This window comes from Copidosoma floridanum, unplaced genomic scaffold (assembly GCF_036245765.1).
Source record: "Copidosoma floridanum isolate Cflo_tuat_1 unplaced genomic scaffold, Cflo_Japanese_pri ptg000004l, whole genome shotgun sequence".
Taxonomy (NCBI): Eukaryota; Metazoa; Arthropoda; class Insecta; order Hymenoptera; family Encyrtidae; genus Copidosoma; species Copidosoma floridanum.
In genome coordinates, this window is record NW_028321881.1 from 35,466,669 (window position 1) to 35,538,757 (window position 72,089).

Sequence of the window (72,089 nt, forward strand, 5' to 3'; positions counted from 1 at the left end):
TTAAATCCTTTCAAAAGGTTTTTTTTTTACTTCGAATGTATACAATACTTAAATTTCAAGATTCGTTAATGTGTCAGAAAAACAACTACAGATAACAAAACAAACGTATTTACAATTTTCTCTGATAAAATTTGGATCAAAAGAATTGAAATAATAAAGTGGCACGAAAAAAAAAAGATATATTAGATTGTAAACATAAATAAAAAATATACTATAATGAAATCACTAGTTAACAAATTGATTCAAATTCATTGCAAAATAAAATATTTAGCGGGTATCATGGCAGGAGTGTGAGGTGCAAATATAAATATTTGGGGTGGGGGTATAAGTGCTTCTCATAACAAATAAACCCTATAAACTCATTGAAAAAAACAAGCAAATTGTTCCTTACTTGGCAGTGTGGTTGGAAAGGTCAAGATATCGTGAAGAGAGGGGTTGAAATAACCGGCCAAGAAAACTGTATCATTAAATAGAGAAACAGATATGCGTGTATAGAATGACAGTTACGAGAGCTTAGGATTTTTAATAATTTACCAATACAAACAGTACATTTTTCACTAAACACTAACAGTATGTTTTTCGCTAACAATTTCTTCTGATTTATATAAGAAAAATTATCATCAATAAAAATTATACCTGTGGATTTTATTTTTTATAATGATATTGCAAATAAGTGTTAAGCTACAAAGTGCAGAAAAAGAATTGGAAGTCGAAAAATACTGATATATATTTTTATATAGGAAACAAGTACAAACCCATAATTTGTGCACTTCTTACGCAAGGATCTTGGGTTAAAAAGCCTTGGGTTATAGTTTCAAGCAGTCATTATTCAACATCCTCCTTATTCTTGATAAAAATGACTGGAGTTTTGAATGCACGTTATCCCCCAGGCTGTAACTGTTTTTACGCCCTTTATTCTTCTTGATTAACTAATCACACGTTACATCTATAAACTCTACACTGGATTCACATAAATTAAAACTCATTCATATAAATTTAAACTTATTCATATAAATTTAAACTAATACATGCGACTTGACCGTCACTTTCTTTAATTTTGTTTTGGTTTTTCTGTTTTTTTTTGTTTTTATATAACTTGTATTTAATTCTGTACTTCTATTTTTGATTTAACTTCTATTTTTCGTTCATTATTTTTATTTATTAATAAATTTTTCTCTTATTTTTGTCAACTAATTTATAACTTTTGCACATTTTATATTATACTCTGTAAAATTAAAATTTGAGACCAAACGTGGTTATATCATATGGTCTTATAAGCTTTAATTACTCACTTACTTACTTACTTACTTGCTTACTTACTTACTTACTTACTTACTTGCTTACTTACTTACTTACTTATTGACTAACTTACTTACTTACTAACTTACTTACTTACTTACTTACTTGTCTACTCACCTACACGAAAATTTTGCGCAAATCTGCCGCAATCAGGAGTGCGCCGAGTCAAGACAAAAAACGCACTCGACTGATCGTCAGATTTGTGCACTTCTTGCGCAAGGATTTTGTGCACTCGCCTGCACGCTAATCTTGCGCAAATCTGCTGCAAGCGGAACTGCCTCAAGTCAGAATGATAACGCACTTGACTGACCATCAGATTTGCGCACTTCTTACGCAAGAGTCTTGCGCACTCGCCTGCACCCAAATCTTGCGCAAATCTGCCACAATCAGAAGTGCGTAAAATCAAGATAAATAACACACTCGCCTGATCGTCAGATTTGTGCACTTCTTACGCAAGAGTCTTGCTCACCTGTCGTGCATCAGAATTACGTTAGATCTTGGAAGCAGACTAGATGCAGACTTACACAATTTCGATGTCAATGTAAATCTTGTGCAAGAAGTACGTTAGAATTGCAAAGACTGTGCTACCAGGCTGTTTATTAAAATGTAGTAAAGTGTGATTCGCCGTCTGTAAACTGTATTCATAAATCTCATGTTATTTTCACTATTCAAATATTGTAACAAATTTATTATCTTATACATTCTGACCAATTGCAGTTAACAACATCAGCTCAACCCACATTGTGAACACACGTGCACACTAACTTTTATCTTTTGTGACAAATTATTATTTGAATCATTCAGAGTAAATCTCATGTAAATATATGTAATATGTAGAAATGTCTCTCAATGATATCAACTATTGTAAAATTGCTTGGAATAAAGTCTTGTAGAATATAGTGATTATGAGTATTTAAATGCTACAATCCAATGGTTATTATTTTAAGTAATTACTGAATATTTGAGTATGCTCGAGAAAATTGCGTAACTCAATAAACAAAACTTTTCCATTTTTTTGTTAAACAAAAAAACTTTTTTTATATGCATTAATAGGCAAAAAGAAGTTTACTAAGATTTTGGGATCTAATGAATTGTCTTAACTAAATAAATTGCAGTGTAACACATCAGGATTAAAGAAAGAAGTATGTTTAAAGTTGACAAATGTGGAGAAACTTGAGATTCAGCATTTTCACTCCTTGGGCACAGGCGTTGTCAAAAAATGATGTATGTATCTTGGTTTAGTACGTATTAAGAAAAGTAATATTGTTTTCTATTATAATAATTAGGTTTAATGCATGAATACAACAAAAAAAAAATTTTTAAAACAAAAAATTTTATTTCGTAAGAAAAATACATTACGATAATCCTTACGTTCGTATGGAAACTTGCATACGTGCATCAATCGTATCTTCTTCTCACGTATTGCCAATTATTTTTAAATACAATAAGCATATGTAATAGTCAATTGTTTTTCAATTGTAAATACTTACACATGCACCTTCATAAGCTTCAATAGCATATACAAGCCTTCAGAGCCAGAATGTATTGCATAAAAGAGCTTTACTAAAAATTGTGTTTAAAAATTTTATTGTTGTCAGACTGCCAACTTGGTAATTAAATACTAGTTGTATCAGTAAGCACCCCATTAATATAAAATTTACAGAGTCAAGAAAAAGTTGTAAAATATTGTAAGATTAGATAGTCCTTTAAAAAAGTAACCTAAACATCATATAAGAAGTTTATAGAATATTACCAAAGGGAAAAATTAGCAACTAACATTTTTTGACATAAAAATAAAATAAGTCCAAAAAATCACGTTGTTTTGGTCTTGTAAGACTCTAATTTTAATGCGACAAAATCTTAAAATCTATGGTTTTTCGTTTGACTACAATTTTTTCAACTTTACTTTTATTTAATTAAAAACAAAGTTTAACCATTTCCATTAAATTTTAATGAAGCATTGTAAAAAAGAATTACGTTCCTTACAGGCTTAAATAATCTTCTATTACTAAGAAAACTTAGTTATTAGTAACTGAAATATTTGTAAAAAACGTTACCACATTATAGATGTTATCAGTAAAATCAACCGTTGTACACTTTTTTCAATGATGCAAGACTTGTATACGCAGCTGTTCTTGCGTTTGGTTTATCAACTGGTTAAAATTTTGATTCAACTCAAAATTTTTTAACACGAAACACAAAATTTATTCACTAGATACTTGTTACAGCAACAAAGCACTAATAGATGTATGTTTTTATTGCAAGTCAGTTGTGCCTACAAGTATTTGACTCATAGTCAGATAAGCTGCCATTCTTGTAAGAGATCCCACACTTAAATCAGTCTTTTTTTTTTTAATTATTGGATCATTTCCATATTCTCTTATGTAAGTTTTTTATTAAATTGTCACAATTTTTTCAATGGCGTGTAAGTATAAGCGTTGGCTGGACAGTCAAGCTACCGTCACCACCATATGGTGATTCATTTTGGATAGGTCTAATTTCTTAACTTACTGTTTTACAATGAAAAAGTAACCAAAATAAAAAAACTGTAAATTGCGTATACTTAAGTCCATCAGAAGTGGCATAGAAGTAAAATCTCATTACTCCTACGTTATTAAATTGTTGGATGTAACTTTACAATTTGTACCTTGCCAGGTACGTGACGAGGCGTATTTACGCTATAAGCTTTTCTTGAATTTTTAATCGTAAGTGATATTTTTGTTATTAAAATGTTTTTTTTTTAAAGTTCAGTTATAAATGGACCTGATGAAGTTGTAATAATAAACATAAGCTCCTCAGATTTTCAAAAGATCCTACTAATAAATATATTATTATTTCTTTCATTTTTTTGTAAGAATCAAAAACCTTAGTCAATTAAAGATTCTATTATAAAGTTGACGTACATAAAACTAATATTTTTAAATCATTTTTTTTTTATTGGAAATGACCGTAATTCATGGACCTCATTATAGTTGAAATTTTAAAGCATCTAATGACAAGTTTAGTAATATCATGTGAGTAAGAGCTTTTTTTCAAGAAGATATGCTACTGATTCCCATTCTACAAAAAAAATTTGTTTATAATTGGGTATAAATTTTTTAAATGAAAACACATGGAAAAATCCTAGAGGAGAGGGAAAATAGCATAATGCGTTCTGTTATTAGATTTGACAAAAGAACATTCTACAATACGCAATTCATTAATTCAGTATTTGATGACTTACCTTCAACCATAATTAATGCTGTTAACAGAAAAAAGCCACACAGGAGTGTATTTTCGGAGATATACTTCCTAAAGAGTATTTTAAACTTTTGCATAGCTAATTTAGTAAAGTAACTAGTATAAATTAAGTATAAAATTACTAAGAAAAACAGCTGTAGAGACGCCCAGACGATATTATTCGTCAATTATCAAACTGACTATAATGTAGTTACTGAACAGGCTGGAAGGAAATCTTATCAGCGAACAAAATGGCGAGTCTCGTGGCAAATGAAAATAAATAAAGAGAATAAATAACGTATTTCTATAGAGCTTTGTAAAATGGCATGAGCACTATCTGGTGATAGCTTGCACAAACTGAGAAAGAAAGCTGATTGCACGCTTGTATATTATTTTTTGTTTCCTATAAAGAAAGCCCGTGATTAAATTATAAAATTTAATAAACTGTAAAATTCCATTCTAAGTTAACTACAAACTATGCCACAGTAATAAAATAATATCAACAGGTATTCAGAAATCTTAAAACAGTATTCTTTGTATACACATGTGATACCTATAAGCTTGTCAAATTATTGATAAATACAAGTAAAACTGTTTAATACTTAAATATCAAGGAATATTTGTTGGAATATCATAAAATTCTCATTTTTCAGTCGAACAAGATTGTCTTAGTATGTTTAGTCATATGTTTAATAAGGAACGATGTCCCATTAGCTTGACTAGCTGGAACTAAATCTTGAGCAAATTGACATGGACCTTATTAAAGTACTTTTATTTTGTACACATCCATAGGAGTCCAGAGCTAGTTTGTTAACATGTGAAAGCTATGACTACTTTACCTTTGACTTTGTCAAGGTTAAGCTTCTGGATTCAACTAATAACAGTATTAGTTTCTTGGGAAGTACGTAGAACATTTTTTATCATTCAATCTTAAATTTACAGTGAATATTTGTTTTATTTAGAATAAACTATTTTATAAAATGCAAGCAAACATTGTATTTTAAATCATTTGAGCATCAAACACCTGTGAATATGTTTATTAGTAATTTGGCTAATTAAGTTCATCGTGTCCAAAAAAGTGAGGTTTTTATATTACTGCGTGCTATACAACTTATTCATATTTTACTACGACAAAAAATTGAGAATAAAAATAGAAGTAAACTTAGAATTATATAAGTTATGTATTTAATTAAACAGTCTGTTAAAGGCCTTCTTTATATAAACCAGCAAAAGAAGACGCTGAGACCCTTATTTGAAAGATTAGTATACATAGAAGTCAGCTCGTCATTTGCTTTAAAAGTTCTAAGTATTTACAATCATTTTTTTTGACAACTAAATATTAATTTCACAAAAAATTTTCTTTTGCCCTACTACTGCATGAAAAAGTACTTTACTCATCGTAGCGTAATTATTTCAGATTAACTGAAACATACCTATGGAATAGAATCTAATTATTCGAGGGACCTAACAATGAACTGGGTTCTTAACAATCACTCTATTGGTTTAGTTGCAAAATACAACAAACCTATACATACTAGTGTTTTTCACTTATTTATTGTTAATAAAAAAGTTATTGAAAATGTATATGCCACAATACTATTTTCAAAATGGCCGTTGTATAATTTACTGTCTTGAAACAACTAAAATTGCTATGAAGAAAGCTTATTTTGTTTGTTAAGGCTTCGCAGCAGACGGCATGTACAATGTGATTTTAAAAAAAGCATTTTTAAAAATTACATGTTACCAACCGTATGGATGCAACTTTAACCAGACTTATTTACTAAAAAAATTTAGAATTTTTTATTCTTCTAGAATTGTTAACATTATAAACAAATATTCTGCAATCCTTCGAAGCAGCAAATTTTTTAAAATAAACACTTTTTTAAAAATAATTCCTCAAAATAAAATTAAATTCAAAAAACATAAAAATATTTCTTAATCAAGTCACGTGGGAGTGGAACGAGGTTAACTTAAAAAAGCAGATCAAGCCTCAGTGAACACACTATTATTTATTTCTCGCACACTCAAATTTTCTAATAGCGAAAAATAAGTCTTTTTTTCGGTATAAATACCTGATGTATGTTGGTTTTAATTAGCCTCTTTAGTTCTATTCAACAGGTTAAAGTTGTCAAAACAACGAAAACGAGACCAGAGTATCTTAAAATGCTCAATTTTTAAAATTTGTTCTTATTTAAAATGTGGTCTTATCGTTAAGTGAGCTGCAAGCAAAATTTTTTTTGTTTTCATCGTATAGATAAGTGTGTTCTTACTGTACAACAGTGCTGCCCATGGCATCTAATGTTGGCTACAGATATTTTTTAAGTTTTAGTAGACAGCACGCAGTAATAGAAGCTTATAATAGCTCAGTGGTAGAGCTCTTGCTTCTTACTTAAAGGGCTTGGGTTTGAGACTCTGCTCTAACACTTACTTCTGGGTAACTCTGTAATGTTTTTTTTGTCTTTACCAACAGTGAAGTTTGTTGTTTACGTCCACTTAGTAAGACGTAAAGCGTCAAATGTACGGTCACTGTATTACCTTACGTCCGCTGAGCGATGCGCTTGTACGAGGATCATTCTCTCAAATGCACACTGAATATCTATCTATACATATGAGATCTGTAGCGAATATTTGCATCTATATGTAAATGGTGGCAAAGTGTTACAATTTTTTTACGGCCAGATTCGACGTGTGCGTTGTCTTTTCACATTTTCAGTGCCTTCTGATGTCCGCCTTTATCGTTGCATCGAGTTGATTCGCAGCTATATTAACTATAGTATTGCCCACTTTTTTATCTTCTCTTACTTATCGTTTAACGTTTAATTTTATTTCAAGTTAAAAGGTAACGGTGGATAAATTTTCATGGCTATTGGACTGCTGCCTTGAAAGTCTCGCTCCCTACATGGAAAAGCACATATTCAGTACATGGATTGGAAAACTAAGAATAAATTATCGTTTGATGAAAGTTTTTTTTTACTGTACTCTGAAGTACTATCAAAAAGTATGTATTCTCCCAGCACTGTTGAATTATGCGTAAGTTCTTTTGTGGTCGATCGGTGGTCAAATTATTGGGTACGTTCGATTATCCATCGTTCGTTCGTTTGCACTTCATTAGGACCTCAGTGTATAGGACCACTGCTTATAAGGAACGACGATTCACCAAGCAATTCATTTTTTTCTATGTCAACCCATATCAACCTATGGAACAAACTTTCCTATATAATATAACAAAAAATCGTATATGTGATGTGGCCGTAAGGTGGCTAATGGACGGCCGCGTGACGGAATATACTATTATATAACCTAATCACTAGAATATTATATAAGTTGGCTAGTAATATAGTTCTTTCATCTTGACATACATGTATAATACTACAGTCGTTTGTTGAACATGTCATTCTGCTCTCAGTTGTTTCCATGGTGACTTGAGGGTCAGTGCCTAAGCACACAATCAGTAAGAGCTAATTTGGAAGTACAAATGAAAACTCCAAAAAAATCAGGTGTTAGTTTGAGCAACGTTTCGTTGGTCTTAACGCCAACCTCATCAAGCTCACTTTATTAACAAAGAAAACAAAAATAAAAAACACAACAATTTTCGTAAATTACATTGTAGGGCCACAGTTAATAAATATTAACAATTAATACTCACACCTTTATTGTTAAGACGATCGTTACAGACTTTTGGTCACCTTAAACGAATAACGTAAGTGTCGAACATGTATGTATTTCTATATATATAAACAATAAATTTGTGTTCCTTACGAATATAGATAACGTGTGTACGTATTCACAAAGTAAAGTTAAAAAAATTATGAAAAAAAAAATTTTATACGTTATTGAGAAATAAGGTATCCTCTGTTTTATTTATTGTACGTTTAGTAAAAAGTATGTGTAGCATTTCTGATATTAATCTTTTTTGTCTATTTAGTTCATGGTCTAGAATTTTGGTTTGAGAAAAATTAAAATTATAGTTGAATTCTTTCATGTACGAAGGAGCAACAAGTTCATCTTGCTTTGTACTTTTGTGTTCATTTAAGCGTTTTTTCAATGCTCTCTTTGTCTCACCTACGTATGATGCAGTGCAAGAATGGCAAGCAAAATGATACACGACATTGGTTTGATCGAGCTTATGAACTTTATCCTTTCCAAGAATGATAACACTGTCCAATTTGTTTTAAATAGTAGGGTACAATTGCATATTTAATTTTTCAAAGTTTTTGAACAAAATTTGAAAAATAACGGGTTGTAAGGGATGGAAATTTTTATTTTAGGACTAAGATTGTCATTTAGTGAAAAGTAACCATCATCGTTAGTAATTTTTCTTTGGTTAAGTCTTTTCTTGATGTAATTTTGTATAAAAAGTTCCGTATAGTCATTATCGCATAGAATTCTTTTAGCCATGATTGTTCTTCCTGTGGAAGAATTAATCAGATAAAAGAATGGCTCAATCAACCAAACCGTATACAGCATTGAATTTTCACGATCGGAAATGGTTAGAATTAAAATTAATTATTTTATTGGATAAAATAGGCTTAACGTATCAATTCGTGGTTATTTTCAAATTCTTATGTGTAATTGTAATGTCTAAGAAATTTATAGAACTGTTTTTCTCTACTTTGCAAGTGAATTTGAAGTGATTGTCTTGTTTATTAAAAATCTGTAAAAATAGTTGTGCCTGTTCTTTGTGTACACATATGAGAGTGTCGTCGACGTATCTTTTATATATAAAAGGAACGCAATCATGATTTTCTTTTAACAAGTGCAGAGCTTCCATCTCAAGATCTACTAAAAGTAAATAAGCAAGTAGTGGAGAGACAGGAGAATCCATTGGGCTGCCAACAATCTGTTTATAAAATTTTTTTATTTAAGGTGAAATAAACATTGTTGAATAAAAATTTTGTTCATTTGTAACACTGCTTCTTGACCTGAAACGAAAAGAGGCGCCGACGTAGCGTTAGCAAATCTCGATCGCGTTCGTCACCGTTGTCCCTCTCACCTCTTGGGTTTCTGCTTCTGAAAAAGGGGGATTGGCGCGGGAGTTCTCCCGTTCTACAGGAAGAAATATTAATTTACACACAACAAATACCTTTGACTATTTCTTTTATTGAACACTTAACACTAATACGCAGTCTCCCTCTTTTCACAATACACGACACAATGCTTCACCTCATCCTCTGGACGGCGCTGCAGCGACTCCACCTCGCACCCCGCGAGCCGCGAGCGCTCGTCCACTACGTCCTGCTTTTCCGGGACCAGGAGGGGCTCCTGCTCGTCCTCGACCCACACTACTACGCACACACTCACACTCCGTCCCTAATCTCTCACACTGCTATACACTCTCTCTCTCCCTCTCTGCTCGACTATACACTCTCTCTCTCTCTCTACTCTACTATCTACCCTAATACACGACAACACGCACGAAAAATGGCGGCCCTCCCATGCACCTCACGGTCTCTCGTACACCTCGTCTCGTCAACCCAAACTCTCTCTCTCTCTCGCACTGTCTACACTACAATCTCTTTCTCTCTCTCACACACTGTCTACGCTACACACTACTTCTCTCTCTCTCAACATTTCTCTCTCTCTCTCTAGCCTCACCTCCTGGTCAAATGTCCGCGAGTCCAACCCGGCGTAATGTCGTCCGGCGTCCTCGAGCGGGTCATTCGTCCTGCGGCTTTACCCTTTCTCTTCTCTCCCTCTCAACTCTTCTCTCTCTGCTTCTTCTCTCAGCAGCCGTAATCCTCGACCTGGAGACCTCGTCGTCCTGGGAGAACACAGCAGCTTCTCGTCTCGCACGCACACTCTTCTCTTTTCTCTCAACACTGAACACACCTTCTCGAAAACTCTCTCTCTCAACTCTTGCCACGAAATCCCGCAAAACCACCGAAGCTCTCGCTGCTCGCGCTTAAGCGTGCAGCTCGAGGCTCTACTCCTGGCTCATTCATGATCTCTTGCTCAAGCAATGGCCACCGCCACTGCTGCTGCCACGTATCTCCTCTCACAGACACTCTCATACTTAGCAGCTGCTGTGTCTCGGTAGTCGCGTTCGCACTTTCCTTGTCCTTTTCTGCTGGCACTGATGTGTCTCTACATCGCAACTGTTTGTCCGTTGGCGTCCTCATCTCCTTCTCTCAGCGTGTATACAGCTCCCAAAAAACAAACAGTTCAGAGAAGCGTCCAATCTTAATGCTCTTTGTATACACGTTGCATCAGTGAGAGCATTTTGGAATATAGAGGCCATTTTGCCTCGTTACACATTCTATGATTTCATGATACTGAATTTTTGATAATCTGTCGATTTGCACGTATCTTTTTTCCAAACTATTTATGACTGATTTTAACGAAATGTTGGTAAGTATATAAATAACATCTAAAAAAATAAAAATATAATTTTCCGGTATTTTAAGATTTTTAATTTGTTTTATAAACTTAACGCCATCATTTAAATGTGAATGAGGTTTTTCAAAACCTTTAAAAAGAGAATTATAGAGGATTAAGGCAAGTTTGTGTGTAGGAGAATCAATCGATGAAATTATAGGTCTCAATGAAAGAGAAGGTTTGTGTATTGTTGGCAACCCATAACATCTAGATAAATTTGTATTAGTTTTATAAATAATTGTTATAATATTTATATTTTACGAATTCGCTGTTGTTCAGCGAAACTAACACCTGATTTTTTTGGAGTTTTCATTCGTACTCCCAAATCAGCTTTTCCTGATCGTGTGCTTAGGCACTGACCCTTAGTTCATTATAATACTAAAAAATAACGACACTTAAAAAACAGGGGAGAGTGGTTGATTCTCTTGTAGTACCGTATAACGAATATTTCTTCTTCCCCAAGGTGACTTACCGTTGGAGAGAAAATACCGCGATAATTCACTCTCGTACGTCTCTACTTGATGATTCGCGGTCTTGACTCTCTCTTCACTGGATCTATCTGAAAAGCGGACTTGCGTCTGAGTCAAACAAACAACATAGCATAACTTTGACTTTACTACACGTATTTATTATAATTAATAAAACTTTTCTCTTTGGTTCCAATTATACTTACGTAATCCCTCGATCGCAACCACGACGCCAGTAGTGGGCTCAGAGAGACATGATGTCTACTTACGCACACACACAAGCTTCCTTATACTCTCTTTCTTCTCCACGTGACTCTAAGTCAGAGCCAGGTGCGTCGACCGCGGCTTTTTCCTAACGCGGTTGGTGGCACAAGCATACACTATAAGGCTTGAACTAATAAACCACCTGATCTGATCTCTCCCACGGCCGGTCAGATCTCAAATACTCTCTCCAATACATGTCCCGATATTTTCTCACGATTAACCCCACGCTTGCACCCATACTACTTGTCCCTCTCCGTCTTCCACTCGTCTCAACCTCTACCTATCCCCAAATCCTTGCGTTATCACCTTCCACTTTATTCTCACAGTCATACTTTATCTTTCGGTCCCTTTCTCTCCTTCACAAGCTTCACCCAACGCTTCCATCCCCATGTCCCAACGAAGGCCTGATCGGCACACGCACAATCACTTTCTTCGCTCTTAGTCTCTCGACACTTACTCTTGCTCTTCTCGTCGTTCCCACCAGTCACCACGCCACGTACCTGCACACGTTATTCAGCCACCAGCGTCGGCACACGAGTCCCTTCTTAGAATGACGCTATCCCAACTTACTACTTTGGAGGGGCTTCCTGCTGTATCAGGCATCATCGGCGGGGGATATATCTATATCCGGATGACGGGTTATTCGCAGTCTCTCTCGCTTTTTCTCTCTCTCACTCTCGTCCAGGCACCCAGAGTCTCTCGTCCTCGGGAATGCATCATTGAACAGGGCGGCTCGTCCGTTCGTTATCCGGCTGCTCGTCCCAGTCGATTAAGGCCTTGGGTAACCTCTCTCTCTCCCACTATCTTTCTTTCTCTCCCACTCTCTTTCTCTGTCTTTCACTCTCACACTTAATATTCACTTACTCTCTGCTCTCTCTTTCTACGTTCTCCCTCTTACACCTCGGACTCGGTGGTTTGACACCCATTGCACTCTCATCGATCGTGTCGGTCCCTAACTTGTTGCTCGGTAGGTCAACTAATTATCCTTTGATCTACCTACCCTGTCCCTACCTTATTCACAGATCTCTCTCATTCGTATTACCACCGCGGCACTTAAGAAAATTTCCATACGCACTCTTCAGACTACCTCGACCCATTGGCCCTTCGCGCTTCGTCCTTTTATCTCTTTGGGGAATGTTCGCTACAACAGAGCACATGGAAGAGATTATGGATGTACATCAGTATGATTATTTAGCTTCAGAGCAGGAGGGCATCGACTGTGGTGTAGCAAACAAAATTGCGAAGTAAATTTTGCCACGTCACAACCATCACCCTGTAAATGATCAATACTAAAAATAATTAAATATATGTTGCAAATTAGAATCGTACATGATGTACCTGTATGAACCCACAGCCATCAAACAAAGACAAACAAGACGTGATATCGCTAAAGTTGGGTACTTACTTGGTGTCAATTTTTAAATATGTATAAACATTTAAATATCTTGAATACATTAAAATCCTATAATCTTAACACTGAATTTCATGCAACTCTAACGTTATCACCTTAATTTCAGTATTATAATTGAAATTTGTAATGAATAAATTAATCATCGGTATTAAATTGAATAATTTTTTAGTAACTTTTTTATTTTTTGTCCTGTTTCTACGTCTTCGCAGTTTCGTGGTGAGTAAACACGAACTCATTGTAGAAGTAGTTAAGCTCCTGAATTAAATATTAAAGATAGATAGTAATGAGTAATACAAAAAAATTAAAAAATTTTACATGCAGGATTAGATTGTTTTGATAATTAAGTTAATTGACAAAATGTAGAAAAAAGTAGCTATTTTATTAAACAAAAAAATTTTGCTGCTTAACTTTACCATTTCTCATAATTTATCAAGCCCACATTTGGGGCATAATTTGAAGCTCAAGAAGAAAAATGTAATGACAGAACATTTATGCATAACGTTTTTTTTTTATTCTTTTAACCACGTGTTATAAGCCAAAGACTTAATTAAAAAATTTAGTGATACACATACTATTCAAAAAAACAGCTACTTTCACTAAATCGTGTAACACAGCTATAATAGTATCAACACAATGTGATCGGTAAGATAGCAAACTCTAAGTTTCTCCCGGAGTTCCTTAAATAATAAGCTGTACACTCAATTCTTGTTTAACTCAGTAATTTAGATACTTAATTAACTATTAATTAATAATAATCATACATTAACAATCAATTTTTTAGCAGAAGTAAAGTAAGAAATTCATAAGGTACAAGTAAATATAAAAACTTGATAAAAGGGAGCACATTTTTATTAAACGAAATATTTGACGTTTCGTCGAAATCAAAGTCAACCTCTTCAAAAATAAATACGAGAGGCGCTTTCCCTTTTACATTACGATTGTATTCTATTAACAGTGACACATGTTCAAAGTCATATGACTGAATTTACAATAATTAAAGTCATATGAAAAACAATAGAACGTAAAAAAAAAAATTCATTGCTTTACATAAATGGGACACTAAGTATATTGAAACCAAAACACAATGTCGTTACGCTGGCCTAACAATAAGAGAAAAACTAAGTAAATTCAGTCATATGACTTTGAACATGTGTCACTGTTAATAGAATACAATTGTGATGTAAAAGGGGAAGCGCCTCTCGTATTTATTTCTGAAGAGGTCGACTTTGGTTTCGACGAAACGTCAAATATTTTGTTTAATAAACATGTGCTCCCTTTTACCAAGTTTTTATATTTACTTGTACCTTAGGAATTTTATATTGGAGCAAAATGAAGAGGATAATTGTATTAATCATCGTGGATTTACTAATTAAAGTAAGAAATTGTTTAATAGATACAATTTTTTACGTACTTTGTACATTGTTTTACGGTTTTTGTACGTGTTTGCGTTATAAATAGTTATTTATAAGGAAAATAATTCAGTTTTCAATTACTTTAGTTTAAAATATTTGGACTTTATCAATACATAAAAACGACATTATCATGAAAGCTGGCTAAATAAATGACACATTTCGATTTTTGTATGCACTTAGCTACGAAGTATTCTATTTAAAAATTTTGTTAAAAAGGGTATTACAATTAACGTGACCAGCTTTAACAACAAATTGCTGAGAATTATACAATAGAGTGCTCCGTGTTTGGCGGTTGTACGCATGGATAAATCACAATAGAATTAAACATTTTCAAACATCAATTTGTATAAAATGATGAGGACCGCGTTTGACATAAAGTTTCAAACTGATAAATTTTTTTTTTTTTAGAGAAAATCGATGAAGTAGAGTCAAATTTTCCGTTCTAAATCTTTGCTTCGTTCATAAAACTTCCACGAGAGAAAAATACGGCTTAGGGCTCTATCTTATTAACCCTTTATTTACTAATCTTAAACATTAATTTTATATTTATTAATTTTTCTAGATTAAAAAAAATTTATTCATTGTGAAATACACATTATATAGGAAACAAATTAAAATTGTAACAATACTACGATAAAAAAAATTGAATTTCTAGTATTTAAAGTAACATTTAAAAGCATCAATAATCATTAAAACTTTTATAATTGTGAGAATCAAATACACTCATAAATCTATATTTGTACGATTAACTATGTTACCTGAGCATAGTGAAAATAGCGGCTTTTTACAATATTTTTTACATAGTACTTTCTCATTTACTTTATTATATCTTTTTGGTACCCATAAATTATGTTACTTTGAAGGGCATGAAAGATTAAAATTTTTTTTGTAAAAAATTCCAAACAACATCATAGGCTTTGTAAGTACGACGAGTCATGAGGAGTATTCAGCTGGAAGGTATAAGCTACAATGATAAATAATGCATTTTCAAATGTAAAGTATAATCAATTCTGATATGTGAGTGAAATAATAAAGTAAGTGTAAGATCTTACGTGAGGTGACGTGTACTAAAAATAAAAAATAAAAAGAATACTAAGTCTGTTGTAGTATAAGAAATTTAAGCGAAGTCTTTCTATAAAATCATTTCCTAACGTTACAAAAAATAACAAGGGATATAGGGACCTGGATTTAAACATTAATCGATGACAGCACTGAAATCGGTGAAATATAGTAGTGTATGTTGAAATATATTCAATGTATTTATATAATCACATGTAAAGTGCAGTTCTCTCAATTGTGGTTATTTAGTAGTAAAGACGTTATTTCGAGTGAAATAAAATTCGTAATAGTACGTAGATGTGACCAAAAAATTTTTTAAAGTTTTTGTTACATTTATTTCATACTACGGTTCGTCTATACACTATATCACTAAAGATATACTCTCGTGTTAAGATTTCCAACAACAGTGGCGCCATTGTTCTACCCACCAGGTTCCAAGAACTTGTGCATGCTTCCTGTTTGTATTGTCAAGGGGTGAAATTAAAAACTATTTTGAATTAAACTAATTTCTTAGTTCATTATTTCAATGTACCATAAAACTAAAGCTATTGTTAATTTGAATTTTGCACTAAAAAATAAAGAAGATATCCTTTCATGATCTATAAAGAAATGAAACTAAGAAGTGGAACTACTCTTCCATCACTGGCCAAGCCACCGAACTTAAGCTGCCACCACAAATCCAGGTATAAAAGGGCCAGTGGGGGCATTGACTTATCACGCTGCTTTGACTTTCTGCAGTGACGCCAACCCTTTGTTTGGCTCCTTAATGGGTCATGAACATATTTTTTTTTTTTGAATATTTTACAGCCATTTTTTAAGAACTATGTTCGATAGGCTCTGCAATGCTGTGTAACTATGCATTTACATGCTATCGTCATTGGCATAGTAAAAAATCGCATCAGATTTAATTGTGACATCACTCACAAGGCAAAGGGGACCTTGTTTTACGTGGCTTCCGAACCATTTGGCCACAGTTGGTAATACGCACTTAAGAAATAAGTTTCTCAGAGGTGCGAGCCAAGTGAGTGAAGGCTGAGTCTCAAACTAGGAAGCATGTGTTACCAAGCCCCTGAGCTACAAGAACTACGGCCTTCACCACTGTGCTACCGTGGCCGCCCCTTATCATGTACATATTAAGCACTCAACAACATTCTATATATACAAGTATGTATATATATATATATATATATATATATATATATATATATATATACGACTTGGATATTTACAGTATAGGACTATACACACACGCACACACACACGCACACGCACACACACACATATATCTTCCTATATTATATAGTTAACTCAGTGGGGCATTCCACACAAACTCCCCACCTTCCCCCATTTGCACCCACCGCCCCCTACCAACCCCCCACAAAATGAGGTAAAAATCCGTTATTTTCTTGCTTATTTTGACATATCGTAGTTTTTCTCAAAACCCCCCACAAACCCCCCAAAGCCTCCCCCACCGACCCCCTGCCCAATTTTTCATGGACCCCTACCGCCCCCCACCGACCCCCCACACAATATTATATGAATAGTATAGAAGTATGGTAAAAGTCTTTATTCAAGCCAGGGGGTTCAACCACGTATGGCTTCATGGGATGATAACAATGTATGTTTTAATATTTAATCAAATAGTTACAGATTACTGCACAATACTATAATCAGCTAAACTTAAATACAATCAATTGTATTTCGATGTACTGGATCCCTTGGTTCCTTTGTAAGCATAAAGTTTTTGGTGGGCTGACTTTTTTTGTTAGCATTTTGTAACGTTGCATTTTACCAGCCCTGTCAATGTGTTAAAGTCTATTACCACATTCCTACCAAATCACATGAAAATATTGTATAGTATTTTTTCTCAAAACATCCCACATTCCCCCACGAATTTTTTCATGGCCTCCACCGCCTCCCCACACCACTTTTTTGAAACCTGACCGTAATCATACCGTCTTTACCTATCTTTAGACAAAACTGTCTTATTGCCATGATTTATTTCATCGTCAAGAAGAAATTTAAAGTCATAAATTGATTCATAGGGGGTTGTTGCACAAAACATCATTATTTATACAACTAAGTACGTTTAAAAACCAATTTATAAGGAGTTAACAATATTTTGAAACCAAATAATGTATACACATATATTGGTGCGCATAATTATTATATCATCATCACTGATATAGTCCTTTATTACACAATTCTTCTTTTTACGTACATAAACTTTAGTTAAATTTAGAGTATCATTAATATAAACAATAAAAGTTTCGCATCACTTTATGAGTCATCTTATAAAGCCTGATTAAACCACGAAGACTTACGTCCATTTCTATTTTGTTTTAAATTAATGCTGAAATTGGTACAATAGATGAACACGATATACATTCATGATATGTATTATTAATTAATAAATTTTACCTATACATAAAAAAATAATAATTAAATCATGTTATGAATATAAGATACATTATTATATTCAAAAATTTCTTTGCAAACTATATTTTCAATCTCTAAACTGTTTTCTCTATCGACTTGAACAAAAATTCCATTTTTATTTTTGCATCTTGATAAAGCCACGTATAATTGACCATGAGAAAATAAAGGTTTTGTTAAGCATAATCCCACATTATTAAAATTTTGACTCTGAGACTTATTTATAGTCATAGCAAATGCTACAACTAATAGGAATTGTTTTCTATATAAAATAAAAGGTAATGTTAAAGTATTTTTAGTATTTAATGTAATTCTTGGAATGGAAACTTTATGACCAATTTTTTCTCCCGTTACTATTTCGCCTTCTACGTTATACTTCCGTAATTTAGTAATTCGCAATCATGTACCGTTACATAATCCGTCTGATATACTCAAATTTCGAATTAACATTACTATTGTACCTATTTTTAATTTAAGTTAATGGGGTGGCAAGCCTTCACGAATGTTGTTTAACATTTCTACGGGAAAATTTATATGAATATTATCATCTGATTTATCAACACCTTTATATGTTGCAGTATTGATGCTGTAATAAGTTTTAGTTTCCCCTTGCAATTAACTTAAAATCTTATTGTTTAAAAAAAAAGTATATTCATTATGTAAAGTTAGTATTACGTCATTGTCAAAACAGTTGCTGTAATTACTAAATATTTTGATACAGACATCATCTGTTATCCAGGATTTAGGAATGTTAAATGTTTTTATGTCCCCTTCTCCAATTCTTCACAATAATTTTGAAAATTCGTTATTTCTAGAACGGATGTTATTTTGTAATCTTAAAATTTTGAAGAAATTCTATAAAAATGATGATTTAATAGTTTCTTCTATTATTATAGTTTTATTACCGTTTTTTATAACTGGAAGAAGGATGTGTCAAAAATCTTCTCCTAATACTATTAATTCATCACCAAAGCTTAAGTTTTGTATTACACAAGTCTCTCAACGTTCTAACAACGATTTCTAGAGCTTTTTTTAGAATCATAGAAGCCTCGTCCCATATTTTTAAATCAACTTCCCTTAATTTTTTTTTTTCAGTTTCAAATTCTAAAAATACACTTTTAATATTATTTAAGTTTAGAGGTAAACGAAACGTTCTATGACTGGTCATACCTTCTGGTAGTATTACAGATGCAATTCCTGTCCAAGCCATTGACAAAATATTTTCACCTCTAGAAATAAAGTAGTAAATGAGTGTCTTATATAAGTAGGTTTTTCAGGATCCACCAGGACCATCTATGAAATATACTTTTTCATCTTGTTCACAAATAGTTTCAAAAATTTTTCTTTGATCTTCATTTAAATTTGTGTACATTACATCGAACATTTTTTTACTGAAAGATATTTCCTCAATATTGCAATTATTCATATAGTTTCTAATGGTTGGTGTCAGTAAACTAAAAGACTTACATGATTTAACTTTTGATACCAAAATTTGATTAATATGTAGAAGAGCACAATTATTATTATCATTATCGAAGTCTTCCGTAAAATATTTTTTATATTCATTCCATATTTTATCTCCTTGAATGTTTTCTGAAATCAAAAACCAAGCAAAAAATTGTCTTAACTGGTAAATAAACATAATTGTTATGGCTTGTTTAAGAATATTGTCAATTTCAGAATCATGTTCTATTAAACCCATTGCAATTGCAGTAGCCCTGAAATTTTTATATGTTATTCCATTATGTTTTTTAACGTCTTTAAACGATGTAGCCCCATGTAATTTATTTAAAATAAGTTTTAAAAAAAGCGTTCATTATCTTTTGGAGATACTATGTTTAATCTACCTATAGCAATATTTTTCAGTGTAACTTTCCTTTTTTTCCAAATTTTAAGTTTATTGTCAAAAATGTAATGTTCTGGAATGTTAACATATTTTAGTGATTTTGCAAAATCATCTACTTTATTTAATTCAAACCAAGCTGTAAGGGGTGTTTTATAATTTTTTATTACATTTTTGATATTATTTTTTTCAAATATGAGTTTTTGTTTATTTTCAAGATTAACAGCTAGATTTACAACTGTATGACTTCTACCACAAATTGGATATTCTTGAAGTCTCCTAGCTGCTTCCATTGGACTTACATATCTAGCATCTACATAACTACTTATTTCATCTACTATTTCTTCATTTAGCTCGTTTGATTTTCCTATTTTTATGTATGTTTAATATCAATAATCAACATGAATAGAATATTGGATTTTATTAAAAAGTTCACATGTTTTTCTACTTCAGATAATAACTTGAATGTTTCAAGGTAACTTGATGTATCAGGAATCACAAATTCCCTCTTAGAATTTGACGTGGTGACTTCAAATTTATCGTATTCCAATATATATAATTTCCCAACAATTACTTTACTGTGTAACTGAAAATGTTAAGAATAAATAAGAATAAATACACAAAAATTGTAAAAATGTATTTCTTATAAAATATTCGGAACTTGGGGGGTTGACGCGCAGTGCGCGCAAGGAGGTGTTGGCCCCACTTGTATATATATTTTAACGGGTGGTTTATATTTAAATGCCGTTTACACTCATCTAGACTGCGCGAGGAAAAAAGGCCAGAGAGAGAGCGAGAGGGGAAGGAAGCGTTATAATGTGTCCAAAAGAGAGAGAGAAAGGAGAGACAAGCGTCTTGGTATGAGTATTAGCGAGGGACGCTCTTGGTCATTAGGGCAGAAGAGATTAGGTATAGGGAGGGTAAACACGTGTGCGTCTCTCGCCCGCTACGTTTGTCAAGCCACGAGAGGACAACCTCGCCATCGCCTCGCCCGCTCCTGCAGCCACGTACCTACGACGAGAAGACTTACCGGCTAGACACCAGGTCGAGCACTCCTGCTGAGAGGTCAACTGCTAGGCGAGCAAGTGTAAATAAGAGGCTGCGAAAAGCCAGGTAAGCGCAGTGCGCGCGTAAGAATCATAATAAACGCGTAATCTCTCTCTGTGCCCGATCAAATTATTGCAAGCCGTCAGCCCCGGAAGGAAAGCCTTCCTCGACCGTACAGGCTTTGCCGTCAACGCGATCGAGTGAAATACACACACACACACGCGTGTATGCTTTTGTACTAGTGCAATTAATATAGTTCCCGTTCTTTTGATTATTAAATGTTTGTTTTGCTTTGCGTGAGCCTTTTCTTGCACGAAGCCCCTCCAGCTACTCTTTCTTTACAGGTTTTATACAGCAATCTTGGCGTCCAAAAGGGAGCTGTAAGCTGAGCATTAGCCTTATCCTGCTGCCTCCGCGGGCTCGCACGTAAACACCAACGCACGAGCGTCCTGAGCTGAGCCAGAACTAAGCTGGCCCCTCAGCAAGCATCCCTAGTACTAATTTGTGGCTATCAGGGCCATAAGTAAATACGGACACCCCGTTACAACTGGCGCCCGACGTTGTGGTTTGCATTAGATGCTTGGCAGAGGCCTTATACTCCTTAGGTGATATTTATGTAAATCAGCGTTTCATTTCATCGTTTTAGTTACAACTTAATGTAGTTTAGTGTAGTGTGTGCGTGCTTTGGATTTTTTAAGGTTGCGCGTATTTACATTTGTGCCTCGATTCGCGCTTGGCCAGAGAGAGAGTCAATAGGTCGCTAAGGGCACGAGAGCGTGTTCCGTTGTTGTCAGTCAACGAGGACTTACATGTATTGTGAACATACACAATCCGTGTATAGTTCCTCGGCTTGGGCTTTTTGTAGCAATAGATTGTTTTGATTTTCTTATAGATCATATCTTTTGAAGTTATCTTGCATTACGTGTGTCTTTTTGATAAATACTTAGAATACTACATTTGATTTGTTGATAAAGCCCAAGTCAAGGCGTATAAGCTTGCTTTTTGGCTTTAAGAAACATCGCGCTTGGCTGAACGTCTTGTTGACCGTGTGCGTAAAAGCGGAGACGAGTAGCTGTGTGTAGGCTGGTACACAAAAATATATTTGTATTTATCTGTTCCTGTGCTACATACACTTTACACTAGTAGGGAGTTACAGTTGTCGCGCTTAAGTTTCGATTAAATCTTTTTTTTCTCACACTAAAGAAGTAATTTCTATTAAATTTTTTTTCTGAAATCTTTTTTTTTTTTTTTACGACAAGCTGGAAAGCTTAAAAGATCTTTTAATTACGTTTAACTAACATTTAAGCGTAGAGTCAGCCCTAATTGTAGCTCCCCAATCCTTTTCCCTTCTTAGAGTTAGTTACACTCAGCTACACGTCCAATTTTTTTTACATATTTGTTACGCCACCGTTTTACAGGAAGATGAGCAAACTCGGGCCACAGGCCGAAGAGATCATAGAAAATTATTTCATAGATGTCGCAGGTTGACCAACCTGTGAGGGGATAACGAAGAATTTAGAACTGTGTTTGGACGGATCGAGGATTGATGAAGCTGCCAGACTTGCACGCTGGTTGTCCAGAGAATATATTCCCCAAGATTTTACTAGGGAAATCAATCCAGTCGAAGACAGGACTAGACGCTGTGCCACTTGCTCCTCATTTATTTAGACTACAGTGGATGAAGAGCTCAATATGCCTCATGAAAGCAAGGAGGAAAATGGCGAAGATGTCCACCCACTGCAACTTTTAGACGAAAAAGCAGTGCAGAAAAATCTACACCGCACCTGCCTAATAGGAGAAAATCACTCCAAGGAGTCTGATCGAGACAACGACGAGGAATCGGCTGACGTCTACACAAAAAGATCTACGACAAAACAACAAAACAAGGGAAGACACCAGCTTTGCGAGCTTCAGGCCGTCTCCGAAAAGATACGCCCCACGTAAGTTCAGACGAACAAGAAAATGAAGAAGTCTTTAAACTCACGACCAGCAGTGGCAAACCATATGTTGTGCCCACGGAATTTGCCAACGGAGTTCTACAGATGAGGAAACAAATTGATGATTTGCATCCCAACCGGGAATACTAAGAAAGAGAGTTGAAAAGATACAAAGAGTTGCAGAGTAGCACTAGGCCCACTAGAAATTCGTCGATATTACGTGCAAATCAAGCGTGACTCACAAATTGCTAAAGCAATAAAGTACAGTATCAGGACACCCTTACACAGCACTATTTTAATAGCGAGGGTTTTTGTCATCAAACAGCAGACTTAGGCAAGCAGAAGCCTTCTGGCCGCTCCACTCCATTGGCATCGAACTTCTGTCCAGCCTGGGGGGGGGGGAGACAACTACAAGTAGTGCTCAAGCGGCCGGCAGCTTCAACAACAGAAAACAAATTCGCGATCTGGGCCAAGTAGTGCGTAAGTGGGATCTCAAGTTCACAGGGGAAGGCAAAGAGAGCTTTGACGGCTTTTACACAAAAGTACAGGAATGCCGAGAGTTCGTCAATCTTTCGGACGACGAAATGCTTCGAGCGGTGCCCGCGCTTCTAAGTGGCAATGCGCTCCTCTGGTTTCGCCACGAGAAATGGAGATGGAAAACCTGGGCAGAATTCGTAACTGCAGCGAGGAAACGGCTGGACATCGGCAAGGGTTTGCAGCACAAGCTGGAACAGGACACGCTAATGCGCCGACAATACGATCGCGAGCCAGTACGGGGCTATCCAACGCAACTTACGGCGATGTTGCGTCGATTAGACCCACCAATGGATGCAAAAGCAAAATTCGATCTGTTTGTTGCCAATATGAGGCCAGAACTGCAGCTGTGTATGAAACTGCATGAGGTGCATGACTCATGGAACGTGCAAACTCAAGCCGTGGAGGCCGAACGGCTGTGAAAGTTTTTGCTGTAATTCGCTCGGCTAAAGAAGGATGGCTTTAGCGAGCCTCGAATTACTTGGGCAAATACTTTATATTAATGTATTAGTTGAGTCGCGATTCGACTAATAGTAGCGAAAAGGGCCCAATTGAAATAAAGATGATTTACTTCACAATTATAACAAATGAAAAATCGTGATTTATTCATCAATATAAACATATATACAATCGCACTAGAATAATGTCACTAGCCGCGAGGAAGATCACAACGCGAGCACAATTCTCAAATCCAAATTCAAACAAGAAAAAGTTTAAGAAACTGAAGCTTAACCAATTCAACTTAAATTGTTAAAAAGTTCGCTAAAATTAAGATAACGAATCGATAGGAGACACGATCTCGTTACTTTGAATTCAAGACGACGAGTCGATACGAAACTCGATCTTGCCGATTTTAATTATAATCAAATAAAAATACTTATGCCTGGACTGAGGCTGGCGAGCTCGGGCAAAGCGAGAAAGAGTGGCCGAGGTGATCCTTTGAGCTGACAACTGACCAAAACAACAACATTAATTCGCTACCTCCGGCGAACTCAGGCAAAGTGAGAAGGAATGCGTCTTGGTTGGCTTCCAACCAGAGAGTAGACTGAGACGTTCGCTCGGATGGAGCTCTTGCCTTCTCGACTAAAGAGAGAGAGCCAGGAGTAGGACTAACACACACACACACACACCAAACTGGATCTCGTATTGTTGTGGTAGTGCGTGCCCGTGTAAGCCCCCTCCAGGCCCCTCTGATTGCTATTCGCAACTTACTGAGCTGCGAGTGTCACGCGCCTCTGTCCAGGTCATACTAACGCGAACATTTTCGCTCACCTTGACGGAATGCCGTCAAAATTAAAAAAAATAATAAACGAGATAGGATAGCTAAGTTTCAAATAGAGCTGGCCCTAGATTGCTTCTAGGTGCAAAGCAGTATTACAATATAAGCTAGTCAAAAAGCAGCAAAACAAAAAAAAACACATCAATCAGAGCTTCATAAGCTAAATAAAATCAAAATTAAGAGAGGAATTAGCATTGATCATGTTGGTAAATTACCCTACTCACGAAGCTACGTTGCGGTTGAGTTAGTAGTGATTTTACTTATTGTTTTCAACAAATTGTTCTACAGTATCAAACCAAACCCGCAATCAGTCTTTTCTTGTCGCTAACATTAAGCTAATACAGTTTGTTGCACTAATTCACTTCGTCCTTGAAACACTTATTCAGTTCTGGCTCGTCAAGCAATTTTATAAGCTTGACGATTGGTCGATCAAACTTGGTGTTGGCCGTTTTGATCGTAGCGACTCGTACAAGTCCGTCTGCACCTGGGTGTGTAGCGGTAACTGATCCCAATGGCTACTTAGCTGGGGGTGAGAGCTCGTCTTTGATAATAATGACGTTGCCCTTGGCAATATTGGGTTAGGGCTTCAGCCATTTGTTGCGCTTTAAATGCTGGTGGAGTACCTCCTTTCTTCAGCTAGTCCAAAAAGAGTTGCGTAGGTCAGACAGCAACTTCCAGCAACTGCTCAGCCGAATTGGTTGCTGCAACTCGTCGTAAGGCTTGGGATGAGACAGTAACGCAGAACTGACGAGGAAGTGAGATGGCGTAAGAGCGAGCTCTCCAGAGACTTTGTTGCTGAGAGGGCAAAGTGGCCTGGAGTTTAGGCAGGCTTCGATCTTGGCGCACAGAGTCAACAGCTCCTCGAATGTTAGCCTTGTTTCTCCGATGACTCGAGTGAGGTGATATTTTACACTGTGCACTGCGGCCTCCCACAATCCTCTAAAATGAAAGGCTCGCGGCGGTATGAAGGATCAGTTTGTGCCCTGAGTGGCCACACTCTTGATCAGGCTGACGGTGAAGTTTGATGATCTGCTGAACATCCGCTGGAGCTCTGAGGCTGCACCCTTGACGTTGGTGGCATTATCCGAATACAGAACATCGCACACGCCTCGTCGTGCGCAAAATCTTGCGTAAACCGCAATAAATGAGTCCGTGGTAAGGTCGGACACTACTTCAATGTGCACGGCACGTGTGACCATGCAAACAAAAATTGCAACATAGCCCTTTTTAGACTTGGCGCCTCGTCCTTTTGAGAATAGGATCTAGGTGGGTCCTGCATAATCCACACCTGTGTGTGCAAAGAGACGCGTAGGGGTAACTTGAGCTGCTGTTAGTTGTCCTATCTGCTGTGCGCTACTTTTTGCTGCAAAGCGCGTCCAGACGGTGCATCGGTGTAGCACTTCTGCGGTGACTCGTTGCCCTTGGATAATCCACACAGATCGACGCAGATGCGACAGCATTAATTGCACTCCTCCGTGCAACGTAAGTCGATGCGCTTCTTCAACGAGTCGCTTACAAATTGACAGCTGCCTGGTAAAATGATGGGATGCATCTCACTGTAAGGAAGTGACGAGTGATAGAGTCTTTCTCCTACTCGAATGAGGCCCAGGTCATCGAGAAAGGGACTAAGCCGACTTAATGGACTGCGTTTTGAGGTAGTTTGACCATCTGCCAAATTTTGCCTCTCGGTTTAGTAATTCTGTAGTTGAATTGCTCTAAAGCAATAAGTCTTTGCTAATCTCTGCTCCTCGCCTACTAGAGGCACGTCTGGTAGCATCAATTGCTTATGCACGGTATGTAAGCGCCAACGGCAGCAGTAGGCGATAATCCTGATGATTTTGGCAAAGCAGGAGAACTTTTGAAGTGACGAAAGACATTCAGGGTTCACAGCTTGCTTCAAATTTTCGGGCGGCTTTCTCTGAATTGCAGAGGCTAGGAGCTTCACTTGGTCAGGCGACTTGGGCGATGTGAGAGAGGGCCAGATACTTTCTTCTTGTATCAGCCATTTCAGTCCCCTCCACCAAACATCGTACTTTGCGAGAGCAGCCGGATTTAAGCCACGTGTAGCCCAGTCTGCAGGATTATCTCCGGATCTTACATGTCGCCATACTGCTGCAGGCAGTCCGGTGAGTATTTCGCTGGTTCTGTTAGCCACAAAAGTAGGCCATCGAGAGGGATGACTCTTCAACCACTCCAAGACGACCATAGAATCTGTCCAGCAGTTGATACTGATTGGCTTTGTTGGTACATTTTCCAGCAAGTGTTGGACCAGGCAAGCTAAGAGAGTACAGCCGCACAGCTCGAGCCTGGGGAGCGTCTGTACCTTCGTGGGAGCCAACTTGGTCTTGGCTAAGAGTAGATGCACAGCTTGGCCTGGTGTCACTGCGTATAAGGCTGCTGCGTACGCTCTCTTTGACGCGTCAGCAAAGCCATGCAAGTGCCATTCGTCTTTCTCGTTTTCTCCAAGCCAGCAGGGTATCCGTATGAGCGAGACTTCTCGGAGCTCATTGCGAAATCTTGCCCAGCGATGATTAATAGCCTCAGGCACCAGTGAGTCCCAGTCGAGATTGTTGAGCCAAAGATCCTGTAAAATTATTTTGGCAATTACCATTGTCGGGGCCAACCATCCGAGCGGGTCAAACAGACGAGCAATCACCGACAAGATAGATCACTTAGTGACTGCACCATTAACAGAGACGGGCTTGGTGGTGAATGTGAAAACAACAAGATTAGGTAGCCACTTCAGGCCTAAAGTCGATATTACCTCATCGAGCTTTAAACTTATCTCCTTAGCTGAGACTGAAGCTAGACCTTGGAGAACCCTTGAATCGTTTGTAGCCCACTTAGACAAGGGCATACCAGCGGAGGCCAGAAGTTGTATAAGTTGATCTCGGCACTCTTGTGCTGCCTTGATCGTGTCAGCGCCTGCAAAGAGGTCATCAACGTAGAGCTTGTGTCGTAATATCTCGGATGCAAGTGGGTAAGATTCTGCACCATCCACTGCTAGCTGCTGCATGATCTTTAGAGCCAAGTATGGGGCCGATGATGTGCCATAAGTTACTGTAACACACTTATAAACACGAATGGGCTGATCAGTTGATGAGCGCCATAATACTCGTTGCCAGTCCACATCGTCAGAATGCACCAAGATCTGTCTGAACATCTGCACGACGTCTGTAGTGAAAACAAATTTATAAAAGCGCCATTGAGTTATTACTTGAAGAATATTAGCCTGAAGCTTGGGGCCAGGCAACAGGTAATCATTCAATGAAAGACCGTTTAAAGTCCGTTGCGATGCGTTGAAGACAACACGTATCTTGCTCGGGTTCTCAGGTCATATCACAGAATGATGCGGGAGATAATAACACGAGCGATCAAGCTCTTCTGACGAAACGAGCTTCATGTGTTGTAATTCGATGTATTCGTCGATGAATTTACGATACGACTCTGCGAGGTCTGGATTGCTACGAAGACGTTTCTCAGAGCGTAATAAACAAGCCACTGAAATATCTTGGGAGCTTATAAATTCAGGATTGCTGCGAAGAGGCAATCTAACTACAAAACGACCTTCTTTGGAACGTGAATGTGTTTGAACGAATAACTTCTCGCAAAAGATCTCGTCCTTCGTCATTAGTGATTTACGGGGCACCTCCTCTATCTCCCAAAACTTTTGAAGGTTTTCCGAGATAGGGGGTTCGGTGTGTACGTGGAAAGCACGCATTTGTGCTGTATGGCAGCTACAAGAATGGCTTGACGTTGGACCAGTCAGAAGCCAACCGAAGACTGAATTCTGAGCCACTGGGGTGTTCTCAGGTCCTCGAATAAGACCGCTGAGAATAACCGCCGAGTAAGCATCAGCACCAAGTATGCAATCTATCCTTTAAGGCTCTGCAAAATCAGGATCAGCCAGTTCAAGACCCCTGATGTGCGGCCAAGCTGAATAAGCTATTCTCTCACTAGGTAAAAACTGCGAAAGCTTAGGAAGAACTAATGCAGACAGGTTCAATTTAAAATCAAGTGTTCTGCTTGAACTTATATTTAGAACTACCTCTTTGTTTGCCCTAGACAAAGTTTCTGCGCCTACACCGATTACCTTAATGTTGACGTGTTTCCAGTCAAGGCTGAGATCAGATACAATGTGTTGTGCGATAAAAGAACGCTCCGCAGCGGGGTCCATAAGCGCCCGAATGGAACAGGTATTTCCATCAGGATTTATGACGATAATGCGCGCGGTTGCTAACAACACCGAGTGACCGACTTGAGCGCTATGAATATTCACTATCTCTTGTTCATTAGAGGTTGTCGCGTTCTTATAATTCATGTTTGGGGTTCCAGAATGGCGATTAGTTTGATTGCTCTGCTGAGCCTTATTAGTAGGGCTGTCAAAATGCAGCTTCGAATGATGTTTACCTTGGCAATGAAAACAACGGTTTGGTGAGAAACATTTATCTGCGAAATGCGAGGGTCTTAAACAATTCAAACATAGTCTCTCGCTTTTAGCTAATTCAAGCCGTTTACTTTGCAACATCGCTTTAAATTTCATGCAACGACCTAACACATGATTTCCTTTACATAAGAGACAACCGGAGGTTTTCTGTTTACTGTCAACTGATTGAGCCGCATGAGCATATACTTGCTTTCCATGCTTTTTTGATACTTGAGAAGAAATTTGCTTGTTACGCGTATTTACTGAATCTGTGCCGTTATGTGCTTGTTCTAGCGAGTGGACTCGGCGTTCAATAAAACGCGTTAGGTCAGTGTAATTATAAAACCCTTCCTGGGTCTCTTGCAAAATTTTCCAAGATTCTCGCGAACTTAAATCAAGCTTACGGATGACACAATGCACTACAAAATAATTTGTTTGTTCTATTGGACACCCTAGGTCCTTCAATGATCGTACCGCTTCTTCCGCGCGATCCATGATTTCATTCAAATCGTGTACATTTCGCGCTTTGACTTTTGGTAGCTGTATTAAACTTTCAACACTATTAAAAAGCTGAATACGAACGTTATCATATCGACGTACTTATTTATCCCATGCAATTGGGAAATTCGCGTCCGTCACTTCAATGCCCTTAGGGCACTGCGTGGTGGAGCTTTGTAAGGCGTTCATTAAGTGTTGCAGTTTCGCGACATTCGGAATATTTTGCTTATCTTTGACTAGAGATGAAAATCGCTGCTTAAAGCTTCCCCACTCCTCCTGCTTTCCAGAAAAGGTTGGTAGCTGTAGGGGGGGTAGGGAAGTATGAGCTTTATTTGTTGGGTTGACGTTCAACGGCGGCACTGAATTGGAAGACTCAATTTTCTTTAACGTCACGATTTTACTTAATATGAAGGCCTTAGCCGACCCATATGCAATCTCAATTTTAGTATAAAAATCGTCCTTAAAATACCCAGATTGCTTAAGATCTTCTTCATACTCAATCAAATCCTCATGACGATTCATGAAAGTTTTCCAATAAGTCTCTAAAATATCCAATCGTGCCTCTAAATGATAGATTGTTTGCAGATCAATAGCTACTTTGGTTGTTGAATTAATATAAAAATTCTAAATATTAGTACTCAATTTTAACGGAGCGTTATGCATTTTATCCATCTTGGAAACGAAAAATTAGATTTTCAAAGCTAGGAAGATATTGAAATAATACCAATCGACTAGCCACGACGCTAACCGGAGCACTAAATACTATTTACACAATATACAATATATACAATGCTGAAGGTCGATGCGTCTGACGAATGACGAGCTCGAAAGCAACTCTCTGAAGTAACTAGGAGTCCTGCCACGACGCTAACCGAAACACCAAATGCTATATACACAATATACAATATTTACAATGTTGAAGGTCAACGCGTCTGACGAATGACGAGCTTAAAAACTATTCTTGGAGAAAGAAAGAGAGAGAAAAATATTGCGTTGCGCTCACCAAACATCAGCTTCTACCTGTCCCTCCCCGCTCACTCTACCGTCCAAACCGAAGACAAAGGCTGTGAGAGTACACAGTGGGGCGATGACAAGGGATCTGTGGTATTGACGCTGTTGGCTCCGTCTGCGAAAACCCGCACAAAGAGGAGACCGATAACTGCTTGGCCAACACTGGCTGCTTTCTCCTTTCCCTTCTGGATTGTTTTGGATAGATGCGAGGTTGGATTTTATGCGAAAGAAAATACATTTATTAATTTAATTTGTTTTATTTTTTTTTTTTTTTTTTTTTTTTTTTTTTTTTTTTTTCGACTACTAACCACGCTCTGCTACCATAAAAATTTTGCTGTAATTCGCTCGGCTAACGAAGGATGCCTTTAGCGAGCCTCAAATTACTTGGGCAAATACCTTATATTAATGTTGTTATATTCGCTTGTATACCTATTGGACGTATTGAATTCTAATTTACCAACAAGCATTAGAGTCACATGCCTACTTATATTAATGTGTTAGTCGAGTCGCGAATCGACTAATAGTAGCGAAAAGGGCCAAATTGAAATAAAGATGAATTACTTCACAATTATAACAAATGAAAAATCGTGATTTATTCATCAATATAAACATATATACAATCGCACTAGAATAATGTCGCTAGCTGCGAGGAAAATCACGACGCGAGTACAATTCTCAAATCCGAATTCAAACAAGAAAAAGTTCAAGAAGCTGAAGCTTAACCAATTCAACTTAAATTGTTGAAAAGTTCGCTAAAATTAAGATTACAAACCGATAGGAGACACGATCTCGTTACTTTGAATTCAAGACGACGAGTCGATACGAAACTCGATCTCGCCGATTTTAATTATAATCAAATAAAAATACTTATGCCTGGACTGAGGCTGCCGAACTCGGGCAAAACTCGGAATGGTGACGACCGAGAGAACGAAAAGGTAGAACAGCGGAAGACAACGCAACAAGAAAAAGAAGAGGACACGAACGGTAAAAAGCCAAGGCACCAAGGGCGTGGCGTGGCGTCAGCTGAACGCACGCCGGGGAAGCCACGGTGTTTCGGCTATAACTCTACAGAGCATCGTTTCCTGGAATGCCCCTGCAATCTGGGAAACGCCAACCTGGAAGCGTAAGCGAGGGAATTACGCTTCCTTGGGATTCACAACCCTCGTTTGCGAGCATTTCTTGTGCCCCTCAGCCCCCCCCCCCTCCTTAAGTGCACCAGAAGGAGGTCTCAGAGCGAGATTGGGAAGAGAAGGGCTAGTGCTGGCTTCCACTCACGTTACAAGGGTACAAATTTTAAGCTCTTGTAGACAGCGGTGCGAAGCAAATGGTGATGGGCAAGATAGGCTTGCAACTAGCCAGCTCATGCAGCCGGGTCCTGAGCCCCCATTACGGACACGGAGCTGACCTAGCGGGTATCAGTGTAGCCCGATGTGCAGGCTATGTATTCATCCCGATAGAGTTCGCAGGACAAACAAGGGAGATCGAAGTTGCGATCCTGCCCGACATGAAGGACGATTGCTACCTAGGCATGAACTTCATGAGAGCTTTTTGGGTAGTCTTCGATGCATATGCAGGCCAAATTTTGCGAGAGAGAGAGAGATTTGACCTTGAGATCGCGGCAGTTGAATCAGGGAATAAAATTCAACTGGCTTCAATCGGCGTCGCTGACATGACACCCTTGGAAAAGGACCAAGTCCGCCGGCTAGTCGACAGCCTAACAAGCGATGAAGCACCTCTTGGCTTTACTTCGTGGAACAAGCACGATATTGGGCTGACCACGAAAAAGCCGATTGAACAACGTTATTATCCAGTGTCAGAGAAATTACAAAAGGAGATACACGAGTAAGTGGATGAAATGCTTAAGAACAAAGTGATAGAGCCGTTGGACAGTAGCTGGTCGAGCCCTGTCGTGATGATAAAAAAGTCAAACGGCAATTATCGCTTCTGTGTCGATTATAGGAAAGTAAATTCTGTGTCAGAATTGGTTGCGTACCCCTTGTCGTACATGGAGACAATTCTGCGCAAGCTTCGCAAAGCTCGATTCATCTCTACACTGGATTTGAGCAGCGCGTATCACCAAATACCGCTATCTAAGCGTGCCCACAAGATCACCGCATTTACCGTACCAAGAAAGGGCTTAATTCATTTTTGCAGAGTGCCATATGGCCTGAGTTGTGCCCCGGCTACGTTCCAGCGGCTGATCGACAAGGTGATTGGTCCTGAACTTGAGCCCTTCGCCTACGCTTATCTTGATGACATTATTACTGTCACCAAAACTTTCGAGGAACATTAGAAGTTGCTTGAACACGTTCTTATGAGGATAAAAGCCGCGGGACTTACGATAAATAAAGAGAAGAGTGAGTTCTGTTGCGAGGAGGTTCGCTACCTTGGAACCTTTATAAACCGTGAAGGCCTTCACCCTGATTCAACGAAGATTGAGCTGATTCTAAATTATCCGGCACCCCAAAATCTAAAGCAGTTACGTCGCTTCTTAGGCATGGCTTCCTGGTACCGGAAGTTTCTGCCTGATTATGCTTCCGTCACTGATCCCATGACTCAACTTCTGAGGAAAGACTGTAAGTGAAAGTGGACCGAGGTACAACAGAATGCTTTTGAGCATACAAAGGCTCTTATAGCCTCGGCACTTACGCTACAAAGGCCCCTCGTCGACGCGCTGCTCACTATTCAAACAGACGCAGACGCCAGTGATGTTGGACTTGGCACCGTGATCACGCAAGAGGTCGACGAGCAGAAGCGAGTGCTCGAGTATGCTAGCCGCAATTTACCACCAGCTCAAAAGAACTATAGCGTGACTGAGAAGGTATGTCTCGCTGTGCTCTGGGCCATATACAAGTTCCGCCCGTATGTAGAAGGAAGTCACTTCAAGGTCATCACAGACCACAGTATCCTCCGGTGGCTGCGCAATATGCATAACCCGACCAGACGACTTTCGCGCTGGGCACTGGAGTTGCAGAATTATGACTTCGAAGTAGAGCATCGAAAAGGCGCATTGAATTACGTGCCAGATGCGCTCTCACGCCTGTACAAAGAAGAGAAGGAGCTCCCTATTGGAGCGATGACTCTTACGGATATCACGCAAGATGCCTGGTATAACGCCTAGTTAAAGAAAGTCAGTCACTCGCCCACCGATTTTCCGCGCTGGTAAATCGTTGGTAGACAACTCTATGTGTACCTCCCTGACCCCAAAATTGACGATACGCTGGGCGACTTGGACGCGTGGAAGCTTGTCGTACCCGCGGAGGGGAGAAATAAAGTGCTGAAGGAGTGCCATGACGAGCCGTTTGCAGGCCATCTTAAACGAAATAAGACCTTCACGGGCCTAGCCCGACAGTACTACTGGCCTAAATATTATCAAAGCACAGCCAAGCACGTGAGGAAGTGTTGGGTCTGCAGCAGCTTAAAGTAGAACAAAAGTTGCCAGCTGGTCTGATGGGCAGGCGCGTAATTCCTGGCCCGTGGTAGGTCGTCGCGACCGACATTATAGGTCCTTTACCACGCAGCCCACATGGATACAAGCATATTTTGATTTTTGAAGATCTGTTTACTAGGTGGATTGAGTGTGTACCCCTGCAAAACGCTAATGCGAAGGCTGTACTAAGTGCCTTCGAAGAGAGAATTATTTGGCGATTCGGAGCGCCTCTGGAGCTCCTCATCGATAATAGGACGGAGTTTAAAAACTGCCTAATCGACGACTATTTGCGGGAATGGAATATTACACACTGTTACACGCCCTCATACCATCCACAGGCAAACCCAGTAGAACGAGTCAATAGGGTCTTCAAAACAATGATCAAGTCTTTTATCGAAAAAGACCACCGTACCTCGGATAGAAAGCTTGCCAAGCTCGTGTTTGCCTATAATACAAGAAAACACCAATTCACAGGCTCAAGCACGGTCATGCTCAACCACGGCCGCGAGCCACTGGCTTTAAACGCTCTGAAGCGGCAAGCGGACCACACGGACATAAACTCTCTTGGTCAGCAAGCCATCGAGGAATGGAAGGATCGAATGACTCATCTGCCACTCCTGCACGAAGAAGCCTACGATGCTGCGAGGCAAGCCCAAGAGCAACAGGCTGAGTACTATAATGTGGGCCAGCGTGACGTACGATTTCAGGCTGGTGATAAAGTCTGGAAGAAGAATCGAGTTCTATTCTCGGCCAGTAAGAACTTTGCGGCGAAACTGGCACCAAAATTCGTTGGCCCGTACACCAACCTTAAGAATACCGGCTCCAACTCATACGAGCTAATAAACGCTGAAAGCGTGAAAGAAGACCCTTTTAATGTGCAACAACTGAAGGCCTACTCGACAAGTGAAGACACTTCAGAGAGCGAAGAAGACGAAAAATCTGCAGAGTTATCCCTACCGCCGTTGAAGAGCGAAAAACCGGCGAAGGGCGACCCACCGGAAGCGAGCGTAACTGTGGAAGATATGTGCAATGACGACTCTGTAAATAGAAGTCGGGGCCACTGGCGAAAAAGGCCTCTTGAAACCCAGAAGACCAATGCTGCGCCGTCGAATAACCTTGTAAATCCTAGCGAGGCTGCGGGACCAGTCAAGCGGAGGCACGGGCGCCCACCTAGAAGCCCAGGTGTACAGTCGACAAAACCTGAGAAAAAGGTAGACCAACTGCTGTGGGTCAACGCGTTAGGGAAGCGCAAGAGGGGGCGCCCGAATAAAGCCGCTGCGTTGGCTTACTAGTTACGTGCTCCAATCCTTTTTTTAAATTATTTTTATTCATTCCTATTCCGTTCATGCGTCATTTCATACATTTCATTAACTACTTGCATAACTGTTTTCATCATTTGCCTCATCTATTTTTCACTACCATCTTTCAGTGATGGACCAATCCCCTAAGAACGAGATAAAAGAACGGCTGAGGGGTACGCACTTGGACGAACAAGAGAAGCCCGCAGAGATGACGTTGTCCTCTATTTACGTCCCCAATGAGCCGCTGGTCGTAGACTGGCTAACGGAAGCAGATGACCTCACAGCCTGCCTCAACCACCTAGGGCCATCCTGGCCGGACTACCCACTATCCGACTTAGAGGACGCTGACCGGCCACATACACACGCAAGGACTGACGAGGTGGGATCCCTCGCCTACGTGGACGAGCTGAGCATCTCATGGGCCGACACTCCCGTCATGGACCTGTCAGGCGAGTGGTATGCGACCACAGGGGAGACGGTCAATACGGAGGATGCCGCAACCACGGTGAAACCCGATGATGCAGCAAGCGAATGCCAGGCCGCTGAGCCCATGGAGTTCACCCCTACGGAAGACAGCTTACCCGCCCGCGGGAATGAGGAGGCTACTCTAGCCAAAAATGATACGCCAGCCACCGAGTCCGTGGAGGCCGCCCCGGCAGTAAGCGTGGTCTCAACCTCCGAGGTCGCTGAGGCTACCCAAGCTTAAAATAAAGCGCCGGCCAGTAAGGCCATGGAAGAAACTCTAGCAGAGATCGGTGCGCCAGCCACTCAGACAGCGGCCACGCTGACCGAAAACATTGCGTCCGCAACTGAGGCCCTAGACGCCAGCCCAGCAGAGGCAAGTTTACTCGTCATCGATCCCATGGAGGTCGTCACTTCAGAAGGTGGCATACCCACCTTCAAAGTCACAGAGGCCATTCCGGCCGAAGACGCTGCCTACACTGAGTAACCAGCCGACGCTAGGAGCGAGGATCAAGCCACACAGGCTACCCCTGCCAAAAACAACGCACCCTGCTAAGAGGCAGTCTTGGCAACTCAGGAGCTACACGCACTGGCCCCTACGCCTCATGATTTGGCGCAGAAGAGAAGCATGGCTGAGATAAACCGTCTAAAAGATAGTGCCGCTTGCGCTTTCAGAGGAACCAGGGCAAAGGTTACAGAGTACCTGAGTGCAATGCATCGACATCTCCTGAAGTATGGAGCGCATGAAGACTCCAATGCTCATGAGATTTCAGCCCGACACATTAGAGCAGCCTTTGAGGGCTTTGAGGATGCGCTGGCCTACTACAAGGCACGCCAACACCACCTGGAGGAGGAGCTGATGGAAAGCCATCGGGCACACTCAGAGGATTCTAAGACTACTGATACCTGCCGCCGCGCTGGCCCCGGTACCCGAGTACCGTTGCTAGCGACCAACGGCCCTGTGGCCAGAGTACACCAGCACAGGGCGAATTGGCTTCTGTCACAGCTGTGGATTCTTTTTAGTGAAGCGTACTGACCGCTGCCCACGCTGAAAGGAGCACAACATGTGGGAGATGGCACTTGGCACCGCAAAAATCAGTAAATCTCAGAGATCAAGAGGTCCTTCTGACCACAGGCACTTCACGCCAAACATCCTTTTCTTCTTCCGATATTATCATTTAATTTTTTTTTTTTTTTAAATTACATGCTACACTTGTGTCCTTTTTTTCTTTTATACATGATCACAAATAATCATTTTATACCACAGATGAGTTTTCATTTCTCCACCTAATTGTTAAAATCCTCTCCCTCCGTGGTTTCCCACTGCAGAACAGGATGCAGTTGGAAAAAGCTTCGTGGCAAGCACAAACCGTCTTGGGTAGGGGGGAGAATAAAGGCCAGAATGGCCCAAGCAAAAGTTTAAAAAATTTTTTTTTAATTTTTTATGCTATCATTCTATAATAAACGTTTGCGCTGCTCTTCCTACTCTCATCCTGTTCTTCCTCTCTCTGCCGTTTGGTGAGCAACTCTATTAAGAAGATCCACAGGGTTACGAATCTTCTGGAGCAGGGGTGTAACGGGCGGTTAATACTCGAACGCCGTTTACACTCACCTAGACTGCGCGAGGAAAAAAGGCCAGAGAGAGAGCGAGAGGGGATGGAAGCGTTAAAATGTGTCCAAAAGAGAGAGAGAAAGGAGAGACAAGCGTCTTGGTATGAGTATTAGCGAGGGACGCTCTTGGTCATTAGGGCAGAAGAGATAAGGTATAGGGAGGGTAAACACGTGTGCGTCTCTCGCCCGCTACGTTTGTCAAGCCACGAGAGGACAACCTCGCCATCGCCTCGCCCGCTCCTGCAGCCACGTATCTACGACGAGAAGACTTACCGGCTAGACACCAGGTCGAGCACTCCTGCTGAGAGGTCAACTGCTAGGCGAGCAAGTGTAAATAAAAAGCTGCGAAAAGCCAGGTAAGCGCAGTGCGCGCGCAAGAATCATAATAAACGCGTAATCTCTCTCTGTGCCCGATCAAATTATTGCAGGCCGTCAGCCCCAAGAGGAAAGCCTTCCTCGACCGTACAGACTTTGCCGTCAACGCGATCGAGCGAAATACATACACACACACGCGTGTATGCTTTTGCACTAGTGCAATTAATATCATTTCCGTTCTTTTAATTATTAAATGTTTGTTTTGATTTGCGTGAGCCTTTCCTTGCACGAAGCCCTTCCAGTTACTCTTTCTTTACAGGTTTCATATAGCAATCTTGGCGTCTAAAAGAAAGCTGCAAGCCGAGCATCGGCCTTATCCTGCTACCTCCGCGGGCTTGCGCGTAAACACCAACGCACGAGCGTCTTGAGCTGAGCCAGAGCTGAGCTGGCCCCTCGACAAGCAGACGTGAACGAGGAAAAGCGGACTAGTTGTCTGCGTTGTAACGCGAGTGTGTCTCCGTGGGTGCCCGGGAAACACAGTCCCGGTCAGAGTATCCCTAGTACTAATTTATGGCTATCAGGGCCATAAGTAAATACGGACACCCCGTTACAACATATATATATATATATATATATATATATATATATATATATATATATATATATATATATATATATATATATATATATATATATCCATGTATTCCTATACTGTAAATATCAAAGTCTGTGTTATGAAAAACAGAGCCAGGTTATTCAATTTGGCGCAATTGTGTTGAGAAAGAAAAAGATGAGTGATAGACGAGAATGTCCCTGCATACAGGAAAATCATTTTCATGGCAAAGCTTAAACATTCTAATTGTAAATTACGATTAACTTCAATGAAATTTGTATGTAATAAAACAGTCAATATAACAGTAGCAATACTTGTGCTCAGTGCAGCGACTGTTTTTCATTTCGACAGCCGATTACAAGGCAGTTTACTTTGACTTTCTTCTTATACTGCTTGGTGATTGGCTCTCAAATAAAAAACAGTCGCTACACTGAGCTATCGTTGTCGTCGAAATATACGTCGCTAAAATGAACATTCATAGTTTTACTGCAAAACTAAAGTGAACTGTCGTTATTTTGGACCTCCCCCCCCTACGAAGCAAGAGTATGGCTATTACATGGTTAGTTACTTACAGCGGTTAATATACTTAGGTCATGCTTAATTTTATTAGATTTCTTATTTGCGTTTATTCGGGCCTGAGATCGACACATTAACAATATTAAAAGTTATACGTTAAATAACGCTAATTATCTACGCTGACTTGTTATACCATAATTAGTTACTTGGTAACAGTATCTCACAAGAAGATATATTGTTTAATTTTTTAGATGTAAATCAGCAAAATTTTATTAATTTGTAAAAAATGAGATTATTGCAAACCGTTAAGGAATAACTTAAAAATTTGGAAAATAATGTAACGTAATCAATGTGTAATTTAAACCAATATCTCCCATACACTTGCTCCTTTATCAAAATAAAAATAGATTATGTTTCCAATTGGGATATAGAGCATGACTATTATGAATACGTAATTGTAAGTTCCAATATTGTCGATATGGCCACGTTAAAAGTTTAACGATAGTCCAACGACATCTGTAAAACGATTAGTTTGTGAACGTATACTTTGCTTTAGAAATTTTTTAGGACTGAATGAAAATCATAACATGCAAAATTTTTTTTGCAATTTAATTTCTGTATAATAATGATAAATGATTAAAATATATGACGTTTGATACGTGTTTAATTACATTCAATACTTCGCTAAAAAGTGTTATCTAACACGTTCTACGCCAGTCCAACGACGTCCTTAAAAAAACGTGTAATTTGCTTGAGGGATTTTACTTTGGTTTAATAATTTTTTAGTACTGAATGAAAATCATTTAATGCAAAAGTTCTTTTGCAATTTAAATTCTGTATAATAATGATATATGATTAGAATGTATGACGCTTGATAAATATGAATTACATTAAATACTTCACTAAAAAGTGTTATCTAACACGTTCTACGCCAGCCCAACGTCGTCCAAAAAAAAACGTGTAATTTGCTTGTGGGGTTCTACATTGGTTTAGAAATTTTTTAGTACTGAATTAAAATCATTTAATGCAAAAGTGTTTTTGCACTTTAATTTCTGAATAATAATGATATATGATTAAAATGTATGATGCTTGATACGTGTTTATTTACATTGATTTACTGAAAAGTGTTATCTAACACGTTCTACGATAGTCCAACGACGTCCTTGAAAAAAAGTGCAAGGCAGAGTATAATACAACGTTATTGTGTATTTTGACGACCTTTTCGTGTTGATTTTATACTGTCTTCTATTGCATCTGACTATCTAGTTGTGTCATTTTATTTGATTATCGTTTTATTTTAACGTTAAATAATACTCATTTTGACGTTCAAAGTAGTACAAATTGTTTACAATACACACGTTAGGTTACCTTTCATTCGCATAATTTCTTAAACATTGAATATGTGTAAGTCTATTGCATACGCTACATGAAATAACATTACGTTCTCGCCGTCTAAAGCAACTGGCATGAGTGGCGCATATCAATTGATTCTTTTATTAACAAACTCGCCATTGCAATTCTATAATTAATTGGATTAAACAAGGTTTTAAATTTTTAGTTTTTTCCAATCATATCCATAATGTAAATTATAAACAGGCCACAACTATGACCATCTGTTTGATATGGACGTGAAGTTGTAAACCAAGTTAGTGTCCAAACAGTTTTCGTGAAAACATTACTAACACCTAATTGGTTGCAAATGTTAATGTATGCCACAAATTTTCGAAACAGCTCAGTGGCTTGTGAATATAAATTGAAAAGATCGTTTAATAGGATCTCTAAATGTTACCGTTTTATTGTCGATGTCAATCATAAAAATTTCATAATGATTTCTACGAACAATGGGCATAAAGACTCTTCCATTGCTTGGAAAAGGTGCTGTTAACATAACCCAGTCACCGTGTACGTTACTTACATTTAATGTAGTATTAAAAATAAAATGTGTTTGCTGCATTGAAACAAATGTTGCATTTGTCCAGTTTCTTTCATTTATTATGCAACATGCATCGATGATATTACCATCCAGATGATTTGTATTATTTAACGTTTGCATTTCAACAGAGAATATCAGCACTTCTTCAGTAAATGTATTACTTCTCACGTACTTTCCTACTGTATATGCAACATGTTCTTCTTTTTGCTTATCATCGATATGTGATACGTATTTTATTATCGAAAAGTAATACGCATTGTTATCGATCAAACCATTGTCCAATATCCTATGTATTTGATATTGATCTACAAGCGATGTTTCGAAACTTTGGTTACTTTGTGTTTTTACTTTTTTACGAGGACTGAGGTTACTCAAAATATCTAAATCCATAGGTTCGTCTGAAAAGTCACCCATATCCTCGACAGTTTTTTCATTTGTTTCTGTACTTTTTTCATTGGTTAGTCTTATATTTAAATGATAGTTTTTCATTTCTTCACTTAAACGTTTACTCAACAGACTTTCATCGAGACACTTTTCAAACAGTTCTTCTGTAATTGTCGTATCTTTGTACACATCACAATTATCGATTTTTCGCTTCGAGTTGATTTTTTTATTGCGATTTCTAAGTATACGAACAAGCATTGCATAGGTTGGTTCAAATTTTATGAGTCCACCAGTATCTTTGATGTACTCTATAGTCAATAACATTGCTCTAACATTTTCAAAGTGCAGGCGTGATCTCTTACGGGTTTTGTTGTCAGTCAAAACACTCCATACACGTTCCGATGCAGCATTTGAAATAGGTAAACTCATAACTCGTAACGCAAATTGTGAAATATTTTGAAAAGGTGTATTGTTAGACACATCGACCATTTTTCCAAGCTCAAACCAGAATTTTTCAATTCTTTCTTCTTCTCGCAATTCAGTTGTCAAATTATGTGACGGAAAACTGTTCCATTCTGTGTTTAATAGACCTATGTATTCTCTGTCATTCATTTTAGTCTGTCGAGGAAGGTGTTCAAACAGTTTTGAAAAATGTTTGTTTTTGTGAAATTCATAAGTTAATGCGTTTGTAGGTATCAAACAATCTTAATACACAGAGTAATCATTTTTGAAATTGTGTCTGTCACTAAATCTCTGACACAGTTCGATCATAAAATTTCGGCAGTTTCTTACAAACTCTTTTTTTGCAGTCACATCGGTACTCATTTTTAAAGCTTCAACAACTAATTTATCCACTGATATAGCATTATTAATTTTATAATGAGAGCTATCATTTGGATTAATTCTAGCTACATCTGTCATGTCCACGTAATCGTTATCCATATACATTTTTAAAATATCTTTGTATATGATTTGAGGAATATTGGAAAACATCGGTTTCTGACATTGCATTTTTTTCATTGCAGCACTTAATTTTAAAAATACAGTTATAATAAACAAATGATATGCTTTGTTTATCTCAAGTTCAAAATAATTATTTATTTCAATTCATGCATTTTCGACACTTTTGTTAGCAACATTCCATTCTTCTTTCAAAAACAGCGCAAGGCATGACCATAACTCATGTAAATGAAACATACATTGATTATACGTAAGCCATCTTGTTATACATAGCTTCTTTACCATAACATCTTTCAAACGTAGTTTAATTTTACAAACAGCAAACCTATTGACTCAAGCTGAATAAGAAACGTAATTATAAACAAGATTAGGTATGTCTTCGAAAATTTGAGGCAGCTGCTTAATAGCATTTTGCGCACATAAATGTTGGATATGACATCTGCACTTTATTATTTTTATACGTGGAACCAATTGTGATAATTTTTGTGCAACAGACTTATGGATTTCTACCATAACACTAGCTGTATTGAAACAAAATGCATCAATATTTGAGATAGGAATATTTCCCCATTGTAATGATGATAATGATTTTCATGTTCAGCTTAAGAATCTGCTTTTTGATTTTCATCTCCGTCATAAACTGGTATTACATTCCACAAACTGTCTCGTACACTTTCATTAAAATAACGAACAACTAGACACAGAGCCTTATCTTGAAAAATGTCGGTACTTTCATCTATCATAACACTGAAAGGGGTAGTTTGTAGTACATCTGATAATCTTTCTTGTTGACCAAGAGCAATAACATTTTGTATGAAACAAACAATCTGTTTTTTATTGAAACCGTCAATTTTTTCAATTTTTCTGAATCATCAAAAGTTTTTAGAAAAAATGGTAAAAGAACTTTAGACTTATAGCATGACTTTTAACGCATTTAATATTTACCTGAAGAAAACATTGACAATCATTGCACAATATTTTAGGTAAACCGTTGATAAGTAGTCTAATCAAAGGGTACGAACCTACCCATTTTTCAATGAATTTATTGAGATACCCAAGATTATCTTCTGTACTTTTACTTTAAGTATTTGAAAGACTTTGAACATTTTCTGAAGGTATAGGAGCATCACTGTCTTTTCAATTATGTACTACTGGCTCATTAATCACCACCAAGACATTGTTATGTTGTATAAATTGTAGCACTTTTGTCTTATGCGTATCACTGTACAAGCCATGGCATTTTAAAGTGCTCAAATATGGTGTAAGCGGAATTTTACAAGCTTCACAAAATGCTTTGAAACTGTGTCGGTCTTGAGATACCCAGTCTTTTAAAACAGGATGTTGTTTCCATTTTGGTTTATAGACGCGATTGTTCATTGTTATTAGTATTTGCGTATGTAATATCATACAAATCTATAAAAGCTTTAATGATATCATGTCATTTTAAAAAATTTCAAACGTATTTTTCGATGACCACATGATCATGACACAATTTTGTCTATGTTTTTAATGAAACTGATAACATTCAATTTTTAACAACATTTCTCAGCTATCTTATATTTTCTACCTTATCACATAACTAAGGAAAACAATAAATAAAACAATAAAAAAAGTAATACTTTACAATAACATAACCCTAGTGCATTACAGTAAATAGATTATCCGATAAACACATTAAAATAATACAATTATTTTTTTTAACTGTCATAAAAGAAGGAGATAAAAAAATTTTAGTATTAGAATAAATATCTATAACTTATATGTATGGCTTCTCTTTGTATGTAAATTATCTTTCACATACGGCAAAATCTTATGTTAGTCAAGAGGTAAAAAACATTTAATGTGTGTTAACTTTTACTACACAGGTATTAATTTTTTTTTAGAAATCCCTACTCATCAAAATCACGTCAAAAGATCACATGACAAAAAACATTAGAAGTTTTCAATGAGTTCTAGAATTATAAGTAGACAAAGGAAAAATTCTTTTAATCCCGTGTCAGCAAAAGCAATCTTTTCTACGAGATCAAATCATTACATGTCCTGCAAGCAAAAAAAAATTGCAAGTCCTAACTAAAAAAAATCAGGTTTTTTTAATATTGAATAAACGTCAACAAAACCTGCATTTTTGGTTGGAGCTTGTGGTTATTTCTGATCACAGGACTTGTATTTCTGTTTACAGCAGGACTTCATTTTTCGCAAGTAATCGATCACACAAAAATGTACCGTCTTATATTATTTAAACTTCTTAAAATTACCTAAATTACTTTTATTCACCATTAAGAAAACCTGATTTTTTTCGTTAAGACTTGTAATTTTTTTTCAATTGCAGGACTTGTTTTTTTTTTTTTTTTTTTTTTTTTTTTTGACAAAAGGGCTTGTAATTAATGTCAAAAAAACGTCCTTAAATATCTTGTTCCAACGTTTTATAATGCCGCAAAAGACGTTTATTCTAAATAAAAAAAACCATTTTTTTAGTTCAGACTTCTATTTTTTTCCTCGCGCAATACTTGAACTTCTTTTGACAGTATGACTTGTAATTTTTGCGAGCATTAAATTTAAAAAAAAAGTCCCTTGTAATTTTGTTCAAACGTCTTAATGCCGCAAAAAGACAGTTATTTAAAAAAAAAAAAAAAAAATTTTTTTTAGTTGAAGCTTGTATTTTTTCCACTCGTAGAACTTGTATTTTTGCAAGTACCTTATCACATAAAAGTCTAAACAAAATAGAAAAAAGATTTTTTTAAATTAAATACTTGAGTCTAGTGGTCGATGACTGACTCAAGTCATACTATCAACAAAAAATTCAAATATTGCGGGAGGAAAAAAATAAAAGTCTTAACTAAAAAAATTTGTTTTTTTGATATTAAATAAATGTTTTTTGCGGTATTCTAAAACGTTGGAGAAAAATATTTAAGGACGTTTTTTTGAAATTAATTACAAGTCCTTCTGTCAAGAAAAAAAAAAAGTCCTGCAATCGAAAAAATTACATGTCTTAACGGAAAAAATCAGGTTTTCTTAATAGTGAATAAAGGTAATTTAGGTAATTTTAAAAAGTTTAAATACTATAAGACGGTACATTTTTTTGTGATGGACTACTTGCAAAAAATTAAGTCCTGCTGCTAACAGAGATACAAGTCCTGTGATCGGAAATAACCACAAGCTCCAACCAAAAAAGCAGGTTTTATGGACGTTCATTCAATATTAAAGAAACCTAGCTTTCTTAGTTATTGACGTGTAATTTTTTTGCTTACACGACGTATAATGTTTTAATCTCGTAGAAAATATTACTTTCGCTAACACAGGCTTAAGGAGATTTTTCCTTTGGCTACTTATAATTCTAGAACGCTTTAAAAACTTGTGATGTTTTTTGTCATGTGATCTTTTGACGTGATTTTGATCAGTAGGGATATAAACCAACTATTAGTCATATTGTGCATTATTGCATACAAGCTAACCAAAATACTGACATTACATAAATGACTGAAAATATAGATTTGGTTTTTTTATTATATCATACATATTAAATCAACAGTGAGATGCAATATATTTTAACACTGACTTGACAGCTTTTAATTAAACTTATGATTTTTAATTTATACTATTTTTTTAATGATAACGAATGTTCAACGTTTATCCATTTTTTTATTTTGGCTTGTCTAGCTATTTCTTTGAGAAACAAGCGTTCTCCCTGTTGTTTAAAAATTTATTCATCGTAAAATTATTTTCAAATATTTTTAGCAAGGTTATATTTATTTGGAAATTTCTATAATTGTTTACCTTCCTGTATGAAGAAAGGGCAAAAACAGTAAAACCATTAAGAAAAGTGTTTATGAAAATATCCTTAAATTGCTATTATTCGTTTGTAGCTCCCACAAAACTTAATAAGCCCAGCTAAAATTGTAGTATTTTTCAATTAGTAGTTCTTTTAGTCCATTTAATTTTTTTGACAATTTTATAAACTTCCAGAAATGGTAAAACCATCAAAAAAGATGCTTATGAAAATATCTAAAAATTGCGATTCTTTAACTGTAACTCCCACAAACATTAATATACCCAGCTAAAGTTTTAGTGTTTCGCAATCAGTGGTTTTGTTTCTTTATTTAATTTTTTTTTTAATTTTTTAACTTACGAAAAGAGTAAAATCTTTAACAGAAGTGTTTATAAAAATATCAAAAAATTGCGTTTTTTCGCTTGTAGCGACCGCAAAATCTAATTAACTCAATATACTATGTTTAATCTTAATTATAGTCCGTTGTAAATTGATAGAGTGTTTCAATGTTACCAGAAGTACTTAACCTGAAATATACCTTTTTGAAAAACGTAATACATCTAATTACCTGAAGTTTGAAAGGACCTCTGAAATAAAAAGATAAACACCAGTCCTATTATGGTTTTTGAAATGTTAAGAATGTAAAATTACGCACTGTGGGCAGGTATATACGTTAGTAGTACCGTTGAGGGTAAAAAATAATGTTTTGAATTCAATATTTGCTAAACTATGAAAAGAGCCACATTTTATATTTTATTTTATAGGTCCTGTCAAAATTTCAGGCAATTCAATGCATTACTTTTCAAAACAAGTTAAATTTCAGATTATATACACTCAAGCAATTTTTCATGATTATGAGATGTAACATTTCTCTCTTAATTTACAACAGATTTCATTGCACTGATTGCAAATGGATTGATTGATTCCTCTAAGTACCTACTTGGCCGATCTTCTCGTTGTTTTGAATGTAATTAGCTAGATAGTTGAGATAGCTCCGTTGTCTACTATTTTTGTCAATATATACAGCAGTATGCTATCGTCTGTGTCATAACCATAAAACTGATTTCCATGTCTTTCTTGGCAAACATCTTCTGAAAATAACCGATTACCAGCATTTTCCGAAACAAAATTAAAAAGAACGGAATTATTTCTACAAGTACATAATAAAATGTCGGCTCAGGTTTTTCATTTTTAGTTAGAAAATGCTGGTACAGGTGATTTTTTCATGCTCTTCCAGTAGAGCTCGTGTTAAACAGTTCAACTTTGAGCAGAAACTTCTGAAGATTTTGTCCAATTTGGAGTATAAACAGAGTTACCATTGGATGTAGCAGATTTTAATCTACCAAATGAAACATGTTCTGTTTGTCAGGTTTTTGCAAGGGAGCTACCTGAAGTATAAATAATACTTACTAAGAATATACAGTGCTCACAAAAGGATATCTGGCCTCTTGTTTAGCTTATTCATCAGATATGACTGGGAAAATGACAAAATTTCTTACCAGATACATTCACTTTTAACTTTTTCATTGTTGCTAAACTAGAAAGTAGTAACAGGAATGAGCTCTTGACGAGAAAGTTGCAAAACGGTGGTTTTCCACAGAAGGCCGAAATGTCGATAGAGCCCCGGCAGAAGGAGGATAACAGAGAGCACCGGTAAATAAAGTTTGTTCGCTTTCACTGGAGGTATGAGAGTAGAATCTCCTCTTGGATTGCTCTCCGTAAAAGCAAACAAGCCTTACCTACCGATGTCAGATTCTCGAATCTCTGTTCTCTCTTGGCTGTCGGCTTGCGGTTGTCAGTTCTCTCAACATTGACGTTTGGAAGTTTTTCATCAAGAACTCATCATTAATACTACGTATTAGTCTAGGTGCATCGTTTAAGTCAGCAGAGAAGGTACTGGTAGACAATTCTGTGTTTTTTGTTTGTCAAATTGTATTCTTGCCATATTTTACAAGTTTTCTCAAATAAATATTTTATAAACAGAAGGAACGGACAAGTCCCCGATGAGATGCCACCGCATCATTATTATAATCCCCAAGCTGTCCCACCAAGCTTTGTCGGGCCCATGTCTCAATATCAACAATGGAAGGAATACTGCCAATGGAAGCAGTGGCAGGATTGTCAGGCTCAGCAGCAAAAATTACAAGCTCAGTCATTCAGTCTCTATTTTCAACCACCACCTGTCAATGGTGTTCCCGTACCACCTCCACCCCTTATAAAAAGTACGCCAAATGTAGGCGAAAATCCCAGATCGTTGACACCACCTCTGCAGCAACAAATAAGTCAGCAAGGGGCACTCCCCTGTAACGGAGGACAATCTCAAAAGTGAGGAAAATAGATCTTGATGTACCTACTTTATTATTATTACTAACAAGTATTGTAAAAAGTAGTTTTTAATTATTAAATTCTAGCATAAATCATAATGCAATCATAATTAGTAGTTTTTATACTAAACAGACAATACACTGATGGCGAGTGAGCTGAATTTGAGAAGCAGTACCCGTACAGGTAGCTGTACGATGACATGGAATATTATAAATCCGTAAGTATTGTCACATTAACTTGTTTTATAAAGTGGTAAAAATATGTATTTTTTATTATTTCTTGCAGACGTTCATAACTAAAAAGAAAAAAATGCTGTTCTATCAAAAAAACTTTCAGGTAAATTATGAGTTTTAAAACTGGTCTTAATACTTGTAAGTACTTAATGATTATTGATTACCATTTTTATTTACAGGATTAGAGTATGCTCTTTAACTAACTACTCAACACTGAGGAAGAATAGTAATTTAAATTGTATTGTAAACGTTTTTAAAAAAAAATAAACACTTAATTATAACTTTCCGTGTTTAGTATAGTAGTTGTGTAATAAAATTATTTTTTATAAATGCTTTAGCTGGTGTTTGTAATCCTTTTTTTATGATCTACATAGTTTTATTTTAAATGTAAATTTCAAGTCTGAATTTGATAATAAATTTTTAATGTAGTCTAGCGCTGTAGACTAGAATGTAGGTTGGTAAGTATAACATATAAATAAACATAAATAACAAATAAATACAATTATTGGAACATGTCAAAGCAAGAGAGATAGTGTTAAGTTGTCCAGACGTGTTCGGTGACTCCACAATGGACAAACTTGGCATCAAATAATTAGTTTTCTAATCATTTAAAGTACTTCAAACTATATAAAGTATTTTTAAATTCTTGTAGTAACATCGATCATACAAATTGTGAAAAAATCAGTTAACATGAACATCAGGCTTGTAGAAATAGTTAAAGAACATGATTAAATTCATTGCATCGTAGATAGTTAACATTTGTCTAATCAAATTTTTTTAAATATTGCAAAGGTTAACAGAGGCATATTATGTTTACTACAATTTTTATGCAATCGCAATACGAAGACAAATGGCCATGGTTACTACTGTTTTTACAGTTTGCTGGAGTACGTATGCTGGGGAATATTCCAGAACAAATCTAAACACTTGAACTGTGTAATATTGAGCGTCATAAAAGTGAAATTTTTTGTGTGTTTCTAAATTAAAATCATTTAATAAGACATAGAGGCATTGCATTTTATTTTAATACTGCAACTTGTAGCTGCTGTTTTAAACTATGAAGTTTTTCAAATAACTAATGAAAAACTATGTGAGTAATGGCACTCTTAAAGGAACTTTTAAAGACTAAGGTGAAAATGAGTTTTAAATGAGTGTAATTTTCTTTCTACTGTTTTTTATGACCTACGTTTAGCTATTCTCTCATGCCAATTGAAGTATAACAATGTCTTAAATTATTCTAAGTCATCGTCAGTGCTTGTCCACCTACCATTTCATTTATTTATTACAGGAAACTTAACAACAGTTGGGCTAAGTATCACCATCGCTTGCACGCCCAAGCATTACGTATACTCTAGTGTTAAAAAAAACTAATGAGTATTTGAGCTACCTACCGTCTGCGCTTGCTTGCCCAACAATTATTTTATTTATTGTAAAAAAATAAAACAAGAAATTAAAAAAAAAAACAAATAAAAAAATTATAAAGGAAATTAAAACAACAAACCAGGGGGTATTAATGGGTCATGGGACCCACGGTAAGAACGAAGTTCTTTAAACATGAGATGAGTATAGACACAATTTCTCAGGTAACAAGGGGGTCGCCAGACCCACAGGAAGAATGAAGCTCTGTAAAAGTAAGTACTGCATTCATGTTGTTTACTAAAATAAAAACTTGAAAAACGAATAAAAAAAAAGAAAAAAAAGACAATAGTTCAGTACTCACGATGGTTGAGCATCGTGAGAACGTCGTGCATAAATACAGTACTCACGAACTTCAAACATCGTGAGTACTAAGCTATTGTTTTTTTTTACTTTTATTCGTTTTTCAAGTTTTTGTTCAAGTAAACAACATAAATGCAGTACTCATCTTAACAGAGCTTCATTCTTCCTGTGGGTCTGGCAACCCCCTTGTTACCTGAGAAATTGTGTCCATACTCATTTCATATTAAAAGAACTTTGTTCTTACCGTGGGTCCCATGACCCATTAATACGCCCTGAATTGTTGTTTTAATTTCCTTTATAATTTTTTTATTTGTTTTTTATTTTTTTTTATTTTTTTTTATTTTTTGTTTTATTTTTTTCTTTATTTATTTCTTGTTGTATTTTTTTTTTTATATTTTATTTTGTTCCATTTTTTTGTATTTCCTTTATTTAATTTCTTCATTCATTTTCATATTTGATCTTTTTTTTTTTCCCTTTTTTATTTCTTTTTTTTCCATTCCATTGTATTTATTCATGTCTTTTGTAATTTTGTTTTATTTTATTTTCATATTTTATTTCATTGATGAAAAAAAATCTCTTTTTTCACTTTCTTTTTGCGATTTTATAGCTTATTAAAACAATTTTTGTTTTATTTTTATATAATTACTCAATGACATTGTGCCATTATTTGTTTATCAAATTCAAAATAAGTGCCCTTAAAAACCATCAAAATGATATGAAACTCTTAATCAACTTATATAATAATCTTACATAATTCATTTATGATTGATTTAATGAATTACTTTATTTATGTAATGATGTTATATTGCAAGCGCCTTTAAAAACATTAATACGTTCTTCAACTCTATTCTACATGTTTTTTTTTTTTTTTTTTTTTTTAGATGTATTATTTAGAAAACAAAAACATAATTTATCATAAATTGAATGTATTACCAGTAAACACATATAAAAATTGAATATTATAGTTACGAACCACACGATAAGTACAAGAAACCGAGTTTCCATAGTCGGCAGCGCTCGTAGTAAAATGGGTAAGTTACCTGATTTATATGCATCAGGCCGAGGGTTCAAACCTCTTTATTGGAAAGTGTTCTTTTTTTTTTTTTTTCAAGAATTGTAAAAGAGAAAAATTCAAAGTCAAATAAAAATTATTATGGGAAAATATAATTAAAATTTGTTTAAAAATTAATTGCTTGGGAGTGTAAGGGGGAATGGGGGGAATGGTGGGTAAAGGTGTGCAGAAGAGTAGCGGACGGTTGGCAGATATACATATGTAGTGGAGAGAGGGGAAGTGTGTGGAGAAGAGCAGATGAGGGGGATGGGGTAAGGGGGGAAACTTGAGAGGAAGAGACTTCCGATTAAAGAAAAAAATCTGTCGGTTTTAAAATTCCAGCCCCCCGAGTACGTGACATAAAGAACCTCGTTTTAAAAGAAAATAACTAGCTGGGCTACTTACCACTGGTGCTTGCTGATCCAAGAATTAACTTATTTATTTTAAAAAAACTAATAAGAAATTGGCTTTGCATAATTAGCACTTGCTCACCCAAAAATTAATTTAATTATCATTGAAAATGTCATCTAATTTTCCGATTAGTTTTATTCAGTCTATCTCAAGCTAATCTCACTGTATTATTACATAATCTTTATTGGATATTCACTTTATTTATCATCACCAAGTCTATATTAAGCGATGATTATGTGGAATATTAGTAGATCAAGTGAACAGTTTTATAGAGTAATTACGATCTTTCATATTTTTTTTGACACCAGACATTGTTGACATCATCACTTGCAATTTTTTTTTTTTCATGATCTGGTGTAATTTTTAACAGACATTTACTGCAATAACATAAGGAAAAAAAAAAAACTTAATATTTATTTAAGAAAAATAGAGTTGTATTAAATAAAACATCTAAATGCCTGAGCTTTAAACCAAAAAACTCAGAATGAGCTTGACTATTCCAAAAAGTTCGTTAATGAGCATCTTTATATCAACATCCAGCTCAATTCATTGGCAAACCTATTTTTTAGTATTTCAAGAAACGTGTCCAGTTTTTTGCCATTGAGATTGATATTTACATCGTTTATTTTAATTTGAGCTTGAAAGTAAGCGAAACTTATCGTATGTTTCTTCATAGAATCTTCATCACACATTGAACTTACAGTACGTACAGAGGTCGCACTTGAGCTTGACGATAAATTCTGCAGGGGGAAAAAATTCAAAATAATTATCATTTCATTTTGTTTTATTTTTATTTGTTTAAAAACGAAACAAACAGTGCTGCGCGCAAAAAAGTTTAATTAATTGGATTGTGGAAACTCAAATAAAAAACACGATTTCCATGCAAAATTCACTAATTTAATACTCTTGAAATAACATGTATTGTTAGAACTATTAATAAAAACTCAATTATCGACAAATCAGTAAAATTTAGAAATGAAAAATAAGTACTTACTTATAGTTACAGTTAAGGCACCTTCAATTGATATCATGGCTTCCAGTAATTGACTAGCTTCAACAACAAATAGAAATACAAAAGAAATGGTAACGTCAATAAAAAATGACGATGATAATGGGAAATAAATCGATTTTTTCAAAACTCGTTGTTGCGTTTATTTTCCAGCACGATTCCGGCTATAGCACCAGCTTTTTGTAGGTTTAGAGTCTAAAATCTTAGTTTTAGATGACGAGTTAAATCAAAATTTAGTGTTTGTTTATAATTGAAGTTTATACTGTTAAAACGTACCTTGTTATTAAATTGACAATATATTACGCAGTGGTTGTCTCACCAAGGTAAGAAATAGATGCAAACTGTTTGGACACGTCCAGTCAATTTCCTTGGCATATACCTTTTCTTTTTTGATTTTCTGCAACATCGATCATTTGAAATTATGAATTACAAGATTTTTTTTATAATACTGCTGCTGTAAAGTAGTTACCATCGTGACACAGCTAGGAACAATGGTAGCAAATGACCCTTGTTGATAAACATAGATTCATCCAAATTTAGTATTAAACCGTTCGGATGAACAAATAACAAAAACTAATATTTGAAAGTTATGGAGAGTACAAAACTGTTCATGCTTGTTAGTTCTTACATCATACACTGCAGCAAAACCACATGGTACCATGACATACGTTTGAAAGCTCTTTAATATTTTCCGACCAAGTCCTAAATAGTAATGATCTCCAGTTGCTTTCTACAAAAAATACGTCGACTCTAAGAACACGGGTCTTAGTAGCGGATGATTGCCCCGGTGTACCTATTATTTTATAAATTTTGTATTCTGAGCAGGATATTTTTCCAGGTATTCAGATTGTTTGATGTCAATTACCTGAAATGCTTCCTAGTAAATACTTCTAGAAAAAAATCATGCTATTGCATGACTTTATAGAGCATCTCGTGTTTCAACAGATGGTTTAATGTCAGCTTGCAACACCTGGAATTGTAAGAAAATTTTTTTTTATCAACTTTTTTAAATTGCGAGAAATATATTTTATCAGAATAATTTACTTGCAGTCCCCGCCAAAAAGCTAATAGAGCATCCATAAAATTTTTTAAATTGGTATTTGGTCTATGCACGTAAACCTCCTGCAACAGTGGTCCTTGACCAATGTATTTCATTATAGTTTCGTAAGGCTTATTAAATCTTCTCAAGCATTCATCATCGCCTTTACAAATTGCTCGTATTATGTATTAAATTAAAACTATCTTGATAATGTAATCTTGTAAGCTTTCAAATAATACTCGTAATAGGAATCAATGCCAGCTCCAACACGTGAATCTCTTCGAACCCAATCTTCGATATTCACATTTAATTCTGAACCAATTAAATCGGTCCCTCTGTGTCTTAATTTACATAAAACATCCATAGCTTTTTGAACTTTCTCGTGCAAATGCAATTAATTAAGACATATTGTCACGTTATTTTATTAGTTAGGCATTTACCTTGAACACTGCTTCTCCTGTTAACTTTGACAGGGCGGCTAATTCTAAGATAATACCACCAGCACAGACTGTACAACTTTCTTTGGTCATTTTTAATGGTACTCCTATTATGACATTTCAAATTTATCTACAGTTAAATACAAGGTTGAATATTTGAAAAAAAAAATTAGAAAAGATGTATTGATTAGTCAAGTTTTAAAACGCAATTTACCTTTCTAAAGGGTATCTCGGTTGTGATATTAAATGCAGGTAGAAATCTGTCTCCTAAATCTTTTGCTAGAGTCAATAATTCACCTCTATACCAAGGCATTGCAAATTCATAACAAAGTGTTTGTCGTCCAACTTTTTAAGCCCACTACAAGAGTATCAAGAGTATCCACCAACATAACATGAAAACTTAACACTTAATTAAAAATATATTGAATTGTAATAACCAAGTGACTTAATCTAATGTTACACCTACTTTCCAAGAGTGGAGTCCATATCTCCTCGATCTGGCTTAAATCCTCTGTATCTACCCTTACAAATCAATGGCATAAGTCTGACATACTATATATATATATGTATTGGGTAAGGCTGCAATTTAAGAGCTGCTATCGTAGCAGAAAACGCCATGGCACTGTCAGCAGTCACTACAGGCTCTGAAGTTAGCTTCGGCAAAAAGAAGACCTCCCACTTTTCTTATTCTGGTGTTGGAGTGGTGGGGGATCCACTTTTTTACCATGTTGAGATTTTCTCTGCCATCGCTGCCTGCAGCGCTGCTTGAGTTTGCGCACAATGCAATGTGCATAAGTCGTCTGCAGCGCTGATTTGCGTGCGCTGTTTGAATTCGCGAGATCGTATGCAGCTTGTGCACGTGATAGTTATATGCTTACAAAACTTTTTTTTGTGTTAGCGAGCACGTTGCATGATAACGTAGGATGTGAAGCAGTAGGGAAATAATTGTTAAACATTTCTTGTTTTATTTTTGAAATCAGTTTATACTAAATAGAAAATTTACATGATTTACAAAACGATTTTGTTAAACATGTTGTTCTTAAAATACAATATGATGCATTCTTACAGCTCTATACTATTATTATTATTATTATCATCATCAACATAAACCCATTCTATATTGAAGTTAAATTTTTTCATTCGCTTCACATTATGAAAAGCATACATAAATTTGTAGGCTCCGTTGTGATGTGTGCAAGAAGTAAACAATCTTGGGAGTTCGAGCGATGGATAGTCTGTCATATCATCAAACCTTGAAGTCAAATCTTTCAAGCAACTTTTTTTTTAGATCACCAATGACATGTATCTTTGTAGCATTGACAAGATTCTCCCGTTAAATATTTCCTATCTCTGTATACTTAATTTTTCCCAAGTCCTAGGTTAGTCCATGATAGCAAAGTTCAAGGTCTAAATTTTCATGTTTATACTTTTGGGGTAATGTTCGCCAACTAAAGGGTGCTTTAAAAAGGAATACTTGGGCTTCTGCATCGTTAGTATTGAGCGGGAGGATAGCCAATTCATTAAGCACATAATCATTACCCGGTTTCATGAAACCTTGCATGTCTACAAAATACTCCATCTTTCGCAATTATAATATTTAATTTTATTGCTTTTTTATTTTTTCGTAACATTGATTATTAGGACAAGATCCTTTGTTGGTTGAATATTTATCGACGAAGTTTTTAAGTCCAGATTTCTTATTTCTAGTTATGACTTCACCACGAAAGTTAAATAAATAACCGTCCTGATCTACTGTACGTACTTGAATATGATCAATAGTACGTCAAATAATCAGTAAATAAATTATTTGTGAAGGAACTTCAATAATTTTATATCCTGGCGGTACAACTGAAAAATATTCATGAATCGTGTGCACTTTGTTGCTATTTATGTAAGCTCCTCTCGTGATGTTACATTCAACTCTTAATGCGTTTATCTTTAGAATAGCTACAGGTGAGTCTTAAATATGAGTGGTGTTATTGTTGAGAACTCGCTGAGTAAAACCTTATAGACGACCGACGAAATCCTTAGGTCTAAAGTCAATGGTATGGCTGTACTTGACAACCCTCCGAAGCGTATTATTGTTCGGCGTACTATCAAGAGTTATGTTGCTAGGTTGTAATACTTAAATTAGAAATTAATTAATATCTTTGATCTTATAACTACCATTAGATAATACAATAACTTGATTGTCAACGTAAAACTTATTACAATTTTCATCAATATTTGGAACTGAGTTGAATGACAAAAGTTCCACTAAGCCAAGAACGTAGCTGTGTTTTAGTGATAATTCAATAGGTGAAAAATACTGTGCTCTTAGAACAGGAGAAGTACCAGAAAAGCTGGGCGTCAATGTTTCTCACATCGTTGTCAAAGTATAACTAAAAGGCTTCTCTTAATGTTAAAAAGTTATACTTCTTTTAAAAGAAGCCTTAAGCACAAATGATCACAGTTGTGAGAGTTAAATTTTTGATAACGCTTATGATTATATTTCGACTTAGTAACTTTTAGATATAACATTAATTCGATTGGTGGCTGAAGATCTTCAAAACTGTCAAAATATACAACATTATTACCACGATTTCGATAAGCCACCCAGTGAGTCCCAGGTCCATTCTTATCATTAAGATTTACTATAGCTGTTTCAGAAAACCGCTGGCCATCAGCAAGTTTGTTGTCAACTTAGCAAAAGCTAGCTCAAATTATCAAACAAGGGTATTAAAAGTAGAGATCCACCAGTTTAAGTAGGAAGGCGTGAGATGCGGGAAATTTTGACATGCTTATTACCACCAGACTTTTTAACAGCAGTACGAGCACCTTTCAGAGCACTACTAATGACATCTTGAGCTTTTTTTGCTATTCGTATTAATGTCTTGTGAAGCAGCTTTGATAATTGCACTTAAAGCACCACCTTATTTGTTAAAGCTACTCTTTTTTCTTTTTTTTTGTTAATACAATGCTTCTTCTTCTCCTTCTTTAGCCCCATACTAAATTTACTTTTAAGCTTCATAGCACCAGTCACAAAAGTAGCTGCTGCTTTTCCACCAATACTTGAATCTGGAGCTTTAATTCGTTGTCCAGCCTTTTCAGCTAAAATTTCATCTTCTTTGTGTCTGGCTTTTAAATCTTGTCGATTTTTTAAGTTTGCTATGTCAAGCTCTATACACGCAGCGTCCAGCAGATTAACTCCTGGATCTCCTCTAGCAAGACGCTTAGCAAGCTTAGTACCAGGCGCACAATACTGATATCCAGGCAAATGAAGCTCTACTGGTAAAGAATTTATGATTTTACTTACAAGACCTCGTCCTCTCTTACGATGCATGATCATGATAATGAATAGTCCTTAGAGGTTGGATTATGACTAAGCGTTCAAGAAAATAAAAAATATATTTATAGACGAACTCGTTACAATAAAGAGCTAAGAATATTTAAGAGTTATACTGTTAAATTAAAGGCATAATTGGTACTCATGTTTCATACTGAGGAGACATAAAATTCAAAGACCACTTCATAAATTACATGTTCCGAATTTTGACGCTATTGTACAACAAGAAAAGCATTTGAATCGACATGGTAAACTACTTCTCGATAGTATTCGCGCTAAATTTTGCGGTCCATTTAATTGTAGTAAAACTAATAGCTTATCGGCTTTAATCGTACATCTTAATGGAGTTAAGTTTAAAAATGTATATGTGTATTCTAAATCACTGCATCAACCAAAATACAAGTTCTTAAAAGATTTATTGAAGCCTATGGAGTGTGTGAAATACGTCTTTATAAGCGAACATAAGACTGTAGTTTCAGCCGATGATGCTTTAACAAATTCTATAATGATTTTTGATGATATAGCTTGTGAAAAACAAGACAATGTAAAAGCCTTTTTCTGCATGGGTAGACACAAAAATATTGATTGCTTCTATCTTTTTTTGTCATATACTCGAGTACCAAAGCATCTTGTTAGGGATATCGTTAATTTTTTAATTTATTCTGTGAAGATGAAGTTAATTTGAAGCATGTGTATTATAATCATGTAAGCTCCAACATGCTGTACATTCAATTTAAAAATTTATGCTTTAATCGCTGGAATAATGATAAACATGGATTTGTTGTTATAAATAAAGATGAACAAACGAATAATGGTCGCTACAGAAAAGGTTTTAATAATTTTACTGTACATTTAGGACATACCTAGTGTAATTATTACAGTCAGTCGTAAGACATTGAAGCATCATCATTATCATCTTCAGCATCATTATTATTATGTATAAACAAGAGAAAGACGTTCTATATCAGTTAGTAAAGGCACGTGAGGCTGTTAGAAAAAAGTACAGACTAATGAAGTTGGGGAAAAATGGGGCTAAAAAAGTGCTTAGTGAAACTTTTAAACCAATTACAGACCCTCTATTAGAAATTGTTGCCGAAACAAAAAAACGAAAAAATAATAGTAATAGTTCTGTTACTCATAATTATTTTCATAATGAAAACTATACAGGAAGTGATAAAGTTGATAAACAAATGAAACTCGGTTCTTGTATGTAAAATTTTGAAATTCAAGTATGTGCTGATTCTTCTCTTTCATAGGTAGAATAATTTTGCAACTATTTACATTATTGGAATCTTGTTCATGGGCTTCCAATTTATCTTTAGATCAAAAGTAATGAAGGCATCGGTCACATATGTTTGCGGCATGTTGATGTTTAGACAACTGTTTGCGTATTAAACATGACAAATTTTTAATCACAACATAATAAAATTTATACTTAGTATTTACATCGTTCTTAATACTGATTGTATTATTATCCCCCTTATCATTAATATAAAAACTTTTAACAAGTAAAAGGTTAACACGATTTTCATTTTTGTTTCTTGATGAATAACCAGGACAAACATTATAAGTATTACCATTCTTTTTAAAAAAATATCAATTAACCGAAACATTATTTTGTTTTTCAAATTAAAAAATTTTTTTTAAGGGTCATCAAAAACTCAATATCATTAAAATTTAACTCGTTTCTGTATCTTCTATAATTTTCGACATGACTTGCATTTTTATTGACTGGATGCAATGCTGATTAAATAGTTCATCTAAAGCATTGATTGTCCGTGTTAACAATATTTACACAAGCATTTTTTTTTTTAATGTAATTTGGTAAATCTATAAATGAACTACCTCGTATAAGATTTGATTTATTGATGTTGATAACTAAATTTAATATTGAATGTAAAAACCAGCTAGAACCAGCATCTTTAAAATCATCCATACTTTGCTCAATTGGTTGTTGCACATTCTTATCAAACCAATCGTCTAAATCAGTTGTTTGATAAACAGATTATGACTTTGTGTTAAAGTATTTTATATCGGTACTTTTAATGTTATCTTTGACTGTAACATATTGAGATGACTACACTGTGTTAACTTTTAGTGCTTCATGTTTGCTTAGAGACTGCTGTATTCGGTTAAAAAACTTCTTCTTTGCATCTTTAAAAAAATTTCTTAAATCTAAATGTCTTAAATTAACAATCAATACTGTCATGATTCGTTTTTTAAAAGCACTATTAACATCTTTGAAACTTACTGTTTTATTGTTCTCAGCAACTGAAAGTGTTGTTGCTGACGGTATTACTGCTTATGTAGATGCTCCTGCAGCTATACCTTCACCTTGAACGTATTTTGTAAAGTTAGTTTTAAACTTGCTAGTTGACGCGATTTTTAAATTATTTTCTGGTTTCAACACTTCAGATTAATTTTTAAATGCTGTAACTGCTGCCTCAATCCACGATCACTGTCTGAATTGAAAACTTCAGACTCATTAATAGATATTTTTGCTGCTTCCACTATTTCTAAGTGATCATAAAGTAGTTGTATTAAAGTTTTTAGTAAAGCTGTCGCTGATTAAAATTTTTGCAATTCGGAAGTTGATAAGTCATTTTTTTTAACTAAAAAAAAATTACTATCATTTAAAACTATAAAACTGCTATCTAACTGAATTTGGATATGAGCAACATCATATCCATTTACTGTTTGCTGATATGTTTTCCATAGCTGGTAAGCCACACCTTTAAAATATTGTACTGTTGCCATAGCTAACTTGGAACTGCAAGTTTACTTGCTCACAGATTACATGAATATGAGCTGTTGAAGCAGCTCCAATCCTAATATGAAATAAATTTTAAAAAATAGTAGGCATTGTGTGTGGGGGGGGGGGGGTACACAGTTGTTCATACTAAACTCAATACAAAATTTTAGAATGAATTCATTTTATTTTATTTTCTTTTTTTTTTTTAATTCACATTTAAATTTACCTAATTTTAAGGATTCATACTATCACTACTGTCACTTTTACTACAACTACTACATCTACTAAAACTACTGCTACTACTGCTGCAGCTGCTGCTACTACTATTACTACTACTACTTCTAATACTTTTTCTTTGACGTGATTTTATTCCGACAATTGAAGAATTTGATATTGTAACATTTTTTTTTGGTTTTTTTTTGCTCACAAGAATCATGTACATAATTTTCTTTAATTGGTCACTTTCGACTTGCTCTATTTTTAGGTTTCCGAAATATAACATGCACGTCAATAAAATGTATACAGTGAAAATCTATTTTAGACGTATTGAGGTAAAGAGTTATGCTCAATTACAATAAAAGGATCGGAATTCTTCGATGGATTTTTAGTGTAATGTACTTTAACGCTGTATTCATTTGTTTGTACACCCTCGACCAAAGAAGGTATATTTCTCTTTTATTGATGAAGTATATTGTAGATATCCAGGGTTTTAAGACTGCAAATAACAAATTTCTTTTTAAAGAGATTTTGTATGTTGAACAGGGGAAAAAAGGGATTTTATGGCAGTTGTAATATTTCTTAAGCCACCTTTCGTGTCATGGACAAAAATGACAAAGACAAAAATTCCAACAAAAATTCCATGGATAAAAATTTCAACAAAAATATTCACTTAGGACGTAGGGTACTTACTGGCCATGCTGATGAATAATAAACTCTGGAACAATAACACGAATGTCTGTCACCCAATGACCAAGGGCGCTTACTGACCACTCTAATGAACAATATCAATTACTAAAGTAAGCACCTATCACCCCATGACCCTGGGCGCTAACTGACCACTCTAATAAATTATATTATTAATTAATGTAAGTGCCTTTTATCCGATGATCCAGGGAGCTAACTGACCACTCTATTTGATGATAAAATTGTTAACTAATAACATAAGCGCCTATCCCCTGATGATCCGAGATGCTTACTGGCCATTTTACTAAATCATTAAACATTAAATAATATCACAAGTGCCTATCACCCGATGACCTAGGGCACTAACTAGCCTCTCTAATTAATGATAAATTCTTAAATAATAACGCAAATACCTATCGCCTGATATCCCGGGGTGCGCACTGATCATTCTAATAAGTAATCTTAATTAATAAAGTAAACGCCTATCAACCAATGACCCAGGACATAACTGGCCACTTAAATAAATAAGAAAACCATAATAATAACACAAGTATCTATCAGCCAAGCACCCGGGGTGCTTACTTGCCACTGCAAAAAATGATATTAATTATTAACATAAGCGCCTATTACCCGATGACCCACGGCGTCGAATGGCCACTCTAATAAATAATAAACTCTTTAATTAAAATACAAATGCCTATTACCCAAAGAGCTGGGGTGCTAACTCACCACTAAAATAAACAATAAAACGTTAAATGATAACAAAAGCGCCTATCACCCGTTGACCCGGGAAGCTAAATGGCCTATCAATTTGATAATAAAATGTTAAATAATAACATCAGCGCCTATCTCCTGATGATCCGAGGCGCTCACTGGCCATTTTACTAAAACGTCGAATATTAAATAATATCACAAGTGCCTATCACCCAATGACCTGAGTGGGCGAATTTGGTTTTTTTTACTCAAAACCTAATATCTCACGAACATTGATAGATAGATAAGTAATTTTTTTTAATTATCTTTCTTTATTGATAGACATTAAAGGAAAACTATAGAGGAGACAGAAAAATTTGAACCTAACCTACGAATTTGTCGTAATCGTCGATTTTTCGCGATTTCAGGTCTATTTTTTCTTATTTAGCTATAATTAGACTAAATTTCGGCTAATTTGACACTTAATTCGTTTTTTGTGTGTTCTGGACAATACCTACTTGATGCTAACGTATCAATTAAATTATATATTAGTAATTATGTACGAATATATATGTATATATCTATTTTATGTGCATTTAGTAATAATTATCAATGTAAATGATTAATAATTAACTTGTAATGATAATAAAAATATCGACTTACTTGGTATCAGAAGTGGCAAAACGCAGTGACATACGGTAATAGTTATTCATAATAATTTGTATGTATACATATGTGTATGTATCCATGTATGTATGTATGTATGAATGCTCTGCCATCAAATATCCGAAATCACAGTTTCTCATACGACTTTATTAAATATTATTATTTCGAAATAGCTGGCAGGACACGATACATTGATACATATATATAGATGTGTGCTCATATATGGAGCGTTTTATATATATAAATATATATACATAAACTTTTATTTTGGATAATTTGGTTTAGAATACAGCAAGTTTTGTGTGAGTATTGTTTCACACATACAGATAAACTTCAGTGTACATAAATAATGAAATACATTCCTTTTTACAATATATATTATACATATTGATATATATGTATTTATATATGTTACTTTGAACTTTTTGTTGTATAACATATGTATTAAGTGTTTACCTCGTCGACATTAACTAGTCAGTCTTATCCATAATACTCAGTATTTAGTGATTTTATTTTCTTCATTAATTAATGAGCCTTTAAGATACTTCATAAAATTTGAAAAATGAAAAGTTTGGTAGAATTACTTGTACATTCATAAGACACGTATGAAACTTAGCCAAATAAGTTTTTTTATTTGAGTGAAGGATGTTAATGTAATAAGACATACATTTAATATTATAAAATTTTTTTTAGTAAGTCTTTGATGATTTTTAACAAAAAGTTTTAGAGAAAATAGATTTCACTTTTAATTATTTTCATATCACACTCATTTACATTGGTACATTTACATACTTTAACATTTATATTCATATATTCGTATTAGAAACATTGTTAAAATTATTTTTCTCAATTTTCTGCCACCAGTGTTTCCAAGGTTCGATACATACAGTATTAATTGTTTTATTTCCTTGTGTTATCTACCAGATTTATAAGAATTGTTATTGCTATTTTTACTAGCGCACTCACAAATAACACATATACACATTTACTCATTAGTTGTCCTTAATATACGTATTTAAATACTTGTAATAAATTAAATGAAAATCGGACGAATGCATTAAGCTATCCTCCCTATTTTTAATGTATTTATCACTCCTAATTACTTGAGATACTTGTCCATTCTCCTTGTTTTAGTCGCTCATGAATATTCAATAATGATATAATAGGATCCGTTAAATATACAGCTCGATCGAAAACGTCCATAAGTCTGAATAATCTGCTGGCTTGCCGGGCATGATTAGTCATATGCAGTCGGTGTAATCTATGCCATGACTCACTGGCATCTTCGGAATAGAAAATCATTGGCATTGGAAAAGACTTTGCTATCTGACAACCATGCATTAGTAGCTTATGCACTGTGGGGCTGAGCTGTACCCATGGGTATAATTGAAAATAAAGCCAGTAAGTTTTTTCACACAGTCCTTCCAATTCTTCATAATTGAGCATTCTGCCACATCTAAATAAAACTAAGATTGTTGCCATATTTTCTACAAGATCTTCGTTTATCCCCAAAGCTTCTGCGAATTTTTGCAGATGATCCAAGCACCGCCTTGACAAGTTACCTGTATTGCTGGTACCCTTACCCTGCAAAACTTGGTCCACTCGAACACTAAACTGTTGAAACAACTCCTTCTGAACTTTTTCCTTTTGAATCTTAAACAAATCTAAAATAATATCTGTCATGAAGGAAAGTAGACACAACATAATAGTATTAAGAAATACTAGAGTTGGCGACTGAAACAGTGTCTGAATCTTATTCAGTTGTCCTACACATTACGATTAATTTTGTAAACGTGTGTTGTCTTACTTTAATTAAGGCTGTTATTAATAAAACAATTTTTTTTGTAAAAAAGTAAATGAAGCCTTATCACTGTAAGATAAAATTCAATTTCCAAATAAATATTTTTTAACGTATTCTCGTAAGTCTGCAAGTTAATTATTTGCATTTAGAGAGAACATTTTAAATTCTATTTGTAATAAAACATACAGTAGGAATACACGAAAATGGTTTTAATGAAAAAATTTGCGGACAATGTCACTTGATTCTTAGGATTGAGCTTCAATGATCTTTATGTCATAGAGTTTATTTTTAAATATAAAATTTACTTTTTAGACAAAACTACTAGATTAACCGTACAAAATAAAATAAGTAGCCAACTCCGTGATTCTTACGAGTTATACCATACCTGATTTACTTGAACTCCACGATTTGGATGTTTTTTTATAAGACATCTGTAAAAAATGTTCGAAAACCTTGATCAAACAATGCAAAAGTTCCAATCCACATGAAAGACGGAGCACGTCTTTATCTTTAACTTTAAAATCAATATCTTTCTTGTAAAAGTCACTCATCATGTAAAAACACATTGGGCATCTTTGCGTTGCTCTGTTACCGACAATACAATTCACACATTTTCCGTCGAAGAGTGTCTTTGTTATACAAAATGAAACTGTTACAAGATTTCCATTTGACAACCGAAAAGAATGATCATTAAGCTCATTTATCTCTTTGGATAATCTGTCATATTCAAGTTTGGTCGTATAATCGGTCTCTTTTTCGATGGCAATGCGCAATGTTCTACAAAATCTATGAGATTGTGGCGTTGGATTCGTCCACTTTTCATTACTTGTTCGTGACTCCAACTGGCAGATTAGTAATGACGTTACAAACATAGATTGTTGCGCATCTAGGGAATCATTGTCTGGAGCTTCACATTTCTGTTATGCATTAAGATGGCCTGATGAGCTATCGCAACCAAGAGTTGCTGATAGAACTAGATTTTTCAAGAATTTGTTACTCCAGTTAAGGGCCACTGCTTCACAGAGCCTTTCCGCAGTTTTATTTAACATACTCTGGAGGGGTACAGTAACTACTGTTTCAGTATAAACAATATCTGTAGGCTTGCAGTCCATCATACCTTTCTTAATAGTTTCATATCCAGAATAAATCTTACAGTTTCTTGCAAGGCAGTCCTTTACTAATGTTCTATAAGAAGCTTTACTCATATCAGATTCTAAAAAAAAAGCAAGTGCACTCTCTTTTGTGTGTTTACGAATGTTTCCTAAGGAATATTGAAAAATTAACATCTTAATATCAATTTGAAGTGTTTTTGAAGCATATATTTTAAACTGAGAGTTCTATGAACATCTTAGACATACTTTGTGCAAATATTTACCATTATTCATTTCAATATGCTCAAGCCTATCCATCTCAGAGCACTCATCTACAAAACTATCTTCACTCTGACTAGATTTATCATGATGTTCTTTTTCTGCGAGCTTAACCGCGGCTCTCAGGATATCAATATCAATGTCTTTGTTGGTTAACAATTCCATGGCTCGCCTGCGTTTCGTCTCATAAGAAGCTTCAGAAACATTTACACGTTTTCTTCCACTATTCTCTCGTACTCTCGGAATCTTTGTAGGTCGGCCCCCAGTACTTTTACTTTCTGAACTCTCCATTTTTTATATGTACTAGCTCACTTGTCGATTACTTTTTCACAGTTGTTATAAACGTTCTATGATTTGAAAGTAACGTAATATATAGCTCATACATGAAAAAAACATTTCTTTTAGATCTTCATATGCTATCATAATAATGTAAACATTTTTTCGAAAAACAAGATTTAAAAATAACTTCCATTTTACTTATTTTGTAATAAGGGATAGTGAAGTAGTTTTTTCCATGTTTTACATTACTGTATTGAAAAATGCTATTCATAGTTATAACACAGAAATAAGTTTTACATACACTTTCTACAACTGACAAATTTACTTATTTGAAGGGTGTTCGGGATATAAGAATCTTGAAAAATTTCTCGTCTAGATTCAAGAAGTAAAAAATTTTTGTTACGAGATTTCTCAGTCAGGATAATTGGACAATAATCATCTCAACTCGAAATTTCGTAACTGTCTCGGTTATACCCGAAAGTCCAAGAAATTTAAAGTGGTTTATAATTTGTCTATACATTGTCAAGAAATCTCTGGTGGTTCCATCATGGACCTTGAGATGGCAGAAGGTCCCAGGTGTCTTAACTGTACCAAAGGTGACACAAGGTAAGGAAGACAAGAGTAAGAGCCCCCTCTCATCTCTAATGGAAATTAGTTTATCTGGGCTATCTCACATAATTTCGATCTACATCTTACGCGCAGCTTACTAATTTGTATATAAATTATTGGTGCACAATCAATTGAATTTCAATTCAAATTTTATTATTCAGTTATATTGAAATGGCACCAGAGTAAGGAAAATTTACATCACAGAAAATTTGTTTTGTTTTGTTATAAATTAAATTTAATATCAAAGTACTATTTACAAATATACACATGGAATATTGGAATTAATGTAATAATTCTCGAATGTTGTATTGTTCAATTTTTCAATGTACTAAAAGGGTTTTCAATTAAATTTTAAGGAAATTTAGTCAAATTATCTTCATACATTTAGGTATGATTTCATCAGTTCGGCTCCACCTACGTACATAACTGTTATTTGCTAACAGAAAATAAATATATAAAACGTATTTACTTGAATAATTAAATATAGTTTGTTCAGTATGAGAGATTACATTGTCATGCACAGTCGCAAGTAGGTTAACTATAACGACAATGACAGACCGTGATCTCTTTCATGTTAATGTAGACGATTGAGATTTTAAATATTCTCTTAATAATTCTTCCCGATACAAAATATTTTATTGATGTTATTCAAGCCCTTTTGCAACTACACTTTAAAATAATAAAGATTGTTGCATTAAAGTTTTATGTTATTTCAATACTAGCAATCGATAATACATTCAGTCTATATAAAATTTATTTTCATCAAGAGAGAGACCTACTTATCAGCCTTCTCACTCCCTCTTTCTCTCCTACCGAACAGCAGACCGAGTGAATGGTCAGAGTCAGTGGATAGTAAATAATGCACAGTTACAGTTTAAAAAATCATTAACTGTAAGAATTACTATATACACAGATAGAAAGAGGGACAGATAAAAAAACAAGCACATAAGCAAGCATCACTAGCGGACGTGTAGCAGACTGAAAACTAATTGTAAAGGCCTGCTTTATAATATAATGTTGCCAACTGATGATACTAAAAAAATTTGCCTGCTATTTCAACAGCCCTACCTTTTGGAGGGTTACTTTTGGGATGATTATTACTGATAATCAATAATCTTACGTTAAAATTAATTTATTAGGTTATTTTTGCAGTTGACCGTATTATTATTGAATTTATCAACAATGACTATTGTACACTTTAAATTTCTGAGAACAAGACGCATTTGTATTAGTTCTTTTGATGTAATGAAACTATTTTAGTTGGTATACAACATGTTTCATTTTAATCAGTTATATATTTATATGCACACTAAACTTTCTCATGCAGAATAACATGACTCTTTTTACATAAATATAGTCTATTTCATACGTGAACAAGATGAATAAATATTCTATATCGTCATGCATCTTCAATATTGTATACGTAACATATATTTAACCATGATGCAATAATACATAAACTGAAAACATATAATATACTCATGCATTCTTTCATATAGTTATAAAATAACTTAGAAACAATACACTACATTATATACTAATTCTATATAACTTATCATATTAGTAAAGCACTAGTATTTTATAAAATACCTATGACATGTACTATCTTTTCTAAAATATTCCCGTCAGTCTGTTGATGCCATGAGTGTATGATTAAACTATGTGCAGAGTATATAAATACGAACGTGTGAGCATAAGGGTCTTCTCTAAAAGCTGCTGGAGCTATACCAAAGTAATTGAGACATCGCAAAATCGACAATTTAAACTCGCACTGCAAGTCTCGCAGTAATTTTCGAGATATCGCCCTATTTGAAACTAAAGTGGGCTACCCAGCCAGATTGCGTGGCCCAGCACAGGCTTCCAAGCTTTGCCATAGGCGTGATCGTAATATGGAACTGACTTGTGCACAGCTTGGCCTGACTTGGCATGACTATCGCCCAGTGATTGTTCATTGTCGTCTACTCTATTATTGTAGCCAATATTAGATCGAAAATTCACTTAGCCTAGAAAAATGCGTAAATCCGTTGTTCTTCACTCCACGCTTAATACCTGAAATACAGAGTCACAGGAATACTATGTTACAGATTGATTAAATTTCGTTATAGCGTTAGGCTGCGGGCACATAGACATACTAAATGCGCAATATGAAACCCCTGAGTCATAAGAGTAAGAAAGAAGTGTACAGGTTCCTCTCAGACCTCTCTCTGACTGTCATGGTTCCGTATTCGAACTCTGTACTCCATAGGACTGCACCCTTAGGGTGTAGGAAGGTAGGAATGGCAATTAGATATTTTTCTAAGGTGCAATAGGTGTAGTACAGTACATTTAAAAGCTGCAAGTGAACGAAAGTCAGGTGGTACATAAATAAGATCAATTTTTCTGTAGGTTAGATAACTGGAGTTTAAATATTATATGCGGATATTTACGTGGAATCTGATTCTTTCAATAAAATATCAACAATACTGTAGAAAAATATGTTATTGTTTTCTTATTTTTAGGTATTTACATACATCCAAGAAACAATAATGTCAGATCACAGTGTTACTCCGCCAAAAACTTCCACAAAAGATCCGCAAGAATTTTCGTGTAGATAGATAATGTTTGCTTGAGGGTTTTATCGATTATAATTCCTCGAAAAATTCCTCAAAAATAAATGTTTTACAAGAGTTGTTCATTGTATATTTTTTACGAAAGATCGAAAGTAAAAATAATTCAATGGATCGTAAAAATTTTCGAAGTAAAATTTTACCTGACAAAATTCTGGTAAAATAGTTTTCCATGCAAAAATCCTTGCGGGAATCCTTGCAGAAGTCTGTAATGTTTGCATTGATTTTCTTACGAACGTTATTTCGGGAAAGGTAAGCGATGAAATAATTTATGAAAATAAATTCTATAAATATTATACTATGCGTTAAATTGTGTTATGCTACAAAAAGTAAAATGAAGTAGTATAGCAGAAGTTAACTATACAAATTTTCAAAAATACTTAAATGAAAAACCATTATTCTATCCATACCACTTAGCAGATAAAATTAATTTTCCAAAATTAGGTTCTGAAGTACGCTAAGCTAATTCATATTTCTGAAAACTTATTGTTATGTAATGCTGAAAGGTAACGAATGTGAGACTTACGCATGTTGAAGTAATTATAAATATAAATACACATTTATGTATACGTATATATATATATATATATATATATATATATATATATATATATATATATATATATATATATCAGAAAGGAATAAATTTGATTATGTATGTACACTAAAGTTTGTCTGTGTGTGTGAAGCCATACTCGCAAAACTTGCTGTGTTCTAAACCAAATTATCCAAAGTAAAAGTTTATATGTATATGTATATATATAAAACGCTCCATATATTAGCATACATCTATAGATATGTATCAATGTATCGTGTCCTGCCAGCTATTTCAAAATAATAATATTTAATAAAGTCGTATGAGAAACTGTGATTTCGGATATTTGATGGCAAAGCTTTCATACGTACATACATACATGGATACGTACACATATATATACATACAAATTATTATGAATAACTTTTACCGTATGTCTCTGCGTTTTGCCACTTTTGATACCAAGTAAGTCGATATTTTTTTTATCATTACAAGCTAATTATTAATCATTAACATTGATAACTATTTCTAAATGCACATAAAATAGATATATACATATATATTCGTACATATTAACTAATATATAATTTGATTGATACGTTAGCATTAAGTAGGTATTGCCCAAAACACACAAAAAACGAATTAAGTGTCAAATTAGCCAAAATTTATTTTAATTATAGCTAAATAAGAAAAAATAGACCTGAAATCGCGAAAAATCGACGATTACGACAAATTCGTAGGTTAGGTTCAAATTTTCCTGTCTCCTCTATAGTTTTCCTTTAATCTCTATCACTAAAGAAAGATAATAAAAAAAAATTACTTATCTATCTATAAATGTTCGCGAGATATTAGGTTTTGAGTAAAAAAAATTAAATTCGCCCACTGTGGGGCGCTTACTAGTCGCTCTGATAAATATTAATTATTAACACCAGCACCTATCACACAATGACCCAGGGTTCTCACTAGTTATTCCAATAAGTGTAAATTATTAACACAAGCACCTATTACCCGATGACTCAGGGCGTTTAGTGGCCTCTTTAATAAATAAAATAATCTTTAATAGTAACACAAGTGTCTATCACCTAATGACCTAGGGCCCTTACCAGCCACTCTATCAAGTAATATTAATTATTTACGTAAGTTCCCTTCACACGATGACCCGGGGAACTAAATGGCCACTTTAATAAATTAGATTAATTGTTAATACAAGCTTCTACTACTCAATAACCTGGGGTGCTTCATGGCCATTCTAATAAATAATAATCTCTTTAATAATGACCCAAGTGCGTTTCACCCAATGACCCGAAATGCTTACTGGCCACTCTACTGAATAATTGAATAATAAATAATAATACAAGTGCCACTCACCCAATGATTCGGGTTGCTTACTAGCAGCTTTTATAAATAATGTGAATCATGACCACAGCGTCTTATCACCCAATGATCTAGGATGCGTACCGGCCATTTTTATATGAGTAGTAATGTATGTAATATTAACCCATAACGCCTACCACCTAATGACCAGAGGCTTTCACTGGCCACTCTATTTAATAAATAATGTTAAATAATAACATAAGCACCTATTAGTCAATGACCTGGATTGCTTACTGGCCATTCTATTGTATAATCAATTTTTAAATTATAACACAAGCGCCTATGACCTATTAACTGGAAGCGCTTACACGCCACTCTAACAAATATTATTAATTATTCACACAAGTGCCTATCATCTAATGACCTGGGATTCTTACTGGCCCGTTTTAGTAAATAATAAACTTTTAACTAACAACACAAGTGCCTACTACCTAATGACCTGGGGCTTTATTTGGTCACTCCATGAAATAATGAAATGTTAAATAATAACAAAAGCGCCTTTTATCTGAAGACCTGGGGTGCTTACTGGCCACTTTTATAAATGTTAAAATCATAAATAAAAATGCGAGTGGCTTTCACCCGATGACTTGAAATGCTTGCGTGTAACTCTTTTAATAATATAATATAAATTTATGACATAAGTGCTTATAAAATAATACTATGTTACTCAATAACAAGAAAGCCTATTACTAGGTGGCTTGGGGTACTTACTGGCTTATTTATTTATTAGTTGAATGTTAATAATTAACACAAACATCTATGACTAACTGACCCAGGATTCTTACTAGCAACTACATTATTTATGGGTAATTGAGTGATAGGCACTTGTAATATTATTTAAGAGTTTATTATTTATCATAATGAACAGTAAGCACCCCAGGTCATTGGGTGATACAAACTTGCGTTATCATTTAACATTTTGCTGTTTATAAAAGTGGCCAGTTAGCACCCCAGGTCATTGGGTGATAGACATTTGTGTTAATATTTAAGAGTTTATTATTTATTAGAGTGGCCAGTTAGCACCCTGGGTCATTGGGTGATAGGCGCTTACTTTAGTCATTAATATTGTTCAGTAAAGTGGTCAGTAAGCGCCCTTGGTCATTGGGTGACAGACATTTGTGTTATTATTTAAGAATTTATTGTT

At 35.4% G+C, this 72,089-nt stretch overlaps 2 protein-coding genes and 1 pseudogene across 2 annotated transcripts; all 3 read right to left on the reverse strand.

Moving 5' to 3' along the window:
- Positions 1-25,214: 25,214 nt before the first annotated feature.
- Positions 25,215-25,781, reverse strand: LOC106643918 (uncharacterized). The gene is made up of 2 exons (XM_089596864.1): positions 25,580-25,781; positions 25,215-25,519 (listed from the first exon to the last, which is right to left on the reverse strand). Exons 1-2 carry the CDS (start codon positions 25,779-25,781, stop codon positions 25,215-25,217), a joined length of 507 nt encoding a protein of 168 aa, XP_089452990.1.
- A 260-nt stretch (positions 25,782-26,041) lies between these two features.
- LOC106635686 (uncharacterized) lies at positions 26,042-28,303 on the reverse strand. Its single transcript, XM_089596871.1, has 4 exons — positions 27,955-28,303; positions 27,347-27,756; positions 26,392-27,166; positions 26,042-26,250 (listed from the first exon to the last, which is right to left on the reverse strand). The coding sequence occupies exons 1-4, from the start codon at positions 28,301-28,303 to the stop codon at positions 26,042-26,044; spliced, it is 1,743 nt and encodes a 580-aa protein (XP_089452997.1).
- Positions 28,304-52,839: 24,536 nt separating this feature from the next.
- LOC106646810 (ER degradation-enhancing alpha-mannosidase-like protein 3) lies at positions 52,840-54,572 on the reverse strand (annotated as a pseudogene).
- Between the last annotated feature and the right edge of the window lie 17,517 nt (positions 54,573-72,089).

Bases quoted from the DNA above. Each gene is read 5' to 3' on its own strand.
- LOC106643918 (XM_089596864.1), bottom strand. From the start codon at position 25,781: ATGGTCACACGTGCCGTGCACATTGAAGTAGTGTCCGACCTTACCACG. The intron at 25,520-25,579 runs GTGTGGCCACTC...TTCATTTTAGAG, and splicing joins CACCGTCAGCCTGATCAAGA to GATTGTGGGAGGCCGCAGTG.
- LOC106635686 (XM_089596871.1), bottom strand. From the start codon at position 28,303: ATGCGTGCTTTCCACGTACACACCGAACCCCCTATCTCGGAAAACCTT. The intron at 27,167-27,346 runs GTAATATCGACT...ATAATTTTACAG, and splicing joins TAAGTTTAAAGCTCGATGAG to GATCTTTGGCTCAACAATCT. The intron at 26,251-26,391 runs GTTGGCGCTTAC...AAAATTTGGCAG, and splicing joins GATTATCGCCTACTGCTGCC to ATGGTCAAACTACCTCAAAA.